This window comes from Nelumbo lutea, chromosome 6 (genome assembly GCF_056320005.1).
Source record: "Nelumbo lutea isolate HS-2025 chromosome 6, American lotus-T2T, whole genome shotgun sequence".
NCBI classification, from domain to species: Eukaryota; Viridiplantae; Streptophyta; class Magnoliopsida; order Proteales; family Nelumbonaceae; genus Nelumbo; species Nelumbo lutea.
This window is the reverse complement of record NC_142689.1, coordinates 10,752,415-10,824,503: the sequence shown is the minus strand read 5'-3', so window position 1 is coordinate 10,824,503 and position 72,089 is coordinate 10,752,415. Positions and strand designations below refer to the sequence as shown.

Below are 72,089 nucleotides of genomic sequence, written 5' to 3'. Positions count from 1 at the left end.
GAGAGAGAGAGAGAGAGAGGTAGATGAGAAACTCAACAAGAGGATATTATAAGTATTAATGCAACTATTTACATTAAGAAGCCTTAATCAGACCACCATAGGGTGAATGCTCTTGCTTCATCACGATAAAATTATTTTAAATTCCCCGCATGGATACGAGTGTTGATGAATTATCTTTTGTTACTCAAAACATAAAGAATTTAAGACTTTTCTTAACAAGGATGATAAAAGTACCACTAGAGAGGAACTGTCATAATTCCAAACTTACAGAACTAAGCATCCACTAACCCCATATATTTGCACAAATCTCTCTTTCAAGTATTGCCCTTTTGTGAATTTAAAGGATTTCACACTGTCGGAGTTGCTATGCTAGCATTCCTTCTAAAATTCAGACACAACACTCAATGACATTTTATGACTGTAATCTAGAGCATTCCTTCTAAAATTCAGACACAACACTCCATAACATTTTATGACTGTAATTTAGAGCATTCCTTCTAAAATTGCATTGTACACTCTTTTCAAATTGAGCCTTTAGAAACAAAAGGTGACATATGCAAAATAAAATGCATGTTGGCATAGATATTATACCGCATACCCATTTTGCCTATGTTAGAAGAAGCCTCCATATGGAGCTAAATATCTAAACATGTGAAATTTTCCTAGCCAATAGATTCTAACTTGACAAATAAGCCATGCATCATTGGAAGGTCACTGGTACTCTCCACGGGAAGAATTTGCAATATGATGTGTGCACATTGGACTATTGGAGAGTGGGCCTTGGCACAACGTTGGGTTGCTTCAATTGCGACCTATGTGGCCAGGGTTCAAATCTTGGAAACAGCCTATCTATATGTGCGGGGATAAGGCTGTGATGCTGTGTACATCTGTTCCCTCCACAAACCAGAATTGGCCGGTGCCTTGTGCACTGGGCTGCCCGTTTATGTGCAAACAGAGTTTTGGACCACACCCAAATCGAGATTTTCATGCCAGACAGAGTTAAAAGATTGGAACACAGTTAATTTTACTTAAGAACGGCTCCATGGCTCTGCCAGCAAACTCTGTACTTGCTGCAAAATGAGCAATTAGATATTTGAAATTTCTTAATAGGACGGTGTATTTTTCATTTATAGAGCACACGGATGGATGTAACAAGTAAGTAATTCCACTAAACATAAACAACATGTTACTCCATGAATTGCAGCAAGTATAATATCCATAATTCAAGAGGATGTTTTGAAATTTTTGTAGCAAGTAGATAAGTTCCATTAACTTTGAATGATTCCTGTGGTTTGCTTTTATGTTCAGAAACATACATTTTATCTTATATGAATAACGATGATGATCATCTAAGCCTTGTTCAACTTATGGGGTTGAATACATGAATCCTGTTTCACCATTTATTTCAGTGTCATATCCATTGTTAAATTATGAGTGCTTAAATCATTTCTTTTTTTATCAATAACAACCAATTTCTATTAAAAAGAAGAACTATGGGTTAGAAGTATACAAATATAGGGAGGAGACAAGAATTCTTATCTCCCCCATCTTATACTCTTACAACTTTGCTCAAAACATTTCTTATTTTCACCCAAGTCCTTTCATTCTAGCCCTAGCTTTTCTAACCTCCAATTTGTAACTGATCATTTTGTTAGACAGTTTTGTATGCCCTTAGCTTCAATCAAAATTGATGTACTTTATGAGTTTATTGTAAATGAATAAAAGTGCATATTTGATTCATGTTCCCTTGGTATGTTTCTATGTAATACCCTTAAACTGGACACTTATTGAGACTCGTGCTAGTTTAGAATGTTCACAGCCAGTGGGTCGGTCTGGGGAGACCTATCCTGACAAGGCTGACACTGTGGTGCCACCAAGTCGGTTGGGGTGGCTTGTCTCAGTTACCGGGGTGAGACCCTAGGCACATACAGTGTGGGATTAATTGAATCTTTGAACTGAACCAGATTTCTAGTATTGCCCTGGACCTTGGAGATTGATGGGCAAAACTGGAAAGTTACACCCGACCCCTAGACTCGATTATGATACTGCACTAGGTGTCGGATCGGACTGTCTTTGATGTACCAATCAGTGAGATCTTTAGCGGGGGTCAAAACCTGGGTATGTTGGGACAATCCGAGAATTCATCTGAGTGGGTGATCATAGTGACAGGATCAGCCCCTTTGTCGGACAAAGGTAATGATCGGGGATGCACTCTCACTGTTGGAAACCAAGACTGCCAGCAACCGATTTCAACCGTTGAGATTTGTTTTGCAAAGTATATTTTATATGAGATATAAAAGTATATATATTATGGTTTCTAAAATGTTTGCAAAAATGTTTTAATTCCCGGGATCCATATAAGTGGAGAGTGCAACACTGTTCCTTGCAGCCGAGGGAGAGGTCCTCTCTTGTCGGGCAGTGTATGATCATTAAGGGCTGAGAGGTTAAGTGTAAGACCATTAAGGATAATACCTGATGGGCTAATCTTGCATTTGCCCACAGTCCCTGGGTGTTACAAGGTGGCTTGGCCCAGAGACCACTTAGGGTAAGTGTTGGGCCCATAGAGCCCATTCGATGGGTTTCAGGGGGTGCACTGTCTTTAACAGTGTATTCGACCAGGCCTTGTAACAAAGGCTGGGCCGAACCCATGTGGTTGATGTATAGATCAATGCTTGGGTCCCACGCCATACAAGAAAGCCCAACTGGGCAGCAGTTAGGAAGGTTAAGTGAGCACATAAGCTTAATGGGCCTAAAGCCCATTTCGAACTAGGCTATTTATTTAGTTAATTAAAGGGGTGAATTCTGAGATGGATTAGCAGATAGGATAGGGTCTTAATCCTATCCACTCAGAGAGTCCAGATCTGAATGTGATTCAGATCTAAAAACCTCCTAATGGGATTAGGAGAAAGCTAATCTAATCTGCAGATAAGATAAGGGTTTATCCTTATCACTAGAAGAGAAGGCTGATCCAAATATGATTTGGATAAACAGCTCCTAATGGGATTAGGAGCTGATATTTTAAGTTAACAAAAGGAAGGAGGGGGCGGCAGCCTTTGGGAGAGATACATCAGATCCTCTTTAGTGCTGAAATCAAGAAGAGAGAATTCTGCACCCTGCGAATACTCTCTTGCCGCCTCCTTGTTCTTATCGCCCTGTTTGTCAGTTCGATCTCCAGTTGTGGGAGAAGTCAAGATTGGATCTTGACATCAGTTCTTTGAGAAATGATTGAGAAGGAAGTTGTGCTCACGTACCATTCTACTGATTCTTGCGAAGGACAGAGTTCTTGGGGAAGAACACTGCTGATTCTGCTCCATCCTGCACTGCGCCATCTTCAGTGGGAGCAGTCTTTGGATCCTTCCTTGGGTGTGAACACGTTCGTTGGGAGATATTAATTCTCCGTATCAGGTATAATTCTCTCCTATTCCTTTTTCAGATCTGGTTCAGTTTAAGGTTCAAGAATGATCCTTGAAAATATGATTTTCTAAATAGGGAATGTGATTCCCAGTTGAAGGGAGAGAAAAATTTTTGAAATTCGCCCCCTTATTCCGCAATCTTTGGGCGTCAATGGGATGGATCTCTCATCCCTTCACATTTTTCCTAACAGGTGCTATAGATGGTCTTCTAGGCACATGACCTAATCGTCTCAATCTACTTTCTCTCATTTTATTACCTGTTGGAGCTACTCCTAGGTTCCTTCATATGGCTTGATTTCTAACCTTGTCCTTGCTAGTTTTATCACTCATTCATCTAAGCATTCACATTTCTGCTACACTTAATTTTTAGACATGTTGTTTCTTAACTTCCCAACACTCTGCTCCATAAAACACAACTGGACTTACAGCTGTTTTATAGAATTTTCCTTTCAACCTAAGTGGTATTCATCTGTCACATAAGCCTAAGTGGCATTAACATTTTGCCCATCCTGCTCTAATTGAGTTATTTCTTGGTCTCTAATCCTAATTGTACCCTGTTTTGCACTTCTATTATTGTTAAATTTACATTGTATATATTCTGTTTTATTCCTACATATTTTAAAACCTCTTGTTTCTAATGCAGTTGTCCATAAACTTTTACCAAACTCCACTGGTGTGAGCTGTCTTACACCACATCCCAAGCCCAAATGAAGGAGAATGGTTGTCAGATTGGCAGCTGGTGCTGAAACTTTTCTATATATTTAATGATACTACTGTCTAATTCTATTAAAAGGAGATGTTCAATTCTCTTCTATTCAAGTCATTATTTTATTTTTCTTGAATAAAGACCATGCAAACTACAATAGCACCCTCTCCAAGCACTTTAGCTGCATAGAAAAGGCCATTACTCAGTGTTGGTCCAGCCATCTGGGGTCCTGAGTAGGGTTGACTAGATACAATCCCAAACTTTTTTTTTGGCACAAAGTGATAGCTCTCATACTTGAATCCACATTCTCATGATTGTCAGCCAAAGATTTTACTGTTACACCAAGCAATGGCATCTAGACACTTTAGAGACTTGGATAAGGTACTAGAATTAAACTACACAAATTAACATAAGGTTTAGAGCACTTCCAAGAAAAAAGTGCCTAACAGAGACAAAAGCTTAGTTGAACAAAGGGCACTTAAATACACAGTCAACAGAAACTATAATTGAACTAAGGCAACTCAAGTGCAGATGTCAAAGCAGTTGTGTCATTATTAGATTTGGTCATCCATTTTTTTGTTTTTTGATCAATAACTCAGCATTTTATTAATTAGGTCATCCAATTTTGAGCAGGGGCATAAGTTAGACTAGGATGGAGGATGAAAGCTGAAAGAAGTCCTGCTTCAGGCGGTAAGTGATACAGAAAACATGCATTAATCATTGTGAAGAACCTATTCATACCCACTTCTATGCACCAAAAGAGTATTCTAGATTTCAAATTCAGGTTATCGCCAGAGATAAAGGACCCAAACCGCAATCTGCCTTTTTGCCATGATAAAACTGCCTAAACTAAATAATGTAAATATTAGCAGTAGATTCATAAAATACAAACAAAATAATTTTAGAATTATATATATATATATATATATATATATATATATATATATTATTCTATTTAAACACTAAACAATGAATGGTAACATTGGAAAACAAATTTGATAAATGAGGAGACAATGCTCCAAAGATGTCTTCTTAAAATCTGGAGCTTTTCCAAAGAAAATAATATTTGTGGGACAAAGAGAGTACTGTAACACTACCAGGCTTCTATGTGAGTGACCCAGGATATTGGTAACATGGTTACTATCATCTAGCCAAGAGTACTAAAACATCAAAAGAAAGGGCAAAGAAAGAAAAAAGGATTAAATATGTAAAGATCAAAATCAACCTTTGATTGCTGCACCATGGATTAATATCTTGTTCAGATGGATTTCACAATCAACAAACTCACTGGCTGACAGCCTAGTAAACAAGTGGGGAGAAGTTCATTTTGTTGGAGGCATATCGTCTAGGATTTAGTTTTGTATACCATTTTGTACTTATTATGTAAGATCCTCAGCCTGTATGCTCTTATGTTGTTCCTGACTAATAAAGCATAACATAAAAAGGAAAAGATCCACCAAGCCTGCACTAAAAACCCTCTCTCACCATCTTGCTAATGGAGTAAAGTGACACTTGTGACATTCTAGAACAGATTCCTTGGCCATGGTATGGAGAAGCACCACTTCAGCCAATTAAGATCCACTGATATTCATAATGCTACCATGACATTAAAATGAGTGTAGTAAAGGCTTCAAGGCCACCTTCTACTGCTGATGGAAATTATGTCAATATGTTGACAAAGGCAACTAAAAACTTGTTTAGAGGTTTAAAAAAAAAAAAAAACAGAAATACAGATCCAAAACGACATATTAGTTTTGTTGTACCAGACACTTATCTTAAGGGCCTCAGAGAAATCCACAGCCACAAACTTTCTTGTGAAAACAAATAGCAAGTAAAAAAGCTATGGCACTTTTTTATCAATAAAAAACTATAATACTTAAAATAATAATTGATGACAATAAATTAAAAGGCCACAAATCATTAAGGTGAAACAGCTGTAAAAGAGTTTATACACAAATATGAAACCTTAGACTGTGCACAGTACTGTATAATACATACTGCTGAACCATCAATCCATCAGAGAGGGCTGGAATATCTGAAAAAGCTTGAAATAAGTCGCTCTTAAATGCAGTCACATGATTCATTCAGCAGGTCCTCTTTAAGACAAAAGGGGAGAAACAATAAGAGCTTATGGAATAAAATGTTCAGCCGCAACTTTAGAAACTGAAATTGTTCATATAGGTTAAAATTGCCTTATGGTACAAACGTACATAGGGTCTAGATGTCTAAATCTTGAAGTATGTTTATCTTGGAATATCCCCATGCAAGGACAATCTAAGAAATAATAAATGAAATGAATTACAAAATACTAAGCATTACCTGGCAGATTCATGCATATGAAGAGATATTTTGCAATGAAACGATACCCATAGCACGCATTGAACTACTGACCGGAGATGTTCATCTCCCTCCACATCCTGGGCACCACCTTCTGCTGGGTTTTGAACAAAGACAATTAACCAAACCTTGAAAAAGAAACCAAAACATTGAGCCAGAGAGAATGATCTCTTCTTCCACTTCAGATTGTGTCTCATGCAAAACAAGTGCACTAAGATTTTTTGAATCTCAAGTAAACACCTTCTGTCGGTTCACTATCTCCTGCTTCCTGACTCTGAGTGCAGCATTTTCTGCAATGAAAACCATGCACCAAGGTTCTATTGATAATTGTCCTTCATATTTTCCTTATAGAAACCATGCAATTTCCTTCAATGACTGTCTTCAACTTCTTAACAAACCCCCTAGCCTTTCAAAACAATCCCAATAGGCAAGATAGGACCTCACAGTTCCGCAGATAATTGACCTTCATATTTTCTTTATAGAATCCATGTATGCTCCTGCAAGGACCAGCTTCAACTTCTTAAGAATGAGATCTCCCTGGCCTTTCATAACAATACCAATAGGCGAGGCAGCAGCAATTAGAACATAATTTTCACCATTACCAACATCTATTTCATACAATTCTGCGAAAATCTCCCGAAATTCATGGACCAACCAGTCATAGAACGGTCTAGTAGACGGAGGAATCACATTTATCACAAGAATACCAAGCTTGTGAAGAATTGATTTAACAGCCAAAAGAACCTTCTTTCCTACAAATTGCAATGGTGGGGCAGTAATGCCATTTTTTATGTCACTTGAATCCAGATCAACCATAATTACATCCATTAAAGTATAACGCCCATCAAAAACATCCAAGCATTGATCACTTTGTATATCAACCATAGCAGAAGAACCTGAATTCTGATGGACAAATTGGCAGGCAAATTTCTCCATGACTTCAATTCCATCTCCCACATGAACCCGGAGGAATTCACCATCCACTAACCCAAAGTGTTGCCTCGCAATTCTCAGAACCGTTTCATCCGCCTCCACCCCCATTACTTCAAACCCGAAATGGGTATTCAAGAATGTAAGTAAGGCCCCACCCCCTACACCAACGCAGAGAACCCGAGGCTTGGAGCCCGACTGGACACGCTCCTCAAGATATGGAGCAATCAAAGATAGACTTGCCACCATTGGGGCCAGGTAAGGATGAACCAAAATACCGGTTTCTGGACGAAACTTTACTTCATGCAAACCGATATTAGTAGAATCAGCTTCCGGATCGGGAGTGATCCGTACTTCGGTTTGTATCAAATTCGGTATTCGTTTAAAACGTAATCTCCTCCGAAACTCTCGCGTCGGTGACCTATCCGACACATCGCGGTGTTCAATTTCAACGTCTTCAACTAACATTTCGCCGGCACAACAGCCAACGCATCTCTCGACCAGTAAGCTACGAATAACGTTATCTTCATACGCTACAAATGGTATTTGAGGGAGAGAATTTATAAAGCATGCCTTGGGCGATAAGGCGAGGAGAAGCGGAGTTAAACTCTCCTCGAATTTCGCCCGATATTTTGTAAGGTCACATGCCGGACGGCTGTAACCCGGAGGAAAATAATCGCCGCCGCAAGGAGGATTTCCGGCGAGTATTAAACGAGAAATTCCAGGGCAGCTAAGGAGGAGTTGGAGGTGACCTGTCTCGGTAGAGAAGATCCAATCTTCCTCGCGATCCTTCGGAACTAGCATCGCGGCAATTTGAGGTGGACCGGGGATTTGTACAGGGGAATCGAGGACGGCAATTCGTAGAAAGTCGCCATAGAGACTATGTACAGTTCTGGTCGGAAGGGGGTTTGGGATAGAGAAGCAAATGAAACGGGAAGGAGCTAGGGTTTCAAAGGTACCTCTGTCAACGGCCATAAGGACTAGATGCCGGGCTTCACTCCTCTCGCCGTTATCAGCTTTTCCTATCAGTGTGTGTCCTCGCACTCAGACTCAGAGAGAGGCAGACACCTGTACTTTCACGCAACCCCATCAACCAACGTGCTAAAATACAGACAGCCATTAACACGTCCTTTTGAATCAATCTGGACCGTCCGTTCATTCTACAATTCTGAAGGATTCACAAGCCCCGACTGATCTTCTAGGTCGTCTCGTCTCCTTGGCCGCTTCCTATGCACCCTACAGGCTACATGGAATTGCCTCGCCTTATCGGCCATCGACCCCATATTATCGCCGCCTTGTTCGTAAATCGTAACCTCCTCTGTAGATCCCGCTACCCGGTTGTTCGTGATGTCCTGCGCAGTTCCCGTCGTCCTCTCCGTTCCTTCCTTGATCCCAGCAATTACCACTCGCTGTGTCTTTCGTCTCATTTGTGTACTACTCCTTTGCTTTGTCCATGCCGAGATTGTTGTTCCCTGCTTCCCTCGTGGATCTGTTGGCTTTGTTGGCCATGTATTTAAAACCTGATTCTCTCATTTCATCCGCTGCATTACGACCCCGGAACTCAATCCATCAAACAGCCACTATTTCACACAGAAGCGAATTAAAGCAAGAGTAATGAGAACTAACGAAGTATGCTTAATTGCCTTTGGCTTTGGGTGATTGGTAGCAGAAGCGCCCTCGAGAATTTACGGGTTGGAAGAGATCGAAAAGAAACAGAAGGGTTCTCCGGCCTTGAAGCTTTGAGGAGAGCTGCTTTCGCTACATACGTGTATGGTTGCCATGGTTAGGACGTCAAGTTTCTTTCTTGCACTCTGTTTTTCTCTGCTCAAAAAGTGTACTTTCTCGATCTCCACTCTCCAGTATGTGGAATTGCTAGTGAAGAGAGCTTCTGTAAAACTTTGTTGAAATAGGGTGACGAGGAGAAGGGCCGAAGGGGTGTCTGCATTTCTGAACTACACATGTTTCTGTCAATATCGTAAACGATGAGAGCGGATCTTATCAACGAGACAACGACGACGACGATGACGATGATGATGGGTTCAGAATTGCCATACCATCGCTCTCGATCGTCCAAATGTATGCGATTTGTACCGTCGCTTTACCGGTGCCACGCGAAACCTTTCAGTCATTTAGCCCAAATATATAGACTATTATTATTTTTGGGGTGAAGTCGAGTCAAGCCGAGCCTAATGGTCAGCTATTCGAGCTCAGTTCGCCCGTATTACAAAGGCTAGATCTCGAGTTCGTCTCAAGCTAGAATCTTAAAGTCGAGCTTGGTTCGGTCAATGCTGTAAGTTCAATTTAAACATATAATTCTCTTTTTATAACTTAAGCTTACAAATTAGTACATGATTATTTTTGTATTATTAAATCATGTATTATTATCAAGTTAAAGAATTTGATAATATATATATATATATATTAAAAGAAAGTTTTAAGGCTACAACTTTTATTATGTCGTCCCATTTTTTGAGAATTTGCTATTAATGTCTATAACATGTGGTCTTTTCATTTTTTTGGAAAGCTACATAATTAGCATTTTATGAGAAATCATTGCTAAAACCCCACATCCCACTATCACCACTTCAAGAAATATGATTCAAAAAGTGGATAGTTTTACTCCTAAACATCTCTATCTATTTATCCATCTATCTATCTATCCATCCAACTATCTATCTATCTATCTATCTATATATATATATATATATATATATATATATATATATATATATATATATATATATATATATATATATATATATATATATATATATATATAAAAGCGGTCAAGAAATTTTCTTTTTTCTTTGAATTTTTTATTCCATATCAATTTTGAAATAATCAATGAGATGCACTTTCCTAATAACCTAAATAATCTATTCTCCTAAAATTTCTCATAAATTATCTCCCCCACTTTCTTCAAAATTATCTCTAATTCCTATTTATCTTATAAATTATCTCTAATTCCTATTTATCTCCAAAATTATCTCTAATTTAGTAGAGTTTCTCTCCTAAATTATCTCTAATTCCTATTTATCCCCTCCCCTACTTTTTATCTATATCTATCTAAAGAAATTTTGGATAAAAAAAATTAAGAATTATTTAAGTATTCTAACAAAATTATATAATAACTTTAAAATGTTTATTAAAAATACAAAAATAATTTTATATTTTTACGAAGTATATCACGAAATTATGTACTAACAATTTAAATTATGTTTTTCTAGATTATCAATTTAAATGTTTTTCAAATATTTAATAATATATAATAGCATTAAATAAATAAAATTCAAATAACAAAAAAATTAAGATTTTAATATATTATTTAAATAATTAAATAACTAAATATTTATCATAACTAGATTAAATAGTTAAATAACAAATTTAAGTAATAAATTTAAAAAAAAATTCTTCAAAGTAAAAAATAATAATTAAAACATAATATTGAAATTAATAATAATTTAATATATTACAAAATTAATAACGAAATTATGTAATAATAGTATAAATTATGATTTTATGGATAATTAAATTCAATAAATAATTAATATTTTAAAATTTAAATATTTTACATATTATTTAAGTATTTAAATAACTAAATATTTTAAATAGCAAAATATTTAACATAACCAGATTTTAAATAGTTAAAATAAATAAATTATGTAATAAATTTAAAAAAAAATCCTGAAATGTAGAAAATAATTATAACATAATATTAAAATTAATAATAATTTAATATTTCTACATAATATTGTAAATAACTAATTTTACTTATATCAAATAATAATACAAGAAAATAACTTTCAAAAAAAAATTATTAATAATAATTTTAAACTCTTAATCTGTATTTATTATATATTTATATATACTAAAATTAATATTTACGGTATTTCAGTAATTATTTATTGTTTTTTGTGATAAATGTATTTTCAATGATTATGTATAAATTTATTTTGTTTTTTTATTTAACAGAAAACTTTCAATAATTATTGGAGATTAAACTACTATTATTGAAATTTTTAAATTTAATATATTATACTTATTGTCTTTTTGTTATAACTTATTGATTAATGTTTATTAGAGATTAAACTATTATTCGAGATTATACTATTTATTGACTAAGTTAATATATTTTTAGTACTTATTGTATTTTTCTCATTGTCATTATGTTTTCAATAATTGTGTATTTTCGCTATAAATTTTCAATAATTATTGGAGATTAAACTATTGTTATTTATCAAATATGAGACTATTAGTTTAGCTGAAATTATGAGTGTTCATTAGTTGGTTTGGCTCGGTCATAGGCTATTTGGCCAACCAAATTAACCTGGTCAGGTTGGGGAGTTGGTCAACTAAAACTGATTAACCTTTTGTGAAAATCGACCCACTCAAGTTGTATCGGATTTGGTCAATTTTTTGGCTTGGTCAGTCGGTTCAAAAGATTTAAACTTAAAAATTTAATTTAATTTTAAAAAGTATAGTGCAATCATTAAAAAATAAATTAAAAATTAGATTTGTGATGTAAAACATTTTAGACTAAGAAATATGAGAATTTTTCTACTTTTCTATATTAAAAATTATATTTAAAATATAAAATATTAATATATATCCATGGTTAGGTCATTCGATTTTGGTCGGTTTACAAATAACCAAAGTGAAATTGATCTAACTTGGTCGAATTAGGAAAATTTTGAACCAAAGCCGACCTAAAATACTAGAAAACCGACCAACTCGAGTCGAGTTGATTAGGTTGGTTGGTTTCATCAGTTTGATGAACAAACCTAACTGAAATTAATTATTGTTATTTTTGTATTATAAAAAATTTATTAACAGTAGTTTATAAAATATGAATAATATTAATTATTTAAAAAGTTAAAAATACAAAACAACCGTATACTCTTATGAGTTCACATTTGCGCCCCACAACGTCCCATAGCATATCCCTGTCGTTTATTGGGAACATCTCCCAATGATGACATCATCGGTTCTGGTACTATCGTTGGGAGATGTTCCCAATACATGGTGGAGATGTGCTGTGAGACATTGTGGGGTGCTCCCTTGTGGGGCGCAGATGTGAACTCTACTCTTATGTGTTTTTATTTGGGTCATTTACTAGAACACATCTTATAATTTTATATATTTACTTAAATCTACTTTATAGTTTTCATTTTACTAAAACATTACAAATATAGCCAATAGAGTCGTTGTCCATGTCTTATTAAGGAGTGTTTGTTTTGCCATTAGGCCTGTGATTTTTTATTCCAAAAATATTATTAACACTTTTTTTTGTATATAAAACAAAATTGACCAAATATAGCCAATAGAGTGGTTTTCTATGTCTTATTAAGGGCAGAAATGGTGTTTTAGTTTTTATTTTCTTTTGACTAAATTTATTTAAATGAGCATTGGGTTCAACATTGTCATTTTCCACTGTTATCTAAGGGAAGATTGATTAAATCCATTGCAAATTATAAGTGGTGTTTTAGTAAAATGTTAACTATATGGTAGATTTTAGTAAATCCATGAAACTATAAGGGTATTTTAGTAAATGAGCCATTCTATTATTTAGCTTTTGCTTAATAAATCTCGTGCATTGCATGGGTCCCCGCTAATTCTCAATATACAGTGATTTATTAGCTTAACACATGTTTATCCATAGTCTATTAAATACAAATGATGGGACCCATTAAAAGATTACCATAAACCCACATTTGTTTTTAAATGATTTTTTCAAAAAGAAAATACTTTATTAATTACAAACTTTTTAGGAAGCAACCTAATTTAACTTTTAAAAATAAATAACTCAAAATAGATTTATTAGATAAATAGTAAATACCAAATAAAGTGGGTTATTGTTTATCAATAAGATCTCATTTAATATCTTAAATCAAATTAAAAAATATAAATCAATGGTGGGTTTCAAATAAAATTGGTTAGAATAGATTGTCAATTACAAAGATATAAGACCCATATTAGTTTTTTTAATTTAATTTTGTATAACTAAATAGTAAACTTCAAAAATTGATTGTGCATTAAAGTTATGTAAATTACCATAATTTAGTATAATTAGAAAATCTATTATAACAACAATATTCAGTAATTAAATACTGAATATTAAAAAAATATAAGAAAATAATCATTAAAAATATTTAATTAAAAATAATATTAATATTTAATTAAATAATTAAGTAAATATTTAATTAAATAATTAAATAAATTAGACAAAAAATGTCTAATTTATTATCATCACCATTACTAATTAAAAATAATATTAATATTTAATTAAATAATTAAGTAAATATTACATTTTGATTAATCTTTAAAATTTTCAATAATAAAAACATTAATTAAATACTTAATAATAACAATAATAATTAATTAATTAAATATTACAACACAAATAATCATTAAAAATAAAGAAATAATAATAATAAATTAGACATTTTTTGTTTAAACAAAATAAAAATTATCAAAAAATATTAACCCCGTACTTAGTATGGAGTCATTCTCTAGTTATTAATAATGGGTTGGATCGACGCTCATGTTTTATGGGGAAAGGTCATTCAGAGAATACTAACCAAGAAAAAGGTCAGTAACGGTAATGATAAAGAATAAGGGTTCTGTTTATACCCATTTATGGTCGGTTAAATGGTAAAATGCTAGCATGAGAAATGTAGGAAATGTAATAAACTTTAATAACTCTTCAACTTCTTATATGGTGGCTTTAGGTTTGGGTGTTTTCAAGAATTCTAACTTGACCATACTTTTTTGGCAAAGAAAGATCCTCCATTCATTTCATATAGAGAAGCTTACATGATTAGGATTTTAAGTATTATAGTGTAGGCTAAGTTGGCCCTTTCAAGATATATACGCAAAAAGGTGGGCTGCTTGATTGTAATATCTAGGTAAATGAACAAAACATATTGATTCAAAAGAAGATATCAGTCCTTTAAGATAGTTTATATTTATATGCAACAGCTCTAATGCTGTGAGTTACTTGATCTGTTTTTGCAAATTCAACTAATGCTGTGTTATGTATATATATACCAAAAGATGTGATATTCATTTTGTAGAGGACACTTGAAACCCTCTAAAGAGGGTTCGAATTTCAGCATCATAGCTGTTGAGTGCCCAACAAGGCCTGCCTTCTGCAATAATGTATTGTTCATTGTTGTGGCCGCCTGGCCAGATATACATTACAATGACCATTAGTTTTGCTCTGTGGTTCTCCATTTTTATTAATTTTAAATGGAACAAAAAAGTTATTAAGGAAATTGTATTTTACTATATAATATATTAATTATAATAGCAAATTCTTTTAAGATAGTTGTAAAAGAGGTATTAAGGCATCCATGACGATGAAAATAGGTATAGTTAAATGACCACCAATGATTACAATTTGCCATGCAACAGTTTCATACGCTAGCAACACAAAGCCAGTTGTTGAATCAATGCAAATAAAAAGAAGAAACTATAAACAAAATTAAATGATAAAGCAATTTAATTGGATAGAAATATTCAGAAAATAAAAGTTTAATAAAAATAAATGAAGAATTGACACTTGAGCTTTAATTACATTCATAAAAGCATGCAAAAAATAGGGAAAATTTCTTCCCTAGAGGGATTAAAAAAATTAATTTACCCATCATTCTTCTTTAAATTTTCAAAATAAAATTTTTGACACCTTTCTCACATGGACATTGTCGAGGTTTATCTCCTCTAGTTCTTCTTCAGCTTCCTTGGTCTCTCTTCGCCGCCTAGGTCCAAATCTAGGTTCCTTCATCTGAGACGATGAAGACTTCACTTACAAGGCAAAGGCATGTCCCTAAGATTCACTTCATAACCAATGCAAGGCTAACATTTTCTTAGAGGACGTCAGCGTTTGAAGGTAAAGGAGTGACTGGGTCGCAACAGAAATGAATGCCGAAGTGTAATTACCGTCCAGGCCCAGGTCTCTGTTATTGGAAATAATAAATCACATCTGAAAAATCTTTGATTTTTCTGAAGCAGAATATAGAAAAGGTGTTTTTGAACTCCTTCGAAGTTATCGAGGTTGGATTCATTTGGTTACCATTTTAATGTCAGAAGCGTAGACCTGATTGGATTTAGGGAGGTTTCTTTTCTTCTGGCTTGAAATGGAGGCTGGTGATAGCAGGATGAAACCTAGGGGACCCTTCAATCAGAGCAGCTTAATCTCATCAGTCCTAATGTATTTCCCTCTGATAAAAACCTGGGGCAAGCTCATGATCTTTTCTCCCAACACTCTCTGCAACTCCATCCTATATGCCGAGTTTCATTCCTTGAAGACCGCTCAACAGCACAACAATCTTCATGACTTGCACAATATATTAGACATAGAGAGACCTTTCATCACTAATTTACCTTTCTACAATTTTTCCCGATCTCTCCTTTATCTCAAGTGAGGGGGCTCAAGTTCCCCATCTTGACCATGGTGTTTGCAAAGTCGGTTAGAAGAAATGTGAATCTCTGTTGAGGTCAAAATAATGTCATCCGTAGATCCCCAATTGAAAAGCTCCTAATTAGAGTGTACAAATCCCCTCCTCATGGTGAGTTATTGGCCGCCTAAGGTTTCAGGTTCTAAGGCTTCGAAACTTTGCTTACAGTGGATTTACTAAGAGAGGGAGAGAGAGAGAGAGAGAGGGCGCCACCTCCTCGGCATTGTCGAACGCCAACCCAGGAAATTCCTTCAATGGCTGCAATTTGACACAGTAGAGCTCTACCTTCAGACAAAACGTATCGAACCCATTTGAAGCAAGATTGAGATAAACCAACGTTTGATGAAAATCACGCAGGGGCTCGAACAAAATGTTGTTGGAGTCTTGGAGATATCTAAATACTTTAGCAATTCAAGGTAGAATAAGCTCTCGAAAATATCCCCTCGAAACGAATTAATCCCCAAGTCGAGCTTCTGAAGCTTATCAGAGAAATTCCCAATCTAAGAAATATAGGTTCTCTACAAAACCAAATCAGGAGAGCTGAAATTGACTTTCAATGGTCGATTCTACAGAAACATTAAGAGTGGTTAAAAAATTTACCTTAAAATATATTTATAATTTCTTCGGGTCCAAAAGTTCTCTCGAGCACACTTTTACACCCAAAGGGGATGAATGCCAAACCTTTCCTTTTCCCCATGCACACGCAACACATCCCATCCATTGCTGCTCCTACTTCTTTCTGTCTCTCTCCAGCCATGCCGTCCGCTCCCATAAACAATCTCATCAATGACGACCTTTGGCAATGGCCCTGTGGCAATGACGGTGGGGGCACCACCATATTCCTTACACACTCCGCTGCTAATTTTATCGCCAAGTTCATCCTGGACTCTACCGGAATCTAACCTGCAAAGGTTGTTTCCACATGCGCCACACTATTTCTCAGGCGCCTGAAGTTGATCCTCACCCATCAGTCTTCCGTTCCCTTGCGTTTATATTGGAAGGGCTAAAGCCCCCGGTGGTCCAATAGTATTTCATCTCCTTCAATCCCAGCCATTCCTTGAGGTTCTTCCACCTTGTCCCCCTTCCCCTACCCTACCCTACCCTACCCTACCCTCCATTTCTTCATTACTTCTTTCAAGAAGCACCCCACGGCCCTCTGTTATTTTTTCTCTTTGTCCCTCTACCCATTCCTGCAAATCCAAGATTGTTATTTCATAGGCTGTCTAATTATTTTATTTTTTTTTGGGTAAAACTCTTAAATTATCTCTAATGTTCACGAAATTGATAAACTATATTCTTACTGTTTAATCTGACAATTGTTATCGTTCGAAGGAAACGAAATGTTAAATTTGCCTTTTACTATTTATCAAAATTTCAAAATAAAACACAATTGATGAAAAACCCCTTACCAATGTTTTCAAAGCTTTGCTTGAAAAATAAATCAGTGCCTCTTTGTTCTGATGCGATTGTTCATTTTACACCTCGCCCAATTATGTAGTTGTCACCAAACCCTGAATGGCAATAGTGCTGAGTTCCGATACCTCCACCAATTCCTCCGCCATCGAGTTTCAATACCTCCCAAAGCCTGAAATCATAGTTGTCTGTCTCAAGCGCGTTGGAGAAGAGAAACATAGTTGAACTCAGAATGATTGTTGCAAGCATTGGAGATTTTGGGAAGCATTGAATATCTAGATTCTGTTTTGAGTTATGGAAATCTGGGTTTCCTATCAGGGGTTGTGTGGCTAGAATTTGAGGAAATGGATTATACTACTTTAATGGCGGCGAAGAAAAATGGGTTGAATGAAGCGTTTAGTTTTAATATATGAAGCATCCGAGCATAATCAAAAGCGGTGTTTTTGAGAAGCATTGAAAATTTAGCTTTTGTTTGAGTTTCTAAGCTGGAAATATGGATTTTCTATCAAGGGTGTGGCTAGAATTTGAGGAAATGGACGATACTACTTTAATGGCGGTGAAGAAAAATGGGTTAAATTGTCGGAAGATATATTATTTATCCTAAATCTCTAAGTTTGAAGAATTAGGTTTATTTTTTGTCGAGATTGGTGAATTGGGTTGGCTAATTTCAAGGATTTCTCCAACGTCCAAGCCTAGCTAATTTTAACTGTCGCCAACCAAATGGAAAACTTTTTCTTCTAGCACGCTGAACGTCCAAACTTTATTTGGGGCCTTCTTTCTATTTTTCTTCCTGAGCGATTTTTTCTTTTGAAACAAAATGAATCTCAGAAGCCAAAATTTTCCTTCGACTTTCTTTACCTCCTTTTTACCAAATTTTTGTCAGAAGTTGCAGTGGCCGTCGTTGCTTATAATACCAAAACCATCACCATCGTTGTAACTTCCAACATGGGCGATGAACAATAAAAGTATTTTAGGAATTTTAAAATAATTATTACTCACATAATGTTATATGTGAATGGAGTGTGATTGAAAATTAACAACAAATGAGGTTTTAGATATTTGTCAAAAAGCTTAAGGATATCACGAGTACAAGAAGGATACAGTTTGTTAATTCATAAAAAATAGGAGTAATTTAAGAAATTTACCATTTTTTTGTCTTAAAAAGAAAACAAGACAAGATGGAATAAAAGAAATAATCTGAAGGAAGAACATACATGAGGGATACTGCATTAAATGGCCCATAAATCTCATGAGAATAACAAAGATGACAAAATAATCATCCAACACAGAATCAAGATGACAAAATAACAAAGAACGAAAAAGAATTAAACTGGAGAGAAAAAAAAAAAAAAAAAGCTGAAACGAAAGACAAATAAAATTCTTACAAAATAGGCAAGTGGGTTCCAAATGTAGAGCAGTTTCACACTTTCGTTTACTTAAGAGTGATAATTGCCTTTCCGATTTCCTCTACGTTAGCTTGTAGTCTCCTTTAACATAGAAGAAGCCCAAACCAGTTGATGTCTTCTACCATGAAATCGGAAAAAAACCATGCCAAATAGCCCAACAAACCCAACCCCAACTCCACAAAATCTTCTACAAAAATTTGAAGTTTTATTTTACCATTTCTTTCATGCCATTATTCTTTGCTATTAGTCTCTTTGTTGCAAAATAGTCTGCAGCCATGATAATAATAGCTTTTTAAGATAAATGCCCCTGCAAGAGACATTTCTAAATTGTGCTCAAAACCTGGGACGATTAGGCATTAGGAAACAAAACTTGCATATCACGATGGGATGCTGAGATGTTGAGATTCTTACTCTTTGTTTGGCTTGAAGGAAAAAGCAAGGAAAATTTTTACAAAACTTATATAGCCTTCCCTACCATTCCCTTCATTTTCCTTTAAATTAAACATAGCCTTAGTTAAATATAGATGGGAGGTTTTCAATGGTGGCCTTCCCTCTTTAATGTTGCTGGAAGACACCTCGTTAAAACAAATAGCTGCATTCTTTCATGCATTGTTTTGGAAGATAAGGAAATAGGTTTTACTGGACCAGGTTTGGTCCAAACATTGAATTGGACCAGTCCAAAGTATTCATTGGATTTGATTGGACCTGGTCCATTTTTAATTCTCTCACAATGGATTGGATCGAATTGGACCAAATCCAGTCCAATTGACACCCTTAATTGAGAGGGAGTACGAAATAAGATGGTGTGACCCGTTTATATGAGAGGGAATTGAGGTAATAGGAAGGTGGTGCAAATTTTGAATTAATTTTAGAGGTGTAAATTTTGAATTGCCATTAAGTGCATACGATATATAAAGTACAAATCTTGTATCAAATAGAAGTGTGTATCTTAATTACAAATAAAAAGGCACAGAATTGAACCGGTTGCAAAATAGGTAGGTATTTGATTCAGATTTGCACTATAAACAAACAGAGCCTTATTGACTAAATAAAAATATAGAAGTGACGATGATTGGAAGTACAAAGTTAGTTAAAAATCTGTTTTTTTTTAAAGAAAAATCCAAAGCAAAATATGAACTACAATTTGCAATTTTTAATAATATGGTTTTTATTTTTTATTTTATTTTAAAAAACCACATTTCATATTCTTCATCATCATCATTATCATCATTATTATTATTATTATTATATATTTTCACATTGAATGCACCTTTGTACCACATGTCCTTCTGCTAGTATATATAAAAATGAAAATTTCACGCCATTTGCCTTTCATCCATGATATAATTTTATCTTAACAAATTTACCCTTCTTTTTGTCATTTTTGTCGTGCATGTTACATCCCTCTACCCTTTAAATTTTTATTTGAGAAAATTCCTAACAAGTATCTTGTACTTTGGGCCTAGTGTCAATTTGGTTCCTAACTTTACAACGTGAAAATATGGTACCTAAAAGCTCAAAACGTGTCATTCCAATATCTTCCATTAATCAGTCCGTTAACCAGTTGTTAAGTGACACTTGAAAACATATAAATGCCCTTTGAGTGTCATCTAATTCTTTTTATCAATCATCCCTTTATTGGCAAAATGCCCTTTAAGCCTCGGTGGGCATTTTGGTGACTCCAACTTTTTTGAATAAAAAAGGCAAAGATTTGGGACTATTGATTTTTTATCAATATTAGATATTTGATAAAGAGGAAATTTATATCTTTTCAAATGCCACTTAACAACCGATTAAACGGTAGATACTGGATTGACATATTTTAAAAATTAAAATACCAAATTGTAATAGCAAAGTGGCACAAGACCCAAAGTATAGGATAATAATAGGGAATTCTTCTTTAAAAGGCAGGTGGTTTAAATGTATGACCCACGCTTCAATTGGCTGTTCAGTATGCTCTCCACTACATCTGTATTGTTGGGATTGTTTGTCTGATGATTTCTTTGATGCAGAACAGGGAAAGTACTCCACCTTGTACTGGAACACCGCAAACGAACAAATTCAGAAATTCGCGGTGAAGTTTTCGTTCTGACACCAGAAACTCGATGTTTGATGTTGGATGCATTGCTCTCGAATTCAACTTTAATTAAACAATCCATCAAATATCAAAATTCGAAGGCCGAATTAAAGAAGAAAAAGAAAGTGCATAGATTGATACGGAATTTGATATTTTGATTTGAATTTCTTGTTGGCATCACTTTCTTTTCTTTCTTTCTTTCTATATAGCCGTAATTTAATTTGCTGCACTTGGAATGAGTATAGATACAAATTTGTAGAGTGTAAAATAAAAATGTTTGGTTCATGTGAATGCAAAGTGGTTCAATATTTATACACCCATTTTGTAGGGTGCAAAATTTTCTTTTTCTTAGGCTTAGAGTAGGGAGAGAGAAGAAAAAAAAAAGGGAAAATTTTTTATTAGTATCTTGTACTTTCGGCCTAGTGCCACTTTGGCCCCCGAACTTTAAAATGCGATAATTTAGTACCCAATTTTTCAAAACTTAACAATCCAATACCTGTCATTAACTAGTTAATCAGCCGTTAAGTTGCATTTGAAAATAGACATAAATGCCTTTCGAGTGTCATCTAATTTTTTATCAACCATCCAAACAATGATAGAAAATTAACAACTTCAAATCATTGCCTCTTCCATTAAAGAAAGTTGAGGTCATAGAAGAGGTAATGATTTGAGGTTGTTAATTTTTTGTTAATGTTTGGATGGCTGATAAAGAAAATTAGATGACACTTGAAGGGCATTTGTATCTTTTTCAAGTGCTACTTAACAGTGGTTAGTAGTTAGTTAAGGGCAGGTACTGGATTGTCATGTTTTGAAAGTTCGAGTACTGAATTGTTGCATTTTAAAATTCGGGGGCCAAAGTGGAACTAGGCCCAAAGTACATGGTACTAATCGAGAATTTTTCCAAAAAAAATTGAAAAGGCATGGAGAACGGAGACTTCTTCAGTTGGGTTTGGCGTAGGCAACGTGAAAAGCATACACGACGTAGAGCAAGGGTTTCAAAATTTGACCTCTGTGTCATCTTGATTTGCAGGTAATGTCAAAATTCATCTATTTTATTTTACTTGATTTTAGCATTTTAGTCAGTCCCACTAAAACTCCTTGAGATCTCTATTTTATGTAGCTTGAGCTAGAATATGTTAATCTCCGCCTATCTACATAAATAGCAGTCTTGCCATCATTTTTCAATGAGTCAATATTATTTTGGGTTTTTTTTTAAGGGAAAATTCCTAATAAGTAACCTGTAATTTAGGTTGAGTGCTATTTTAGTACTTGAACTTTAAAATATGACAATCTAATACCCAAACTTTCATTTTGCGATGATTTAGCACCGGTGTTAATTCATTGTTAGTCAGAACCATCACGTGATATCAAGTGCAGGTTTAATATTTTCAAAATACCAAAACTAACCTTTATGAAAAATTCTGACCATTTTACCCTTTTCCCTTCCTATTTCCCTTATCCCCTTTTTATCTTCACTTTGGATTGAACAAACGAGAGAAGAGAGGAGACTTCACTCAACTCCCCTCTAGACTTCAATATGGGTTCGACGAACGAAAAAGGAGAGGAGAGTTCACTCAACTCCGACATTTCTCTTCATTCTGAGCATGCCCATTCCATCCCTTTCTCTTCAAACTCGGCTGAAGAAATGACAGAGGAAAGGAAACTCGGTTGTTCACATGCAGCCCCTCAAGGATGTATCAAACCGAGCTACTAGCACTCGCAGTTGCTGCTATGGTTGTCGAGAGCATTGACCTATGCCCCTCCTCCATCCTCTCCAGCATCCCCTTCGACAATACTTCCATCTTCCTCTTCAGATCACCTGCAAGGAATTCTTTCTTATCAAAATCAATACATTAATTCAAATCAAGTATTTATCATTAATGGAAATCAACCACATAGTACATTAAGAACAAAAAGCTGCTTACATGAAGCATTGCAAACAGAAATGAATAGAAGAATAATCAATTAATGTATAAGGAGAACCAAAAACAAAAACAAAGTAAGACGAAGGAAGTTGTTTAGAATCAGTAGTGAATCTTACGTCTATGAACCGAGACTTTCTATCTGAAACGAAGCACTCCTCGGTCCTACAATTCTTACTGATTGTCAAATTGGATTATGCCATTTCTTGAATCTCCTTCACGCATTCTTCCATTGATATTCCATCTAGTTTTTCTAATAATCTTTGAATAACTATTGTTTGCTTATCAAAGTTAGTACACTTGCGGAACTCGACATCCTTAATGCATTAGCTTCTTTGGAGCTCTTCCAGTTTCTCTTTCAGATCTTTGATTTTCTCTTCCAACATAACACCAACACTTTTTCCTTTATACATCTTCTTTTTCCCCTATGAAAGAAAGAAGACAATCAAAAACATTGGAAATGGATTCAATCAAGGAAGATAATAAGTGCAAGATTTAAACATGATTCTTCTCTAGCTTCTTCAATGCAACCTCTCTTACCATTCTCATAAAATTACACTTTACTCGAAGAATCTCTGCTTATAACTTCCACTTCTTGTTTTCAAAGACCCTACTGCATCTTCGGCTATCCATCATCTTTGTATACTCTAAGTCATCAACTCTTTCTCTCGTCTCACGATCTCCAATGTTAAAGAGAACAATCAAAATAGTGGGATAGAAAGCTTGCTCTTGATCAAGCAGATTTTCAAGTGTTCCATATTTGTTAAGGTGAGAATCCGATTTCTTAATGGATCGGTTTTCCTTTGAGTTGTCTGGTGGTAGCTCTTTAGCGAGTTCTTCTCGGTAGGTGAAGGATTCTAGGGCTAGGAGGCAGTGGAGGATACCATTTCGGTCTCTATGTGCTTGACATTATCCTTCACTTGGTTGTTCATGTGCAGCCCCTGAACGAGAGAAGAGAGGAAACTTCACTCAACTCTCCTTTATACTTTAATTTGGGTTGAGCGAACAAGAGAGGAGAGGAGACTTCACTCAACTCCGACCTTTCTCTTCATTTTGAGCACGCCCATTCCATTCCTTTCTCTTCAAACTCGGTTGAAGAAACAATAGAGGAGACACAACAAGAATCGTCTTCTTTGGCAATGACTGAGTAAAAAAGGAGATGCAACAATGTTCTAGCGATGGCAACAAGAGTCGTCTTCTCCAGCAACGGCACTGGTTTCTTTGATTTTATCTTTTCCGGCAGCTCATTCGCTTGACATCATTGGTGTGAGGAGCTGGTTTTCAGAATCTCAGGTAACTACAAGTGTGAACAATGGCTACCATGCATTGCTAGAAAATAGTTGATGGGTAATTAAGTCTTTTTGTCTTATAACTGATGGTGAGTTAATGCCGGGTATTAAATTGTCACAAAATGAAAGTTTAGGTATTAGATTGTTGCATTTTAAAGTTCGGATACTAAATTGACACTCAATCTAAAGTACAGGGTACCTATTGGGAATTTTCCCTATTTTGAAAATGTGAAGAATAGAAGAGGACAAATTTGATATTTTGTTTTTTCATTTAGTAGTTAATAATGAGATCAATTGTAAAGTTAGTCAATTAACTAAATTATAAGGATAGTTTAAGACATGAGAAAATTCTTGAACCGTATCCTAAATTTTGATGATTGTGTCAAGTCAGTCCCTAAACTTTCAAACAGATCTCGTGTAATACCTTAAACAAGGGATCACGGTAGACCGGGGAACTTCAATAAGGGATTTGGTTCGACGGGGAAGGTTGAAGATGAGAGCTCGTTAGACAGTAAGCTTGTAAAGGGGAGCTTGTTCCGTGTTTAAAATGATCACAAAATTATCATAAAGGATAATCTTGTTATTTTAAAAATAAATTAACGATATTGACTGATGGTCAATAACGGTAAAGACCTGTTAGACATAAATTGAAAATTTCGGGGACCGACTAGACACAACCCCAAAATTAAGCGTACCATTCACGAATTTTCACTTGCCGAAAAACAAATGAAAACCCTTGGAGCCTCCCCCCCGCCCCCATCCAGTTATTCACACCTTATCTTCTCCCTTGGACCTTGGTTGCTCAGCTCGGAGCATTGAGCTCAGCTGCAGAGCAACAAAATGGCAGATGAAGGCCCAACGGAACCGACCCTGGAGGACAAAGATGAAGAAGAACAAGAATATGAAGCAGAAGAGGAATCTTCTTCCTCTTCATCTTCTGAAGAAGAATCAGAGTACGACTCGGATGATTCCAACGAGGGAGGTGGTGACTATTACGGCTTTGAAGAAGAAGCCGAGGACGACAACTCCCCCCAGTCGAATATCAGGCGTTTCATGGAAGTCCTGGAGAGCAAGAGTATTAAGAGGGAGCAAGAGGAAGAAGAACGTGAAATCACTTACCAAGAGGACCTCTTCGATTTTCCCAAAGACCCAGAGAACTGGAGAGAAGAGGACCTCAAAGAGCTCTGGGTTGATGCTCCCGTTGACATGACGAAACCCGGCTGGGATCCCGCTTGGGCGGACGAGGAGGATTGGGAGGTCGTCAAAGAAGAAATTAAGGCGGGGAGGGACCCTGCCATTGCGCCGTTCTATCTCCCGTATCGGAAGTGCTATCCGGTCATACCTGACAACCATTATGACATATCGAATCCCAAGTCCGTAATTGAAGAGCTCGACCGAATTGAGGAATTCCTCAAATGGGTCAGCTACATTTTCCCTGATGGAAGCTCGTGAGTGTAAACTCTCCCATTCTTGTTGTCATCCTCATGCTTAATTTCCTATCTACTTAATTTTCTCATTTGCTCGAATTTCCGTTGCTAGTGATGGATGATGGATGTGAATTTGGTCTAGTGCAGTTTTTCCCTAGTGTTGTTTAGATGGGGAAATGCTATCTATGTGACATTGCGACCTATGAGCTTGAGCTTTTATTATATCCAACACCAAGTTGAAGATTGAAGAACTTCAGTTCATTTTCCCGTCTTTAACTCATATCCTAATGATAAATTGTATCATTTTCCAATCCACATTCCATTTATTTTTTTTTATCTGAACTTTGGATAGAGTTTCCTCTTACAAGATTGCTAATTTAGATTACTGATAATTGTTATCATCTAAGCCTTTTCCCAATTATATGGAGTCGGTTGTTGATTTAGATTACTGATATGGTGATGTAATTTTTGTGTCATTATTTCCACTCACTTTTATATGTGATCGTCTCTTGTTTTGCATCTTTGTAAATAATTTTGTTTTTCCCTATATTGGTCGTACATGCTGTTTTGATTTTTAAGATCCATGTAGAACATATGTTCCTTTTGTCAAGCACATATTTTATGATTGAAGAATCCGAGGGACAGGGCACCCTCAAATGGTCTCTTGTTTTGCATTGGAAAAACCGTGGCTGATGAGGATCTGGTGATTCTGATACTTTTTTTTTTTTGATGAATGTGATTCTGATACATATTACTTTTCCTTTAATAAGACATTTGAAAATATTCCTTTTCTTATGGTATGTTTTACATGGGAATTTTAGTTTATATTTTTTGAAGAAGATAAAGAAAATTTTGAATTAATCATAGAAAGAAGGGGAAGACGGCCAGCCTTCAAAACCTGTATATCAAGGACCTATTCATGGCACCCAAAAGCATATATAGAAAACATAAAATAGTCAGTTAATTACAAAAAGAAGGTATCATAGTGTGTCTCAATACTAACTCTGTTGATTGGCTTGTGTCCTTGAAAATTCTGCTATTGCTCCATTTTCTGATAAAAAAAAATTCTGCTAATGCTTTCTTGCCACATGGTCCATGTGACTGTCAAGGGGGTAGTCCTCTTGAAAATGGATACCCTTCTGCTTAGGACTTTTAATTTCCAGCACTTGAAATGATCCATGATAGAGTATGAGAAACACAAGGAGACCCCAAAAAGTTTTATGTAGTGGGACCATATTTGTGTAGAAAATCTTCAGTGGAGAAACACAACTCACAAAGGGTGCAGGTAGTGGAATCTAGGGGCATGCCTCTTCTAACCAGGTTGTTCCTAATAGGACATTTTCCTATATGGCACTTCAGATCAGTGATTTAAAAGGTGCGCTTCAGGCGCGCCTAGGCGCACAGGCGAGGCGCATTTTGGGGTATGCGCCTCACCCATACCCTAGGCTCTCCCCTTTCAAAAGGCATGCGCCTGATGCGCCTTGTGCCATGCCCCCTATTTGCTAATGTTGTTCATTCATTCTTTGCAATAAAATATCTTCTTAAAAGGCAATGAAAGTTATAAAATCATTATTTTTTATATGAGAAATAAGAATTTCAGACCCTAACATAAACTTGTTCGGGCTTGCCTTAAGGGGTGTGGTACAAAGGCGACTCATTGAATCAAGAATGCAATATGTTTTACATCACATTAACTACTTTAAGCAATGCAATTAAGGAAAAAAAGAGATTCTGGGTTTTACATGCTTGAAAATGCTTTATATGTTTGCTTTTATTTTAAATTTTCATTTGAATACACTTTACATGTTATGCTTATGTATTTTAATTTTAGATAATAGGTTTTTTAAATCATTTATTTTAAGATTTAAGTTTATATTTTTATTAACATTATGTTTAATATATATTTTTATTTTTTTTTTTGCAATTTTAAAGATTTTTGGCATTTTTTTGAATTTTCTGACTTTTTTTTTGATTTTTTAGTTTTTTTTTTTGTAATTTTGCACCTTTCTTAAAAAGGCGCGTGCCTTGCCTTGTGCCTTGCGCCTCAGACACAAATTGACCCTTGTGCCTTTTTAGCGCCTTGCACTTTTAAAACACTGCTTCAGATGAAGAAAGCAATTTCGGATGCAGCTGCAGTTTTCCAGATGAATTTTGTGGGGAAACCATTTATGATTTATCACTGGGCCTTGGATCAGGGGTATTTGGATCCACATTTGTGTTGTAAAGTAATCTCAAAAGAGTAGATAAACCATCCAGCTCTCAGTGAATTTTAATTTATATCAATGATTAGTGATTGAAGACCTTGATTGGATGAAGTTGATGATCAGTTATCTGGATGCATGTTTGCTTCATGAGCTATAATTTTCCCACCTGCATACGAAAATGCTTATTTATTTATTTACTTATTTTCATATGTTTTATATGGAGGGCACACGTTAGGTACATGCCCTATTCACTTTTTGTATTGCTTATGATCTTCTTATGATGTACTTGTTGAAGGTACGAAGGTACTGTTTGGGACGATCTGGCTCATGGCAAAGGTGTTTATGTTGCTGAACAGGGATTGGTTAGGTATGTCTGTCCTTAGTACTCTCAGCTATGTCATGTTTAGCAAGTGTTACTGTGTTGTTTAATTTCCATGGTTCTTGCAGGATCTCTCTATTACCACATGTATTTTAATGTTAAACTTGTTCTCATGGTTCGGAGGTACTTTGATGCATTAGAAAATTGCCCTATGGTTTTAATTGGGTTCTGCCTTGTCAGTTACTTTTTTTTTTTTCTTGCTTGACAAATGTTATTTGAAGGTGGGTTAATTTGGCCTGTATTCATCCCAGATTGAACTTTATTTGGAGGGAGAATAACTATTTGTTGTTGTTGTTTATGGTGGTGGTGGTGGTGTGTATGTGTGCTTTCCTGTTTAATTGAAGAAATCAAATTCCTCGTCATTCTATTAAGAGGTTTCTGATTATATAGATATGAAGGGGAATGGCTTCAGAACAACATGGAAGGTCATGGGGTTGTTGAAGTTGAAATACCTGGTATAGAACCTGTGCCGGGTTCCAAGTACGTATATCATTTCAAGTCAATAATCCTAGAACTTTTACTTGACATTTAATTCAAGCAACTCCATTTGACATCTTGTCTTGCCAGGCTTGAAGCAAGAATGCGTGCAGAAGGAAAAATCATATCCAGGGATTACATGTCCCCAGAAGATAGGGAATGGCTGGAAATGGACATTGAAGATAGCATCCGTTTAGCACGTGGAAACTATGAAATACCATTCACTGAAAATAAAGAATGGATCAGACTTTTTGGACAGAAACCGTAAGTTCCTGCATTTTTTTTTTCAGAAGAAAGTAAAATAGATGTACAAATGTAAACAAAATGTTTACTTTTAGAGTCCACCCCTCAAGATAAAAGATTAAGGCATAGAACTAGCACTGCACAAGAAAGTCTTTCCTAAGTTCTTACCCTCTGTTTAGCTAATTATTGGTAATTGAAGTAAGCTCCCTAGGTATGGGTGCAAGTCAGGCTGGGTTTGGTCAGGTTGAGATCAATCCTAACCCAATTGGGTTGGGTTCAGGTTGGCCCAGTTTCTTCACTTCATTTTGTTAAAATGTTTCTATTTCTTAGACTTAAGATTAGGAGGTTAAGGTTCACTGATTTTAGCATTTTCATACACATAAGGACAAAATTATGGTGCTTTAGGATTACTTTACTTAATTACAAAATTATGTGCTTTAGGATTACTTTACTTAATTATTATCAACTTTAACTTGACCCAACCAATTTGGGTTAGGTTCAAGCTAATCCAGCCCAGGTTGCATGCTTGCACGCCTATATCTCTATGAATAGGGTGATTATGAGTTGCGTTTCTAGTCTTACAAACTTCGTATATATTGTATTTAATATGTAATGCTTTTCATATTATAATACATATAATATAATATGTATAAATACTACACAATATATCTATCTATCTTTTGGGCTGGGTGGGCCTAATCTGCAAATTTCTGGGCATGATGTCGACTGGGGCCTAGGCCAGGCTAGGGAATGAATGCACCTACCTAGGAATCCATTCAGGTGAACTGGCAACCAAGAATATACCTGATCTCATTAAAGAAATGCACTCTTACCAAAATAAATAAATGAATAAGTGCACCAGCAAGAAACATGAGCTGCAATCCTTGCTCCATCATGTTACATTGGTTGAGTCTCTTTCAGTGTCAAGGGTTGAGGGCTACGGTAGATTGATAGTGGACGCCTATATATGCCTTTCAAATAGTGTTTTGATACTGGATACGGCATTGGATACTGCATGGATGCTTCTGGATGTCCTTAGTAGCATTAACACTTTTAAAATATGTAAATAAATTGGTATGTTTTTATACTACTATAAAAAATCCAAATATGTTGGAAACTTAATTAAATTGGGCAAAAAATAAGTCTTCAGAAATGACATTAGGCTTCACAACTCTGATATAAATGCTTATATAAGTATATTACATGGGATACCAATACCCATGTGTCCAGGATTTTAGGAAATGGAGAGTTGTATCCCCATTTCTTATACCCATGTTGGTGTCTATATCCATTATCCATATCTTGGTGTCATGTATTTCCTTGAACTTCATAGGCCAGAAAATACATGGTTGTTTGGATGAAACACTCAAAGGAAACTATTCCTCCTAATTTAAAAAATATAACTTTTACTTGGTCCCCTCTTTTCCCATTTTCTGCAATGCCCCCTCTCTCCCTGCTTTAGTTTGCTTGTGTACATGACGTGTATTTAGGGAAGGGGTTGCATTTAATGGTTTTGCTGAACTATCAGTTTCTTGTAGTACTCACACACACTGTCTTTTTTCTCATTTGTTGGCTTCGATTTTACCCCTGCATGTGCAAAGTTCTCTACTGATACTCCCTGGGTCTGTACGATACCTTAAACCTGTACCTGTCTCCTACTCTCTTTACTACTGACTTTAACATAGGCCTGTGCAACTGTGAGAGTGTAACCTCATCCTTTGCCAAAATATTATGTTGAACAATATCATACTCTGGATTTAAGTCCTTCAGGAATTCAAATACTCTATTCATCTCAACCATACTTCCCTATACTAGACATGTATGCATACAGATTGAGACCATTCAAGATAATTTGTACCATCTAGTTGAATGGTAGTTAGTTACAGGGTTAAAGAAGTTGTCGACAAGCCCTGTTGGACCAAGTCCAGACTCTATAGATTGCTTCAGTTCAGCCCCAGATTGCTCTATTAATCCAAAACTTCAATGTGAAAGTTTCCAAAAACAAGAAACAGGGATAGCAACACCAAAACAACTAACTTTTAGTCACCAGGAAGCAAGAGAAAAAGGGTCCCAGCAACCTTGCAACCTGGGAGGAATTGTGAACAAGCAGCCGCTTCTACCAAAACTTCCACAATCTTCCAAAGGGGTGTCAATCTGAAAGGACCTTCAAATAGAATCTATGAAGCCAGAATCTGAGGAAAGAGAAAGAAATAAGGAGGCAATATTGGAGACTATTACAGTAAGAGTAACACACTGGGTGAAGACTTAGAAGCTATTTTCTGAAGATGGGTTAGGAGGCCTGCTAATGGGTTGGTGGATGGATTAGCTAAGTGAGGAGTAAATAGAAATCATTTGTTTTCAGCTCAATGTTAAAAGGGTGGTGGGGATCTTCGTTGTAAACGGTGTCATTCCTAACAACTTCTTGTTGTATTCTTTTTTTTTTTTTCCTCAAGTTTTAATAAAATCCTTTGAGTTGTTAATAAAAAAAAGATCTATGAAGCCCCAAGTGCCAGCCTGAAAAAACTCTCTTGATCCTCAACTCAACCAAGGTCTTCTCTCTCTAGTTGGCCTAGGTTTTGGACTAAAAACTTACAAGTTAGTTTTCTGTGTTTCAAAACTCCAATCTATGGCCTCCAAAGCCTCTCTCCAACTAGGCAACAATGCTGATCAAAGAGAGTTTGAAATCAAAATAGAAGAAAAAGAGGGGAGAGGACCTGCTCTGATACCAAGAAGTAAAATGGGTCCAAAGATGAAGAAAGAACAAGAGAGGAAGAAGAAAGGTTTGGGTGATCTAATGAAATGCACAATCCCCAGCCCCCTTAAATTTATTTTATTAACTTAATGTTAATGTATCATAAATTACAGAATTACCCCTAATGGGGCAACAGTATAAAAGAAGGAAAATAAAAGATGTTAGACCCAATACAACCAATAAATACTAAATAAAAGAATCATAAATAAGTCCACTAAGAGCCCAAACCGATAGCTCAACAGGTTTCTTTCAGTTCCGATACTCTTTTAAAAAACTAAGGTACTCCTGCTGAGTTGCATCATGTTTGTTTTCATACTTAATTTCTTGATATACTGATAGTAATGTCCTTTTCCAGGGAAAAAGGAAGATATCGATATGCTGGGCAGTGGAAACATGGCAGAATGCATGGATGCGGTGTATATGAAGTCAATGAACGCCCCATATATGTAGGTGCATGAGAAACAAAACAATATCAAGGCCTTTTTTTCTATACTCAACTCAACAAAGCCTTTACATGAATCCTGTTATGATATTCTGCATCATTTAGTGCCATATCCATTGTTAAATTATGGGCTCTCAAATCAATTCCCACTACTCCAATCCATATCCACTTTGGTCCGCCCTTTTCTCTTCTAGACCCTTCAACTTGCAGCAGGCTACTTCTTATTGGTGCTGTAGAAGGTCTACTCTAAACATGACCATATCATCTTAGTCTACTTTCCCTCATTTTCTGACCTATATTTCTACAAATATCTCATTTTTAAGTCCATCTTTCTAGTTTTCCACTCATCCATCATTCACATTTCTGCTATACTAATTTATTGGACATGTTATTTTTTGACTTCCCAACACTCTGCTCCATTATAACAGAAAAAAAATCTTTTAGCCCAAGTTATGTTCTCCAATTCATAGGACTCTGGATACACCTTTCCATTTTGCCTATCCCATTCCAATTGTATGGGTGACATTCTTTTCAATCTCTATTTTGTTATGAAATTTCAAACCAAGGTAAGAAAAGATATTAGGGTATATGCTATTATCAGAAAAGAACTTCAAGAATCTGGACATTTTGAGTGGATGCTATGCTATATATATGTTTTCGGAATCAAAGCCAAGAAAGTTTGATTTATATAGTGATGTCAATGTTAGATCTTAATGTTTCTGGGCACCTTCACAGATATGGTCTACAGTTTGTCACTTTGGGCAGTTGATGGTAGGCAACAAATCTATGACACATTGCACCAGTAGCCTCTATGGAGCTGAGGCCATTGATTATCTGTTCATTCATATTTGCGTCTATGATATTAATTATTTAATAGTTAATCCAAAACGTAAAATCTGTTGAAGTTCGACCTGCCCTAGAATTTTGTCTTGTTCGTTGACTGTAAAGTAAAGTGAACAACAAGAAATAGAAGTAGGAGAGGAAAGAAGAAGAGAGAGAAGAGAGAAGGTCTGGTTCGAATTAGAGAAAAAGTTATCCCTAGATTCGGCCATACCTGTTATTATATTATTAACTTATTGGAAAAGACTTAAGTGCCCTTATTTAAGTAAGAGGCACTCGAACTAACATAATAGTACACATCAACATTCTCAACAAGTGCAAAGACCAAAATACCCCTTCACTAACACCACTAACACTCCCCCTCAAGCTGGTGAATATATATCATATAATCCCAGCTTGTTACATATGTAGTCCACTCTTCCCCCGACTCAAACCTTTTGGAAACAAGTATGCCCACTGGTTTCCCGTACTAACATATGCAGTTTCTATCACTCCATTCAGCACCTTCTCTCTCACAAAATGACAGTCAATTTTGATCTGCTTGGTTCTTTCATGAAACACCGGATTGGAAGAGATATGAACCGCTGCCTGATTGTCACAATAGAGCTTTATTGGAGTACTGATGTTATATCCTATATCATGTAGAAGGTTCCTTAGCCACACTAATTCACAAGCAGTATGTGCCATGGCTCTATGTTCTGTTTCTGCACTGCTTCTTGCCACAACTGTTTGCTTCTTACTTTTCCATGTTACCAAGTTATCCCCCAGAAAGGTGCAATAGCCTGTGGTAGATCGTTTATTAGACATAGAACCTGCCCAATTAGCATCAGTGTACCATTCTACTACCAGTTTTCCACCACTCCTGTACAACAAACCACGACTAGGAGCTCCTTTTAGATACCTCACAATCCTTAGCACTACATTCCAATGTGGGACCAAAGGTTTTTGCATGAACTGACTCACCACACTAATCGCAAATGAAATATTTGGCCGAGTAATGGTTAGATAGTTTAGTTTGCCTACAAGTCGTCGGTATCTGCTAGGGTCTCAATACTTCACCTATTATCACTACTCAGCCTCGTATTTGTTTCCATAGGTGTCTCAGTCAGTTTAGTACCCAGCAACCCTTTTCTTCTAGTAAATCAAGCACATATTTCCTCTGACACAAATTAATGCCATGCTTAGATCTTGCTACCTCTATGCCCAAAAAGTATTTTAACTTGCCAAGGTCCTTTGTCTGAAAGTGTTCCTGTAGGAATGCCTTCAATTTGTCAATGCCCATTTTATCATTCCCAGTCACAACGATATCATCCACACACCACCAATATTATTTTGCCTGCCGAAGAGTCAAGACTGAAGACAGAATGATCAACTTGGCACTGTTTCATACCAAACTTCTTGACCACCTCACTGAACCTACCAAACCATGCTCGAGGGGACTGTTTAAGTCCATATATAGCCTTCTTAAGTCTGCATACCTTACCATCCTCCCCTTGAGCAACAAACCTGGTGGTTGCTCCATGTAGACCTCCTCGAGAAAATCACCATGCAAAAAGACATTTTTGATATCTAGCTGATGTAGAGGCCAATCATACATAGCTACAAGGGAGATGACGACATGAACTGACCCTATCTTAGCAACCAGGGAGAATGTCTCTGTGTAGTCAATGCCATAGGTTTGGGAGTACCCTTTGGCAACCAGCCGCGCCTTCAGGTGTTCAACACGACCATCTGGCAAGTACTTAACACTATACACCCGCTTACAACCGACAACCTGCTTCCTAGGAGGAAGAGCGGTGAGGTCCCAAGTGTGATTATGATGCAGAGCAGAGAGCTCTTCTTCCATAGCACGGCACCGCTCTGGAGAGGTAAGGACTTCCCGGACATCCTTAGGAACAACCACGGAGGATAACAAATAGATGAACTAGCGATGGGAGGCGGAGAGGTGAGTAAGTGAAACAAAATTGGAAATAGGGTGAAGGGTGCAAGTACGTTTACCTTTCCGGAAGGCAATAGGAAGATCTAGGTCGGAAGCTGGTGTCGGAGCTGGAGCTGGATCTGTCGACGGTGATGAAGCCGGTACACGCAGGCGATGTGTATACACGTGACTGATGGGTAGACGGTCAACAGACAGTGGCACCAGAGGCAAGGACGTAGGCATGACTAGAACCAAAGGAGGTGGATCAGCCATAGGAAGAGGAAGAGGAGGTGGTGATGTGGAGGAAGCAGCATCACCGGACCCCACGAAGAACGGAGTAGACTCGAAGAATGTAACATCAGCACATACCAAGGAACGACGAGAACTGGGATGATAACACTTGTACCCTTTCTGAGTTCGGGAATAGCCAAGGAAGATACACTTCAGGGAACATGCATCTAACTTGTCAGTCCCGAGACCCAGATTATGAACGAAGCAGACACACCCAAATACCCGAGGAGGAAGCAGAAACGGAGACATGTTGAGGAATAAGACACTAAAAGGAGAATGACCATCAAGAATAGACGTGGGCATCCGATTAATTAAGAAACAAGAGGTGAGCATTGCATCGCTCCAAAAGGTTTTGGGAACATTCATGTGGTGCATGAGGGAGTGTGCCGTTTCTACAAGATGTCGGTTCTTTCTCTCAGCAACCCCATTTTGTTGCGGAGTGTAGGCACAGGAAGTTTGGTGTATAATTCCATGTTGGTCCAAGTATTCTTGAAAAGATGAAGACAAGTATTCACGACCATTATCAGAATGGAAAATTTTGATGTGAATGCCAAATTGATTGCGGATCTCAGCATAAAATTTCTGGAAGATGGCAAATAATTCACTTCTTTCTTTCATTAAATAGAGCCACGTCATTCTTGAACAGTCATCAACAAAAATAACAAAATATCTGTATCCATTATATGACATCACTTTAGAAGGACCCTAAACATCTGAATGAATTAAAGAAAAAAGACTCGACACACGGTTATCGACCCTAGAACGAAAGGGAACACGATGGTGTTTCCCAAATTGACATGATTCGCAATTTAAAACAGAAAGTTGACTCAATGAAGGGACTAAGAATTGCAACACTTTCAACGAAGGATGACCAAATCTACAATGCCACTAGAGAGGAGAAATGGATGATTGAAGGGCCGTTGACGTTCTTCCACCACCATCAAGATAATACAGTCCATCGGCTTCATGCCCTCCACCAATCTTCATCCCTGTCTTGAGATCCTGAAAAACACACATAGAGGGGTAAAATGTGATGGAGCACTTAAGGGACTTGGTCAGCTTACTAACAGACATAAGATTAAATGGAAGCTTAGGTACAAATAAAACAGAGGATAGGGATACAGGGTCTAGGTCAACATTACCAACACCACAGATAGATGATGTGGAGCCATTAGCAAGGGTAACAGATTGTGATGTTGAGCAATGGGTGAGAGATGAAAACACACCTGGAGTTCCCGTCATGTGATCGGAGGCTCCAGAGTCAATAATCCAGGGGTTGGGTGTGGATGCCAAACAAGCCATACCCGAGTGTGCAAAGGTAGCTGTGTTCTACTATGACTTGGATTGAACAAACCTTTCATACTCATCCCGAGGAACACTCACCATCTCCTTGCCTGGACCATCTAAGGGAGTAGAAGGCATCGGGTCAGCTGACCGGTTCTCCTGTCTAGAGCTGAAATTGGTGTCACTAGTCATGGCATGGTTGGCCCACGTCGAGGGAGGACCATGTAAGTCATAGCAGTAGTTTATAGTATGTCCATCCAAACCACAATTAGTACACTTCCGTGGACCCGAGCCACGTCCTTGACCACGATCTCCCCCTGAATCTCTGCCTCCAGTACGACCACCACCACGGATATGTGTAGGTCCACCACGACCACTTCTGCCAGGCTGGGCTCCTCGAGCCCCACTTCTGCCACCTCGACCTCTCGATACTGCAAATGCTGATTTATCTGAGACGTTAGAATCCATAGATCCAATGGAAGCCCTCCGAAGACGAGCAAACACCTCCTCTAAAGATGGAAGAGCAGATCCCCCTAGTATCTGGGCTCGTACTGGTTCATACTCAGACTTTAGCCCCACCAGAAACCGTGTCACATCAAGCTGCTCTCGCTGTTGCTGTTGAACTTTGACATCAGAAGTGAGATGATAGACGTTTAACTCATTACGGATATTTCTCACACTGGCATAGTACTCCTCAAGGCTCTGATACAATTGATATACCCTAGTGGTATTATTCTGACCTGAATACAGTTTCTTAGCATGATTCCACTCCTCTTTGGCTGTGTCAAGAAACATGAAGTTCACACTGATTCTGGGTTCCATACTGTTTCACAACCATGTGATGATCTGTGCATCTTCCTGTTCCCAGTCTTCATACTCCTGAGAATTAGCGGGGGGTTTCTCCTTTCTTATGTGCTTCACTTTCTTCTTCACCTTCAGAAAAACCTCTACAGACTTGGCCCAAGGGACATAGTTCTCTCCATTCAATTTAATGGAGGTCATTTGGACATTCAGGTAGTCAGTAGATATCATGACACTAGGTTTACTATCACTGTTATCTGCCATTGCCAAACTCCCTTATCACTGAATTCTGAGCACTACACACCACACAACACACTGCACACTTCACCGAAATCTGCACACTGATTTCAACAGTAATAAATGTTGAGAACTGCAACACCACAAACCCTACTCACCGAAATCTGCACCCTGATTTCAGCAATATTAAATGCTGAAAACTGCAACACCACAAACCCTACTCACCGAAGTCTGCACACTAATTTCAGCAATATTAAATGCTGAAAACCACACTTGTAACACCACAAACCCTAATCCACAGCTACCAGAAGTTTCACCATTAAGTAGACACTATTGCCCTTCGAATCACACACAAACCAGAATAAACCCTAGCATATCTAGCATACTGCAATCTGAAAACCCATCATACGAACTGTACTACACCTCTCATGTATTCCATAACAGAAAATATGCATAAAAAAAAAACTTTACCTCATCGCCTGAAGGCCAACCACATGAAGGACTGAGACACCACTGCACCACACGTACCAGCCCTAATTAGGGCTTAGAAACCACAACAACCAATCACCAACGACACAATCGGAGGCATAGGAACATCCAAGGGAAGAGGGCGATCACTCCTTTTCAGCCATTTTCCCAGTCTCCAACTCACAGCCGAGAAACCCTAGTTCGAATGCGCAGAAGACAGAATTCTAGCAAGTCTGATTTGTTCAATGTGGCTCTGATACCATGTTGAAGTTTGACCTGCCCTAGAATTCTGTCTTGTTCATTGACTGTAAAGTAAAGTGAACAGCAAGAAGTAGAAGTAGGAGAGGAAAGAAGAAGAGAGAAAAGAGAGGTCTGGTTCGAATTAGAGAAAAAGTTATCCCTAGATTCGGCCAGACCTGTTATTATATTATTAACTTATTGGAAAAGACTTAAGTGCCTTTATTTAAGTAAGAGGCACTCGAACTAACATAACAATACACATCAACATTCTCAACAAGTGCAAAGACCAAAATACCCCTTCACTAACACCACTAACAAAATCTATAAAGAAGTTTTGCATGTGAACTTTCCAAGTTCTGAACTTATTAGTTTTCCTTATTACATAGTTCATCTTCCTCTTTGCATGTGAAATGTGATTATGTTATGATGCTTACCATTTTTTTTTCATCTGAAACTGGTCACTTTGTTAGTTAAAGAAAAGAGCAGTACATGGACATGAGTGTGCTGTGAACTCCATAGAGGCTAGAAACCCCACTCACCCTACCCTCTCTCTCACTTATGGTTGTTACTTCTCTTCGTGGTTGGGAAATCACCCCCAATATAGGACCTCTCTGTTTTCTCCTTATCCTACCAACCTATCTGGTGAACAATTTGCTGAAATGTGCGTCCATGTGAAAGCTATGTTCATCTCTTCTACCAACCTGTTTTATCTTCTATATTGTATTTCTATGTTCCATTTATGATGCCTTAGTACCATTTAGCGAGTCTACATATTCACTCATATATTCTGTCTATTCAGGGTAGATTCTACTTTGGAGAGCTATTGGAGGATTCTACTGGTTGTGATGCAAATGTTTCAGCGGTATAGTAAGATTTTCATTCTTTGGGGAGGCATTTTACTGTTGATATATTCTAAGATTTCTTGCCTTTTCTTTTCAGAAACTTGAAAACTGGTTTTGACCATGAGAATTTTTTACTCTGGTATTTCAGCTACATGCAGGTATAGCAGAAGTTGCTGCTGCAAAGGCTCGAATGTTTGTTAACAAGCCTGATGGAAGTATGCATGTTTAACATCATAGTTTCATAGGGGAAAAAGTTTATAATACTAGGTTTATGAGTTATATTTCATGTTAAAACTGAAAGATATGTATCAGTATGGTAATTGAGTAATGAAGTGTCATGGAGGGAGAACATCCACTTTGGAGTAATGGACAATTCAAGTTACTTGCATTAGTCCTGTCTGTTGACTAGAAATATTTATCTCATTAACTTTATTTCTCCCCACCACATTGAAAACCAATGCATATGGATGCATTATGTTACGATCTATTTGTCCCACGTTGGTAGTATGGGATGCTAATGTGTGGTATCCCACATCGGTAGCATGGAATGCTGTCGTGGGGTATATTATGTGCTTGGGTTCCCTGCTTCTAACAGCTAGCTTTTAGGGGTGAGTTCTCCTAAGACATGTATCAAATGGTATCAGAGCCTACACTATGCCTCCCAGTTGCAATCATGTGGCGCAGGTGGTGATGGTGGTATTGCAGTGTTCAGCTGGGACTAGGTGGACTAGTGCAAAGCCAGCCTGTGTGGGTGCTGGGACTAGGTGGACTAGTGCAAAGCCAGCCTGTGTGGGTGCTGGGACTAGGTGGACTAGTGCAAAGCTAGCTTTTAGGGGTGAGTTCTCCCAAGGCATATTACACATTAAAGCTACATAATAAGATGGAGGCTCTGCTTCGTTGCAATTAGAAATTAATTTACTTGGTGTAGCTGGGGCAGGTTCTATGGGAGACTTAGAAAGAAACCTAGGGCAGGTTCTATGGGAGACTTAGAAAGAAACCTAGGGCAGGTTCTATGGGAGACTTAGAAAGAATCCTGGGCAGGTTCTAAGTGCTTTGTGCCTGGTAGCTGCTTGTACTGCTGCTTTGACTCAAAGACCCTTTTCTGAGTTCATTCTCCAGTTTGACGGCTACTGCCTGAGCATGCTAACAGGGGTCGGGAAGGGACAGGAGGCAGTATTCTAACCTCCTCTGAAAATCTAGTTTGGGCCTTCAGTTAGCCCATTTGAGAGGCTGAAGCAATTGAAGCCAAGGTGTAGTCTTTGCTGGTGGGAGTAAGGATAGTGCAATGTCCCTAAATATCTCTTCTGTGGTGGTAGAAGGAGAGCCAAAAGTTGTTATAAGTTGGATGCTAAACCAGGAGGAGTTGGAGACTCTCCCATTAGTTCAATGAAATCAGGGAAATTCTGTCTCGGATGCTCTGTACATTCAGGTGGACCCCTAGAGTGTTGAATACTGTGGTAGATGCTGTAGGTAAATCTGGGGTGGGCAGGGATTTATTGTATAGTGACAATTTGATTCCTTTGTAAGTGATTGGGAGGATTCTTTTGATCTTTTTGAGTGCTTCTGGTGAGCTGTATCTCTTATACATCTTGTATATCCTTCCCTCGTTTTGTTAATGAAAGTTACCCTTTCTCAAAAAATATTTGGTGTAACGGTAAGATATTGGGCTGTCCTGTGTGAGAATGTGGATTTGAGTCTGAGGGTTTTGTGGCTTGTGTGGGAAAAAATGCCAAAGGTTATGACTGTATCCAGTCTACTCCCAAGATTCTAGATAGCTGGGAGCAACATTGGGGTTACCTCTTTGCTATATTTGGTTCACATTTTCCTCAATGCCTGTTGTTGCATTTTTTTTTTAATTTTATGATAAATACTGTTGTAGTATTTTCTTGTTATGCAATTTTCTTTCATATGATCATGACATGGTGTTTGCTTCCTGCACAGTGGTAAGGGAAGAGAGGGGTCCATATAGTGATCCTCAGCATCCCTATCTGTACGAGGGAGAAGATGTTTGGATGGCACCAGGATTCATTAATCAGTTTTATGAAGTAAGCCAAGGTTCACTTTTAGCTTGTTAAAACACCTTGCCCTAGCACATCGAAACACGACTTTGTTTGTATGACAGGTTCCTAATTATTGGAAAAAATATGTGCATGAGGTGGATCAAGAGAGGGAAATGTGGTTGAACTCCTTCTATAAAGCACCATTTAGGATCCCTATGCCTGCTGAGCTTGAATATTGGTGGTCCAAAGGTACAAACCGACTTCTTTTCAAGTGGTGTACTCTTGGTTGTTTTGGGTAGTTTGTGGTCAGATGTGGTGCCATTATAGGTCCACTTGGCATGTGGTGCTGTTGTGGCACTGCCATTTGAAGGACCTCGGTTGGGATACCCTCCTTTGTCAAAGATTTATAAAAAAAAAAAGGTGATACTAACCACCTAAATCTATTTCATGGGTAGAAAGGTATGGTGAATGGTTTCTAAACAAATATTATAGGTTAGACAATTTGATTGTTGAACTGTCTGATTTGCTTGGAAACTTTGTTTTTCAAAAAGGTTTTACTGGGATATCTTGCAGCCAATATCTTAATGAGTGATAAGCCAAACCTCCATTTGTGTGCATCAGGCATGCAAGTGCGCAAAGAAGAGATACAAGAAATAATGTATTTACTATCTAATTTTCTCTTCTTTCTGCTTTAATTTTTTTTTTCCAGTGAAAAGAGAATGCATGCAAGTATGCAATATATAATAGAGATTACAGGAATTGCCAAAAACCCTTGTGTCCTAAGAAATAATAACCTCCTATTATTGATGCTTGTTTTTATTTCATCACATGTTTGTAATTGATATACAGGTTTCTTAGTTTGACAGTTAAGTTTATCCATTGGATCAACCTCTTCTAATGGGGGTTGATTTTTGTATTTCAGTTATAAATTATCTTTAATGAAAGTTACCATTTCTGATAAAAAATTGTAATGAAGGGAAAAATCAATGTCATGAAAACAATTATATTGAAATAGAAAGGACAAGGGGAGAATTGGCACTTGGACAGTTAAATTTGTTGATGATATTCTCTACACCAGCTTTTAGTTTTATTATTTCATACTTTCTAAATTGATTCCCTTGTCTTTTTTTGATTTCTTATTGTTGGGTTTCAACTGGTTTGTATGTATTACTTTATGGTCAGCCTAGAAGTCTTTGGTTGATCTAGTAAAAATTTGTTTGCCTTTTCAGATGAGAGTCCAGAATTTGTTCTCATTAACAAAGAACCAGAACCTGACCCTACAGACCCATCGAAGCTCATATATACAGAAGATCCTCTCATTGTACACACTCGAACTGGACGATTGATCAATTATGTTGAGGACGAAAAATATGGGATCCGATTGTTTTGGCAGCCACCTCTCAAAGATGGGGAGGAAGTGGATCCAGAGAAGGCCCAGTTCCTACCACTTGGCTTTGATGAGTTCTATGGGCGGGCCACTCGTGGTCCAAAAAAGGAAGGTATATGGAAGCGCTTTATAGTGTCAGTTGAAAATGCATGCAAACCAGTCTTTGATAAACTGGAAAACTGGACTGAAGAGAAGAAGAAAGCTAGTGAGATGAAGCTTAAGCTGATAGAACAAGAGCTTGAATTCATAGAGGCTGAATTGTGTCTGGAAGAGGCTATTGAAGACATGGAAACAGAACTTGAGAAGAAGCAGAAAGAGGAAGAGATGAAAGTAGAAATGGGTCAATTGGATGCAGAGGATATGTCAGTTTCTGCACCTACTGATCAAGATCGTACAGTATCAGCTGAGGATGAGGAGGAAGAAGAGGAAGAAGAGGATGAAGCTACACCAACAAGTTTTGGGTCTGTTCTATCAGAAGATCAAGATCTGACAAAGACTGATAAAAAGGGTAGCAGGCCTGGAAAATCTCCCTTTGCTACATCATCAATGTTGTTTGCTTCTTGTGGGCTGGCTTTGACAGTAAGTCTTTTATTTGCATGTCAGACCAATTTCTTTTATTTTTTATTTAAAGATTTCTATTTGATATTTTGATTGTAGTATAGACCGGGCATTCAAATAGCAAAACTTGACGGTGATTTGTTGATGTTGGAATTCAATTTGATTGATTAAGATTTTATAATTTAATAAGATTATACTAAAAATCATTAGATTCTTCCTTGTATAGAAAAATCGATTTCCCAATGCTGGTCCCAGCTAAGGTGGGGTCTTGTGAAGTTTCCACTCTCATAGTCAAACGTGCATATCAACTTGAGAATTTGCTATTATTATCAGGAAAAACAACCCCCTGTTCTGCGTTCCTTGTATCTCGTTATAAATTTGATAGTTGTATTGTCATTCTTAGTTATTTTTTATTAGTTGCTTTGCCTCTTATTCTAGATAGATTTACGGATTGAGTTACTAAAGGCCTTTAACTCTCCAATTTCTTATCTACTTAGGGTGTTGATTTGGGCACATCCAATTTTCAATAAACTGGGCATAGCCTTAGTGAAAAGATAAAGAAAATTTGTATTCATCATGAGAAAATTCAATGTATTTTTTAGTCTTATGACACAAAGATACATAATAAGGTGTCCAAATCACTCCCCTTATTCAATCCACTAGGCTTGGTATTTTCAGAGATTGTCTCATAATTAATTTAATGATGGATTTATTTTTCTCCTTGTTTTGTCTTGCAGGTTCCATCTAAGCTGCAGCAGTCATTCTTATCATGGAAGAAGGGAAAATCACAGACAAGTAAAGCACTCCGTCTAGATTCCTGTACTGAGAGCTCCACTACAAATTTGGAACCATTTAGTGTAATCAGCTTTCCCTGCACACTCCAGTATACAACGGGTTTGAAACTAGCTAGACAGAAGAGTCGGAGGCATCACCGTAGACATGATGGGCTCTCTCAGTTACATTCTCTATCTCGGATTCTATCAGGCCCTAGGGCTTCTAGTATGCTAAAAGGCCTGGGAGATGAATTGTCATGGGGTCAGTGGCTGCATGTGCCACCTGATGGAGATATGGATACCATATTGTCCATGCACTTCCCACTGTGTACGGGTTCGTGCACAGAAGTTCTTACTCATGAGGTGCTCTCTCTCTCTCTCTCTCTCTTACACACACATACACGTGTATCTTTGTTGTTAATTGTATGGAATTTCATCTTGTGAAACAGGACTTGGTTGTTACTGGTGGTACTAGCTGTTAGATTCAAATTGGATATTAGTGGGACCCTTGGAAGAAATGTGCGGACGGACCCTTTTTGTTTCAGCCAAAGTTTTGACCTTGTCTGTATAAGGGAAAGAAGAAAACCTCTTGAGTTGAAATGTCTTTCTGCGGCAAAAAGTTCATAAAGGATATAGGCATATTCAAAAAATAAGTGTAAAGCCCATTAAGTCCCATATGTATGTCGAATTAGTCTTGACAAAATTCAATGGTATTTCTTCCTGCATGTTTACTAGGTTTTTTTGATCTTCATTCCTTGTCCACTCGTCTGTTACAATTCCCAGGTTCATTAATGATTTCATTAGTCTACTCAATTTTGCTACTTGTTTTAATATTTAAGTGCATTGATGGGCCATATTCATGATCTTCGTTTGTTCAATTTCATTGAAAGTTGAGAAGCTATTATCTTACACTTAGTTGGAATACATATCAAGGCTCTACGACTAGGCTAAAATTCAGGTAAGTTCAACAAATTCTACAGCTCATTTGGCTATAAATAAGGTGTAAACAACTAAACACAACCAATAAAAGAATACACCAGATAAAAAAAAAACAAATTTGAACAGCTTATGTGAAGTAATAAGGACAATGAACCAATTATAGTTCATATTTGTATACAAAATGCTCATGAATCTGCTATTTTAAATTATAATATGCATAATGTATCCAAATTTAAATAATATGCCATACACATGAATGGTAAATCTATTGCATACTTATACATATAAATATTAAATAATACATTGTAAATTTTTAATTTATAATGAGAATCAGAAAGTCAAACCCACTAAAAAGTCAACTTAATATGTAAGATATTTATCGTTGAGACATTTTTATAAGTGTTAACACATGTTTTGCGTATTATATATTAATAAAAACTAAGAAACATAAATTAGTATAAAAAGTTTCAAAAAAAGGTCTGTATTAGTGGGTATGTCGTGCCCCTTAGCCCAATATATATGCATGTTACTCCTTTATACGGTGTCAAATACTTTTGATGTTCCAACTGGGAGAGCAGGGCATCAAATGCTTAGCTTTCAGTCAAAGGATCAAAATATTTAATATTGGTATGCCCGGTACCAAGTTTCTAACAATTGTGTATTGGTGCGTATACTAGCATGAGAGACGCCTTCTATCAATCCAAACTCCCAAAACCCCACAAACTTCATATTGGTGTATCCATGCGTAGGGGTGTCAATTAGTCCAATCTAATCTGGTCTAATATGAGTCCGGATGGATAGGTCCAATCAAATCCGGTGTGTACTTTGAAGTTTGAACTATTTTGGACCAGTTCAATTCAATGTTTGGAGTTTGGATTGTTATTTTGGACCAGTAAGTCTGGACTGGTCCAATTCAATGTCTTATTGGTCTATCCAATTTGTCTAAATTGATATTGATTTGAATGGGGTCCAATTCAAACCTGGTCCGTTGATATCTCTATGATACGTTTCTATGATTACTGATATGGGATATATTATATTAATATTTTATTTCTTATTTGTAATATTATCTCTCTGGATGTGAGATGAGGGATCAAACCCATGCAACTGCAGGCTCTCTTCTTGTAATAAGGTCAGTGGACCTCCTATGAATTTGCATGGTGCCCCACATCACATCACTGATGTGCATTGGGAACATTTAACATGGCTGGGGGCACGTGCGGGGCGCTTTGTGCAGCGTGATGACCATCTGATCTCACAAAAAAACACATTTAACCGGTTTAACCGGGACTTGGAAAAGTCATTGGATGAAGATGAACAGTCACCGGTTCAACTGTAACAACACTGATATTGAGAGTGCTGAAGCTAAATAGTATGATTCTGACCATTTACTAAAGGTTGGTCTTGTTTTCATACAATTTCATCCTTCAAGGTTGGTAGGTAGGTGTGTGTATGACTGTCTGTCTCATGCTGTGCGTTGCATTCACGGTGGCATGATCCGTCTCACCTTATTCATGGTAGGTGAGATGTGGAAAACGGGATTTTGTGCAGGATGTGGATGAGTTTTGTCTGCTGATGCTGCAGAGTGCAGAGTGCAGACTGCAAGACTTCCCTTTCTATCCTTCTCTATTCACTCAAGCTGTGTTTTAAAATTCAGAAAAAGAGAAAGAAAAATGGTCAAAGCCCAAGAACCAATATAATATACTTAGTGAATCATGCTTGAGCTGAGCATATCAAATTCCTGCCTCTGCCTGCATTCTTCTTTCATGCAGCAGCATCACAATAAATTTTCTCTCAACTGAACAACTTATTATGTCTTTATCTTACCGAGTAAAGTAATAAAATAAGAAAATATTTCTTAACTGTCTCCTTAAATGACTTAGAGGGTGTTTGGCAGGCGTTTCATTTTACAGAGTGTTTTAGATTCATAAGTATTTCATGTCAACCTTTTTTTTTTTTTTTTTTGAAAACAAGCACAAAAAAAGTTGTGTTTATCATAGATGCAGACTGATTGCATGATTTTTGACTTATTATTATAATATATTTACAATAACAACCGTATGACATGTCAGTTTTTCCAAATTTTAATATGTCAGTCAGATCACCTAGATCACCAAGGAGATTCAAGAATACTCAACTTTGATGATTCAAGAATCGCCCGTGCAGCAACATTTTCATTAAAAAATAAAAAAATGCCAAACATGACTATTCTGATGTGGCAAGCTCGTGAAACACTAAAGTGAAGAATCCTGTTATTTTTTTTCGAGATCAAATCAGCCCCCCACAATGTCCCACAGCACATCTCCGCCGTGTATTGGGAATATCTCCCGATGATATACCAGAAATGATGATGTCATCATTGGGAAAATGTTTCCAATCATCATTGGGATGCGGTGTGGAACGTTGTGGGGGGCTGATTTGAACTCATTTTTTTCTTTAAGGCTGTGTTTGGTTGCAGTGTAATTTTATTTGCATTAGTACAAATGCATAGGAGTGCAAATGAAAAAAAATGTAAATTCTGATTTAATTTTGTTTTGGGTTGTATTTTATTCTGCTTCCATTCTTATTTTACTTCATTGTGTTGCAATCAAACAATAAAGTAAAATTTGAAATAAAAATAAATCATAACTTACACCAAAATTATTTGCACTACCATGGTTTTGCATCAGTGCAAATAAATTTGCTTTGCAACCAAAAACAGCCTAAGGCTCAATTTGGAAGGAGTATAAATCAATGTTTTTCAACCCGATGTTGACCCGACCGTTCGAACCATCACTTGGCTAGGTTTTCAGGTTTGATTCAGTCAAGACCCACCAAATGGTAAAAAACCGTTCGACATTGACCTGTTGACTTGGTGATTAGGTTCCAAGTTGCACATTCAATGCATGCAAACTTTTAGAGTCCATAACTTGCATTTCAATGTTCGCTTGAGGTGATTTTTTTTTTATTTTTTTATTTTTTTATTTTAGGCAACTTTTCGAAATCTATGCATCCTAAGGGGCCTAAGGTGCCTTGTCCCGCTATTTTTGTGAAAAAAACTTTTTTGGCCTCAAATTACAAATTTTAATATTTGTTATACATACATACATACATATATGCATTGATATAGCACGACCTGAACTGTTCGAACCGGCCGGTCAAACCAATGACCCAGAGACAAAAATGGTTCCACCTCCAAGTAGGTTTTTAAAACATCGGTACAAATACAAATATGCACATTTATAAATACATACAAAATACATGGTTTTTCACTCTATATGTTTGTATTTATACTCCTTCCAAGCCTAAAATGCGATTTGGTTCAGCTGTTTCAGCCATTAAGATACGGGTATGAGTATATTCCTTGTTCAATGGTGATATTCTCTCGTACTAGGGCCTGAAGGACACAGCTGAGGTGGAGATGGACGTAACGCCTCACTCAGCTCTATTCTACACCGTTGGGTGGGGCGGCCGTTTTGGAAAAGTCGAAAAGAGACAAGCGGCGTAAAAAAGGGTCGTAGGCTCCTCGTTTTACTACGCACAGCTTAATCCACGTCAGCCCTTACGTTGCAGTCTACATTCTACAAACTTAGCAATCGTCACCATCTCCACCACCGTACGACCTACCACGAGTCCACGACTGCTATTAAGCTAATTATGACACCACATTATTGGATTTTTGCTCAACTACTTCTTCTTCTTCATATCACGGAAAGACGATAGTACCCTTCAAACCAACTATATTTTCTCATTTTCTGGGATATATGTCGTGCCGACGAGCACATAAAGTATCAATTGATTGCCTGATTCCAATTTCCAATTTCATAGGAACAGGCGAAGATCTGTCAAAGGGTTGTCGGGTCTGGTTCGGGACAGGGTGGATTATAAAACTGACCCGGCCTAAACCGGACCCTATTGGTTCTATAAAACTGATCCCCAATTGACTCAATTATTAATCATGCAAATTATACTTGATCCATTAAGATTTTGATGCCTAAAATTTTCTATCATCAAGGATTAAAATAGGGTATCAACTATCAATATACATATTTGATACCTTTAATTACTTATGAAACTTATATGATATTAAATACATAATTAATGGGAATGCAAAATTGGAAATAAGAACCAACTCGATTATAATCGGGGAATAAAACTCAGAACCAGAACCGGTAAAATCGGTTCGGTTATATCGGATAGACCCGGACCCATCGATAGCTTCTATTGGTAGGAACGGATTTCAAAGAACACATGGCAGGCGAAAAGCTTTTGCAGGCCGCACACGTGAAAATCACCTTGGGATTTAGCTACATTATTATTAGTTAACAAAAATGGTTTACAAATAATAAACTAATTATCATGATAGATAAGGCTAGTTTCGTCATTTTCAAATACAAAATACATCTTGATTCTTGACCAGCTATTTTTCATTAAAATAACAATAGGAAAAAAAAAAAAGCAGAATCGCTCTTCCCTTCTCCCTGCTGATTATGCCCTACCTAATAAAAGCTAAAACAAGAAATCCGGCTCTTTAAAATGCTTGGGTGTAGCCCTCCCCAATCTGATTTCCGAAGAACAAAGTTAATGGCAGCAAGTGCTTAGACTCTGGTGATGCTCGGGGTGTTGTGTCTGCGTCCCAAGCCTTGGACTCTTTCGGCGTTATCTTATGCCCAGGTGGCTATACATCATCGGTTCACCGAAAGGTCAATCTCTCCAATCAGTTGCAGCGGCGTTGATCACTGGCGGCGCCACCACTCTAGCGAATGTCGCCTCAGTGGCATTGGCAACGGAACTGCTTCGATATGGCACGCTATTCTTCCATCCGGTGGCCGTGCTCGGAGTGATAGCACTTTGAGACCAGCTTTTCAGTATGTACACAAAGGAGAAGGGTCCTGGAATGTGGCTTTGGACGTCCGTCCGGCCAGATGGTTGCACGGCTCCGATTCGGCATGGCTTCTTTTTGGGGTCTGTAACTGCCTTGCACCATTGGATTGCTGTAGGGAAAGTCTGAGTGCGCCTGTTGATGATGGTGCTTGCAGTGAACTGGAAAATGCTGAAATAAGATTGAATGGAGAGGATACCTCTTTAATTGATTACAGGGTGACTGGTTAGTCGTCCTCCTTACTCTGTCTTTGTTATTGTTAGAATGAACTTATTGAATGCATACGATCTATTTAACTTAATTTCTGATAATATTCATGATTGAAATATTCCTTAATCAATAATTGATTGCATCTAATTCAAGAAATTCTTGAACTAATTAATTGATTTTTCTTTTTTTTTTTATATTTTTTTCAAATAAAAATTGATGGATTGTTTATTTTTTTCCCCAATTTGATGAGCCAGAGTCTGAATTTTATGGGTATTTCCTCTCTTTTTTTACTGAATGCTACAAAACCTCAAGCATGAGGTTTTCTTTGATTTATTTTGATACACATATGTAAAGTTTTGAGTTTTTATATTGGCATGAGACTAATATCTAGGTCATTACAGGGGTATTAGCTGATGGTCGATGTCTGTTTAGAGCAGTGGCTCATGGGGCTTGTTTGAAAAGTGGAGAAGAAGCTCCTGATGAAACCCGTCAGAGAGAACTCGCTGATGGCTTGAGAGCTCGAGTGAGTGCTTTGATTGTTAATGTTCTTGCATAATTCAAAGTCCAAAATTGAGTGCTCTTGAGGGAACAGGAAATAACATAGTATTTGGGTTACTGAATTATTTTGCAGGTAGCGGATGAACTGTTAAAAAGGAGAAAAGAAATTGAATGGTGAGATTTTAGTCTATTTGGCTGAAGATGTTACTTCAATTGGGTTACAGTATTAATGTGATTTAGTCCCTTTTCCATGTTCAGGTTTGTTGAAGGAGATTTTGATGCCTATGTTAAAAGTATTCAGCAACCCAATTCATGGGGAGGAGAACCTGAGTTGCTGATGGCTTCTCATGTCCTCAGGTTAGTTTAAACCTACAGAATTTTAGAAGTAACTTGGACTTCAGGGGCTGTTGAATACTCTGAAGGAAATTTAGTAGTTTTCTACCATGATTCTAAAGTAAAATTCCTATATATATATATATAGTCTTAGCCCCCTCCCCAACTTTTCTTACTTAAGACTCTCAGAATAAATTCTGATTTCTTAACTGAAATATTGGGAAATCAATTTTGTTCTGTGGATGCAGGACGCCAATATCTGTCTTCATGAGAGATAGAAGTTCAGGTAGCTTGATAAACATTGCAATTTATGGTCAGGAGTATGCACAGGATAATGAGAATCCTATTAAGGTGCTGTTTCATGGCTATGGACATTATGATGCTTTGGAGACTTTCTTGGATGGAAATAACCAGAAAGTAAAAATGTAAAGGTTGATTATGGAAGGATAGAGAAAGTTCAGTTAGATGAGATGAGTCAGTTTCAATTGGATGAGAGACTTGCTCCAGCAGTTAAGATTTTCAATAAGCCCAATTTTATGTACTGACTTAAGAAAGAGGCTAGCTCCCTTGTTGTAGATGGCCAGATTTTTGGCCTACTCTGTCAAATTTAATCCATGCAATAAAAAAAATAGAGCTGGTTAGTTCAGGGCTCAAAAATGTCATATGCAATGTCACATGACTATAGAAAGGTGTATTGCCTTCTTCTTTGAAACTGACAAGGATTCTGGCTGTTATAAAGGCTTTTTTTTTACTTTATTACTTCTGTATGCAAAAGTGGATTAGTGTTTTGCTAAGATAAACTTTAATTGAGACTTGTGGGAGTGCCAAGGCAAAATATGAGAAAGTAGAAGCCAGCACATCCCAAGCTACTATTTATGAGTTGTAGAAGTAGAATAACACTGAACGAAAAAAAAATCACAATATACTGCATAAATCAAAATAAATTTATTGCATCCCTTGTCATTTTGAAGTTAAACCCAAATCTTTTATTTTATTTTTTCAGAATTTAAGGCTTTGTATTTGATAGAAATAAGAGAAACATAAAGTTAGGGAAAGTTCTTAAAGAGTTTCACAAAATTATGAAACAACTTCTCCTAACTTTCTCTTTCTCTCTTATTTTCTATCAAACCAAACACAGTGTAATAGCATGTGGATGCAGATTTAAGCATCGACATGTCCTCAGAACAGCATAAACTGATTTAGTCATGAATTAGGTAAGAATTTCAGGTTGGAACGCAAGCTGGGTGGTTGCAAGCCATTACTGTATTATATGCTGATATTATACTCTGTTTAACCTAACTGCTTCAACGATCCAACTTACGGGTGAATATGAGCCAAGTTCAGCTGAAAAGTGTAAGATTCGAGTTCGATTTAAGCTAGAAAATATGAACTCAACTTGGTTTGAGTTCAACACGGGGATTTAGATCGAGCTTTCCATGAGTTGAGTTGGAATAGCTTGCTTTAGATCCACCCCTAACCCCACTATATATTTTACCACTATATGTGTTAGATCTGAATTTTTTTTTCTTTTTTTAATCTAGAGCACCAACATGTGGCATTTGGCTTCAACGGCTTGAGGAAGCAAATGAGTATTCAACAGTTTAGAACTTGCCAAAGGCGTCTTCCATCCAACCATCTGGTACATGGTCGCAATCAGTCCTGTTCGTTGTGTAAGGTGACCCCAAAAAAGCACTGGCCTACAAATGATGCTTTCATTGCTTGTATTGGTTGGTCCTTTGTCCGGTTTCCCAGCTTGTTGAGATATGAACTCCTACTGTTTTGAGATTGTCTAGCTATTACTAGATGTCCGCTCTGCCTACTTTTCCAACTCTCCAACTTGCTGTGCTAATTTCGTTTCCTATTTCTTTAAAAGTATCAACACGGTATATCTATGCAGGCCTTTAACATGTTTTGATGAACTTCTGATTTGTAAAATCATGTGACAAAATATCCTGCTGCTCTCCTCAAGACTGGTATGTTCACATGTCCGTTGAACTCAAAAACTTATAATTATATAGATACAAAGTGTCTGCGTGCCTTAACACTCATGTAATTGGCAAATGACCAAAGACTGAGTTTGCACTCTACATGTTTGTATTTGCACTATACAAAATACAAGGTTCAAAGAGGTGACTAGAGAGAGAGAGAGAGATTGTTAGGTATAAGATATTATGAAATCCTACATTACATGTTTGTATTTGCACTATACAAAGTACAAGGTTCAAAGAGGTGGCTAGAGAGAGAGAGAGATTGTTAGGTATATACATTAATGCTTTTTTCTCTTTTGATAAGAAAATTCTACATTAATTAAGGGTCAGTTTGGGAAGAGTGTATATTGTATTTCTAAATCTTTTATTTGCACTATACATAAGTGTGTAATCTTACTAAATATCAAAACTTCCACCCAACGAGGTGAAATTTATTTGTTTCCCTCCCAATTCTAAATGGGAGTAGTCCAAGTAGTCTCTGGAATCCAAACTGTTCGGCCCAATTACCAAGTCTCCCAAACATTCACAGTCCATCAGCATATTGTTTCATGCGTTCATGAACAAATGTATCAACAAACAAGTTGGTCTTGACACTCAATCCAGCCTACTTCCTTGGCCGTTTGAAATTGATTTTGAAGACTAAAAAATGTTGATGTTTTACTGCTAAATTGGGGAGAGAGAGAGAGTTGGGGCCAGGTGATCTCGAAAGAATGCTATTAGGATTATCTAATTTGTATTTTATTGGGGTTCCCGGGCCATCAAATTCTGTAAATTGTAATAAAGATGTACCAGATGAGGATATTCGGATATTCCATGGGGTAAACACAGCGAAAGTGCAAATAGGGCTCAGAATCGGGCCAGGGTGGGTCATCCCAGACATATTCGGGGCCTTCCCAGGTAAAACCTATAGGGCTTTACTGACCTGGGTTCACGGCCTTCGCCATCTCTCTCTCTCTGAACTTACGGGCTATTTGGTTTGTGGGAATTGGGATCTAGAATCAGAATTAAATTGGTATCATCGTTTGGTTGGACGGAATCATCATTGCATTCCCATTTCTGGTGGAGTGGCATTCTTTTATTTGAGGAAGTGGCCATTCTCTCTCCTCCTTTGGGAATAAGAATCCCATTCCAGCTGACTCAAATTCCAATTCGTGTTCCTAGGGGTTTCAATTCCTATTCCGACTAAAAACAAAATGAGCCCTTATTTTTAGAATTTCTGGTACATGAAGGTTAAAAGCTTAGAATGACCATAGGTAGAAAATACTCATTACTACTTTATTTTAATTAGTTTGAAGATAACATGATTATATTTCTATTTCATCATTACTATCATCTAAGGTTTGTCCCTACTATATGGGGTTGTCTACCTGAATCCTGTTTTGCTATTTCATTTGTTCAGAGTTTAGCGCCATATCTATTGTTAAACTATGTTTAATTTAAATCATTTCTTGTTACTTTCACAAAATCATTTTTAGTCTGCCCTTGGCTTTTCTAGCTCCTTCAACTTGTAATAGGTATTTTTTTTTTCTGTCAGGTGTTGTAAATGGTTTTTTATGTAATCACCAAACTATCTCAATACACTGCTATAGAGTGTATTGTATCGATATCCAAATGCCTGGGCAAGTGGTATAAATGAAAATGATCCTTTTGTCGTTTGAAAGCTTATACCACCAGCATAAGTCAAAGAATTGCTATTAAGTTTTCATCCAAAATTTTTTATGGTTTTATAGGCTATCCGCAAATTGGGTCGCCAACATATATATTCAATCACACCAGCAGTCCAAACTTGTTAGATATATGGATTTTTCTCAAAAAAAATTGGAAAAATCCAAAAAAGAATAAAATATATTTTTGTTTGAAATGATGTCCAAGGCAGGATAGAACTATATGGTGGTTCTATCAATGATCCATTAAACTCATTGATCTAACAATTATTTATGTCAAAAATGGATTTTTCTTAGACTTTTGGGAAAAACCAAAATTTAGAAAAAAAAATATTTTAGATTTTTTAAATTATTTTCATTATTATAAAGAATTGTAAGATGGATCTATAAATGATCTATTAAAATTATTGATCTAAAAACAATTTAATGTGTCTTGTAATGAATTTTTAATAGATTGGAAGCTCAAGCATTGTTTAATGTATCATATGATATCTAAATGTTCTAAAATTCCCGTATTGTTGATTATAATTTATCTCTTCATACAATCTATTAAAGTGTGCATTTCTTGTGTTTTTTTATTGCTTATTCATAGTTATTTCAGCCTTTTATGTCTGTTCACTCTTAATTGGCCCTGTAGCTCAACTTTGTGGGCAATCTTATTTCCAATTTTTTTAAATATTTATAAGATATTATTTAACCTGCCCAACTCACTAATCTTGTAATGCATGAAGTCATATGTTTTGGACCATTGTGGGATCATGCCACCCATGTGGTTATGTGATACAATGTTTTTAAAAATGACCCAAAATCACTTTCCACTCTGAGTGACAGGTCAGTAGTTCAGCTGTTTGGATCAATTCATGATGTAATAGGAAGATAATAAAAATATAAATTATAGATAAAATTAATAACTTCATAAATAAATAAAATATTTCATAAATTATAAGAATTCCTTATATAGTAAGAAATGATTTAAGGGCTCATAATTTAATAATTTATATGTCACTAAACAAAACTGAATGGCGAAACAATATCATATAACCAACCCCATATATTTGGGACAAAACTTAGATGATGATGATGATGATGATGATGATTTTTTAGTGTTGGCTGGGGTTAAGAAAAGATCATGTATTTTCTAGATACTCAATGTAGTTAGGAGGCCATTAAATAGGGCTGGAAAGAGATTGTAATAACTCATTGAGGCAGACGAGTGAGTCATAGTGAGTGGGCTAGCTAGCATTCCTTAGACTGGATCCGATTGTGCAACTTCAACCAATGAGTCAAACCAGATCTCCTGCAAGTATAAACTATGTACATATGACATCCAGCTGCACATTGGAAATGTTTTTCATATATATATGTAAAATTTATAGGGACACCCAATATGTAACCAGCTATTGAGATAAGATGTGTCCCATCAGTGTCCCACATGCACATCTCAGCATGCATCGGAAACATCTCCCATACTTGTCATGGAGAGATGTTCCCAATACACAGGTGGGAGGTACTATGTGACACTTGTGAGGTGCCAATCTAATCCCCCAGCTTTTCCAAGTGTGTTCCTTTGAGTCACTTTTGATATTTCCTTTTCCTTTGTTAAACGCTCTGCAAATCAGGTGGCTCATGCTCTTGCAGAGAGGGGATTGAGGGATCAGGGTAGCTTTTGTAGAATACATTGGATAAAAGGTACACCCAAATTTGATTCCTTTATTCGGATTTGAATTGAATCTTATTATATGAATTTATATTGGGGTTCAAATGCAATCCGAATAGCACTAATGAATTAAACTGAAAATGATAAGAATAATGCATTATTAATGAAATAAATCAAGAATGATTTTGATATTATCATGAATAAAATATATTAAAAATAAATTTTATGAATCTTGAACCAATGACCAGTAAAAAAACATTCAAAATCAGATTATAATGGATTCTTTAGGCTGTGTTTGGAAACAAGGCAAATGGAGTGTAAATCCCGGTTCAGGGTAAATTTGCACTCTGGTTCAGTTTTACTTGTGTTTGGCAACATTACATTTATGTATTGACAAATGACGAACCAATGTATATTTACATTGATAATAAGTTGTAAAAGTACATCAATGAAAAAGAAGTAAATTTGCATTCAAGTGGGCTTTTGATTGAAAAATAAATAAATAAATAAACACATATGTTTTATTAAAATTCATGTTTGCATCCATTACAGCTAAAAGTCTGTTTGATAAAAAGGTAAATTTGTCATTGCAAAACTAACCCAACTTTATAATATATATGAACCGTTTTATACTTTACATATTTGCATCATTTCCAAATGCAACCTTATGAGTTAATCTATATTTGATCCAATTATACTAATTTGAATTCTGATCACTCTTTAAGGGGAATGATTTTGAATTCAGATAAACAGACACCATTTATAGCTACATTTGTTGGAAATTGAGGAGTACCAGCTCCATTCTTAGACACGTGCAAACCCTCGGTGGATGTTTGCCAGCGTGTATGGCTTTATTTTTCAATAAAAAATAAACTGCTATATCAGCAAAAATATATTAATTTTGCTGATGTGGCAGTGTTTTAACAAAACCAATCATGATACTAATCACCTTCCTAAATTAACAAAATCTAAACAAATGGTGTGAATGAATCTAGATTCAATCCTCACAATACTTGCGGCCCTGGATTGGGAATATCTCCCGATATATAAATCAAAAGATATAAATATAGAGATGTTCTAAATGCACAGCTGTAAGTGTTGCGATTAATGAATCCCGTCTCCATTTGAATAGACATCAAATGTATTTAAAATGAGCTGTTATTTGGCAAACCATCAAGTAAGCACATAATGTTTTTTAACTGAAACCTATTGTGTTTAAGGGACATGTGACAAAATACTGATTTATGCTTGACTGGTGCATTGCTTGTTCCAAGCATATATGATTGGACAAAAGCATCCAACGACCTATTAATTTTCATCTTTAAGCCCTAGATTCTAAATCCTAAACACCTAAACTCTAAATTCTAAATACCCTATACTTTAAACCTTAATAACATACAAAATGTATATGATCAGACCATGTTCTCCAATCAGGTAGGAGCCAAATATTTTCTCACCTTTCATCTTAAACCATAAATTCTAAACACATTACACCTTAAACCCTAAATTTTAGGCCCATTTGACTTCAGCTGCTTTGAAGAAATTATTTGAAAAGGCTGTTTGGAGAAGCATGTAAATGGTCATAGGGATGATCGAAATTCGGCATGTTCTAAATTTTCTTACCAACCTTGCTTATAATTCCTCCGTTTTAATTTACTATTTATGATTAGACAAATGAAAGCATGTGAAAAACATTATAGACTTTATGCTATGAGAATGAATTGTGAGCATGAAAGATGGAACCCTCTTGCACCACTTTATGACCCCTGGTCCCTCTTAATGACCTTAGCGCTCTTGATAAACTGAGGTTTTCCTATGCCCTATGATTCTTACATGCTAGCATAATTCCACCATAACCAGCCAAGTTAATGGAACATCCATCGATAGGAGAGATTTTTGTAGTTGTCATCATCTAACCTTTTTCACAGCTCACAACCATATTGGGCCGCTACATGAATCCTAGTTTGTCATTCCATGCTACTCAGTGCTATATTATCCATCCTTAAATTATTATCTAGGCAAATGCACTATTCAATGGTGATGGATATAAAGATTAAAATTTCAAAGCTGTAACCTAGCTTCCCTAAATGGATCAGATGATAACGTTGCTTCCCCCCACCCACCCAACACTCCTCCCGGGGTTCATATTTTAGTGACAATCATCCAGGGGTGCCGGAGGGGAGTCATTCCCCCCTATGCCTTCATTCGCATAAAATTCATTTAAATTTCACTTATATTTTGACTTCTTATCCATGTTTTTTTAGCTTTTCCCCTCCCCTATCCATGTTTTTTAAGTTTTGGCCCCCCTCAACCCTATAGGGGAGACACTGGACCATATATAAATAAAAGAATGAATGTCACAGGACAACCTATGTGGTTGAGACTGAGAGCGAAGGGTTGGTATTTATTTCATCAATTGAAATGGCCACCATTCAACATGCTGGCCGAACTGTTTTATTACCCAGTACCAAGAGGGCCCTGTTCTTCTATGATATTGCCGCATGATATTCATATTGTTGGTGAATGTCGGTTGAGAATTTGTACCCGTCAAATTTGAGTTTGGGAGAGTACAGATACAAATATATAGAATGTAAAACCTTGTATTTTGTATGGCTTTACATTATACATATTTGTATTTATACTCTTTTCAAATTGAGCTGAAGTTTAGTCAAACTTGTATTAGCTTTTACCTGTTGGATTATCTGGATTTTATTTGAAGTCTAGTCTCAAATTTGTACTTTATTTGCGCTGTACATATTTGCATTTGCAGTTTTGGATGAATTTATGGATTTAAGAGGGTTAAGTGGGTAATTAAATATGACATATTTCAATAATAACAAGATCATCATCATCATCATCATCATCATCAAGCTTTGTTTCATTGATAGGATCCGCTATATGAAATTATGAAACATGAATCCTGTTTAATGAGCACTTTATGTTCCAATTCGGAATTGATGCTAATTCACGGGCAGGCATTGATGCATAAAGTAGGTCCATCTATATTTTTTCCATTTTTTTTTATTTTCCATACTATAACTTATTTTTTTGGTAGGGATAGGTTTTGATGGCACTCTCATCTGGATTAATAATGAAATTCATCCAACCTTTTCTATTCAGAGCATCAGTTACCTTGAAAATCGATATAGGATACGCTACTATACCTATTGGTACTACTTTAATTAAGCCTTGCTTCCACACATGTCATACTTCAACACATGCACGAATTTATTTTATGATCATATATACTCAATAAATGTAATTTTCATTTTTTTAAATTTTTGTGAAAAAAAATAATTTTAAGAATGTATTTTTAAGTTTAATTTTCATTTTTTTCAGCAATGGTCCCTAGAGCACAGCTACAGAAAATAGTGTTGAATGAGAATCTCCATCTAAACAATATAAGTGCTCAAGTCTGCTCTTCACTTCTCTTACCAATCTTTCTCTTTCTATTCTAGGTTTTGATAATGTATAATTCCGGTTTCAAGTGCCTGTAATTTAATTAATATGACACTAAGGTTATGTTTGGTTTGAAGGAAAAGGTAGGGAAATGAAGGGAAACATATATAGAGAAACCTATGCAAGGTTTGTAAAGGTTTTCCTATATTTTTCTTCCTTTTCCTGTTTTTTCCTTCAAACAAAACATAGCTTAAGAGAATGGAATGGTGAAACACAACTCATGTAACCAACATCATATAGTTGGGACAAGGCTTAGATGATGATGATGATGATGATGATTTATTCTAAAAAAAAAAAAATCAGTTATGTTTTAGACATTTCATAGAGAAACTTTGTTTTATGAGCATTTTTACACCAAAGTGGCACCGATAGATTCATGTAGTCAATCCCATATAGTTGGGACAAAGCTTAGATGATGATGACGGTGATTTACTCTAAAAATTTTCAATTATGTTTTACACATTTAATAGAGAAAACTTTGTTTTGTGATCCTTTTTACATCAAAATAATAAATAAATATGAGGCTTAGGAGTTTTAGTTGAAGACATTTTTTGATTTTTCTAGTGTTGAAGTGTCAGCCCACATGCAACATGACCCACTTTACAGCTCTAAAATAATCTCTTTTGATCATTAAAGATGATGTTGCAAATATGACTTTTGTTGGTAAGCTCTCTTGAGCCAACGTGGTGCCTTTGCATCATTATTGTTGACAGTAGAAGCTTATTATCCCGCCTTCCCCTCGATTCATTGGCATAGGCAAAAATTTTTTTCTAGTGGAATCATATAATAGCTTAAATATCATAAAGTTTTCTTTTTACATTTTTAATCACCCAAATCATATTTCACAAAGGCCTTTATGCCTATTTGGGGGGGCTTTCATATGGTAACTTCTAGCGTTGTATGAGCCAAGAAACCCGAAAAGATGTAAAGCCCAATTCGGAAAATATTTGAAAAGCCGAAAAGAGATTTACATGGGCCCAAAATTTGACTTTGTAGTTCTTATCAATACAACTCGAAGCCCTCCCAAATGGACTCTATTTTTGTATACATAGTCTAAATTCTATTAATCTAAAGTCGAAATAAAATACCTAAATTGATCCCACATTTAATTTTATTGAAATCAATATAAAAAAGTAGTGTGAAAAGCATGAAATAATACATAATTTCATGCCCCCTTTTATTAAACTTCAGTTAAATACAAGTAGCTCCACGCCTCCACCCTTGCTTCGGATCCATATCACTTGTCAGGAGAACAGCCAATAGGGCAGCACAGGAGTGGTTAGAACTGCACTTTCATGCTCTACAATATGTACGTGGTCAATGACACACCATTTTTTACTTTCAACTATTACTTCTGATGTAACTGAACCGAGTTGATTGACTGAAGTTGTGTATTAAAAAAATGATGTTAAAACCAAAATATCAAATTTCTATTCAACATCAAAGTGGAAGGCCAAGAATCCTCTCACCTAAATGCTCACATGGGCCACTATCTTGTTTTATTTCTCACACATATGATTATTTATTATTGAAATTAAATCATTAAAAATAAGAAGTCACACCTTTTAAATCTTAATTTTCTTTAATAGAATCCTTTACTCTCTTTAATAAAATCATTATTAAGATTCCCCTCCCTTTCCCCAAAATAGTCTCTTTCAGTGTATTAAAAATTGACTCAGAACCGGAACCAGTTTGGTCACTGATTTGACCGTCTGTTTGAATGAATGGCCTATTAAACGGTGGATGCCAGCTCTAAAACCAAAATACCCGCACCTCTTATAATGGGTTCATTCAACATGCTGTCGTGGCATGGTCTAATCCATTTGATCGGGTGATCCTTGACTTGGAGGCCCTTATTAATGGCAACCCAAGTCGTCCTCTCCCCCTCGGGTTCTTAGAGAGGGTTGTCTACTTTCTCCATCTCTCTTTATTCTCGATACTGAAGTTCTCTCCAAGATGTTGGAAGCCAAATGTGTGCAGAATCTCTCTCATGGCTTCAGATTCAGTAACTCTGGTGTTAAGCTAACTTATTTGCTTTTTGCTGATGACTTAGTAATTTTTGGAAGGTGTTGTTCCTCTAATGCAAATCATATCTTAAAGGTGCTTAATTCTTTCTGTAAATGGTCGTGCCAAGAAGTTAATTTTCAAAATCTGCTATTCACTTCAGTGCTAATACTCATTGGAGGAGGAGATCTCTTGTTCTTTCAAAATTTGGAGTGACTACAATGAAGACAAATGATAAATATCTTGGTGGCCCTTTGCTTCTGGGTAGATCCAAAATTCAGGAGCGGAGATACTTGGCTAACAGACTCAAATCCAAATTGGCGGGTTGAAAGAAGCGGACTCTGTTCCATGCTGGCAGATCGGTTTTCATCAAATCTACTCTCCAAGCAATTCCTCAATACATCATGGCACACTTACCTACTTCCTAAGAAAACGTGCATCGAGCTCAATAATATTTGCCGTAACTTCTAATGGTTTGATTCCCATAAGAAAGTGGTCCTTGCTTTGTCAACCTAAAGCTTGTGGTGGGCTGGGTTCTCGTGACTTGGAGGTGAGAAATAAAGCTCATATCATGAAACTAGGTTGGAGGTTACTGAAAGAGCCAAGGTTCTGTGTGTCAAATATTTTAGAAATTCCAATTTTTGAAACTCAAAACCAAAACCGTGTGACTCATATATTTGGAGAGATATCCTCGCTTGTAAATCTTACCTTCGTCATGGCTGTCGATGGATTATTGGTAATTGGTGGAGTATTGATGCTGTTTCTAACCCTTGGTTGTTTCATGAGGTGAATATCTCTAATATGTCTCATAGTTTCAGATCCTTGAAAGTGGTGGAGCTCATTAATCATCATTCTATGACTTGGAACCATCGATTGGTGAATCAATTTTTCTCACCTCATGCGGCTCAAGAAATTTTATCCTTAAATCTCCCGTTTCCCTTTACACAGTAATATTATGGAGGACCAGTTGGTTTGTACCCTTACCCTCCTTCACGGACAATTCACCACCTCCTCTGCCTATCAGCTCCTTCTTTCGGATCTCCCTAGCTCCTCAAAGGCGAACTTCTTATATGGGGACTGTGATTGGTCCAAATTCTAGAATCTCAAGTGGACCTGTCCCAAAATCATGATATTTCTTTGGAGGGCTCTAAAGGCGCGGACGTAGGTCGAGATTCGAGAACGAGAAAGATTGGAATGGGACATTAATTTGTAGGAGGTGACCGGATATTGTAGGTTACGAGGAACCCCACAGGGTCGTGGAAGGGGAGGGCGGGGCGGGTTAACTTTGGCTGTTAAGGCCCATGTTGAGTTTAGGCTGGGTACGTTCTGGACAGTTCATTTATTCACGCTCATACATTGATTTTTAATAAAAATAAATTAATATATAATTATTAATTTACTCATTTATATGATAACGTGGCATTTTCAGAAATTGTCTAGAAGAGTAGGAGGCGGAGCCGTGTGAACTGGGAAAGGGATTTAAATTTGAGTAGTTGCTGGTTGGTAACCGGGAAGGTTTGGGCTCGCAAACTTCCAACCAGAGTGATGTCATCGTTTTATCCTTTTTGTTGGATTTTAATCTTATAACATATTAAATCCAATATGTTTGATTAGTAAATTTGATTAAAAAATTATATATTTTTTTATAAAATCTAGTTTTGAATTTATCTCTAAATATTATAAGTTTTGTTTTCAGTATTTTAATGTATTTTAATAGGAATTGATTTATACTTTTTAAAAATAGTAAAAGAGTATGAGAGTTTGATACCGTGCAATACACGTGCATGCGTGTGTGCGACACAATGATTCACTTTTTGTTCGTACTCCGCGTGCACATGCATGACTCACGAAGGGCAAATTTGGTTTTGGTGTGATGCTGACCGTTGATCACCATTGATGATATCAATAATTACGATTTGACCGGATGTGATCAAGAGGCACAATTCAAAGTTAATAGTCATTTCTTCATAATTCTTCATAAACTATTTAAAGAGCATGAATCAGACTTCAAAACACACATTTTCGAAATTCACTTTCTCTCTCTTTCAGTCGAGTCTATGTCTCACAGACGTGCATTAGAACTTCTCCTCCAAAGTTATAGTGACCCCATTTTCCTACACTTTTATTACTAGTTATTCCCATTTTTAGAGGTGTAAATGGGGACGGCCCGACACAATTTGCAACACTGCCCAACACGATCCATATATATTATTCATATATATTTTATATATACATAATATTTATATATTTTGTATATTTATATAATATATAATATATTATATAAGTTATAATTATATAATAATATATTAATAAAATAAATAATTATTTTCAATTTTTTTAAATAAACAGGCAAAAATAACTTTGACCCGGTTCATGGCCCGACTTGGGCTAAGGCTTGGCCCACGGGCAAGCCCGACCCACAGCATGGCACGGGCCCACACAATCCTGGGCCGTGGGCCGTGCCGGGCTACACCTCTACCCATTTTCTCTACTTTCAAATTCTAGCAAATAAGGGCAATTTTTGCCCTGAATATCAATAACAAAATAATATTTTTATAAAATAAACAAAGTAGGATAATTTTTTTAGAAAAATATAAAGGGAGTGACACTGTTCTTTGTCTTCCTCTTCTGCCTCTGTTTTTTATCTGTACGCTGTAGGCTGTAGCCCCTCCCTTCCCATCCCATCCCTCGCCTTTCTCGTGGCCTCCATCAATTTATAATCTTCTGCCCCCTCACCACTTACAACCCATTTAATTGTGATTTATTAACAGTTAACTCATTCCTTGGCAAAACCCAAAGCGAGAAATCGAAGGGAGCAAAGATGTCCAGAGCCACTATGGAGCTCGATTTCTTCGGCATGGAGAAAGAGAATCCCAGCAAATCTCAGTTTCAAAAGCTTCTCAATCAACGAAAAACTATTTGAGGTATGCCTCTTATTGCAGCGCACAATTTGACAAGGGTTTTGTGCTGTAGGTTATAAATTGATCAGCACACGATTTTAGACTTGTCAGCGGATAAGAAAAGGAAGAAGAAGACGAGGGTTTTGCGCACTGACACTGTTCCTTGTCTTCCTTCATTTTGCGCACTGACATGGGCGGATGAGACGATCTTCCACCGTTTTGCGCGCTGACATGAGCGGATAAGAGAAGGAAGAGGAACAGTGTCCATTGACATGGGCGAATCTATTGTTCCTTTCATTCCTCTTCCTTTTCTTATTCGCCCATGTCAGTGCGCAAAACCCTCATCTTCCTCCTCCTTTTCTTATCCACCCTTGTCTTCCTCTAAGTCTCGTCATCGTCTTCGAATCAGTGTATTCGCATAAATACAAAGGCAGGGGAGGAAGACGATGAAAAGTGCCACTGCCCTTTTTTTATATTTTCCAAAAATACTTCCTATTTTAATTATTTTATAGAAATATTATTTTTTATTAATATTCAGCACAAAAAGTTGCTCTTATCAGTTAAAAACCCTTCGAATTTCTTATGGCTGAAAGTATGCTGATGGGTGGGTGAGTTCCTTCATCTTCTACCTTTTGTTAGGGGTGTCATTACTAGCGCCAATCACATTTACAAACAAAGTACTTGCACGGCCAAACACCACGCAAAGAGAGCATTCTTAGAAAACACTTTTTGAATAAATAGGGGCCTTTTGAATGACCATCTAGATTAAATAAAAATTCCTAAACGGAATTGAGATCCTTTGTCAACAAAGTACTTTCAACCTTCTATCAACTTGATCTAACAAGCATATTTCATCAGAAGATTAGTCTCACCATAAAAAGTGGAAAAAATATAATAACTTATAAAAAAACACAGAAATTGTAAATAAATAACAAAAATATAAGAACATTTATAGATTATAAAAAATAAAAAATATGAGAAATTATAACAAAACACTCAAAATGTAAAAACGAAAACAAAAAAAATTGAAAATTGAAAAGACCATATTTCTTCTAATGTAATTTAATCATGAAAATTGTTATTTATTTTGATATTAACACTAACCGTATACCAACAGAAGGTGAATTTTAGAAAATAAAATGTGAGGAAAGATATTAATGAACATCTCAATTAATGGTGGTGGGCCCACATGAAAATACATCCACATCGACGTGCTTCGATGAGATTGATGTTCTTCGCCGTCTTGCTCCAGTTCAAACGCAACACAATGAATACATCCGTACGACTGCACGACGTCCAAAACGTCACAAGACTCAACGGTTGTGGAATTTCCCACATGTAATGTAACCACCACCCTGAAATGAATCGGGATCATCCTGATGTTCATGGTGCACGGTTGCAATTGAGGAAGGATTAGTTGAACACGGCTGTGCAATAATGATAAGTTTTCACGTTAATAATAAAATGGAAAAATATATATGCGGGAAAGATGTAGTATGGAAATAATTTTGACGAATCAAAGCACACTCATAAATTTTAATAAATAACAACTAATTCATTATCACTTTTATGGTTCTAGTTGATGGGTAAAAAATTTTTCAGATATTATATCTATTTTGACCTAATAATATAATATATATTGATGAAAAGGCCAAATAGCCTAGAATTTATTTGATTACACAATAGATTATTTTTCTACAATTGTTTTTTTTTTCAATAATACAGGAACAGATGATCAAGTACATGGAGAAGAATAAATCAAACCAAACCGAGCTAAGGCGTGAGCCGCCTTGTTTGTCGATCTTGGAGAATATACTACTAACAAATTGGGATGGTGATTCAAAATATTCTTGCAGTTATAAAAGAGTGTAAACACATTCCACGGAGGCTTACCAGAATCCTCCAACAATAAATTAATCAGAGAAGCACAGTCACCTTCAAAAATTTCCTTGGAAATGCCACAAGAAATTGCAAACTGCAGGCTTTCAAATAGGGCACGAGATTCACCTTCCAAGGCAGAGCAGAAGCAGAGAGGAACAGCTCGAGCAAAAATCAAATTTCCTTGATGGTCCCTGATGATACAACCAACAGCTGCGTGGCCCCATTGAAATTATCTTGACCATACCAGCAGAGGGTTTACACCACCTGATAGGGGAAGAAGGAGCTGAAACAGTAGATGGATCATCAGCGTTAGGAAGGACCCCAACCAAAGATTGATTAACAAATTCTTGGGCCTTACAAATGATCAGATCAGGAAACCAAACATCCTTCCGAAATAATAATGCATTACGTGCCAGCCACAGATGCCACAAAATGGAGAATGCTAAAAGGTAGGGAGGATAAGGGAAAGACTTAGAAGGGTTCCCCGTGGTGCACTTGAGGAATAGATGATCAGTTGGTTCTTCACCAGACATACAGAAAGCGCAGCAAGCATCAAGGTTGTACTTCCAAAGAAATATCATGATTTTGGGACAGGTCCACTTGAGATTCTAGAATTTGGACCAATCACAGTCCCCATATAAGAAGTTCGCCTTTGAGGAGCTAGGGAGATCCGAAAGAAGGAGCTGATAGGCAGAGGAGGTGGTGAATTGTCCGTGAAGGAGGGTAAGGGTACAAACCAACTGGTCCTCCATAATATTACTGTGTAAAGGGAAACGGGAGATTTAAGGATAAAATTTCTTGAGCCGCATGAGGTGGCGAATTGCCTGGGGGCGAACTGCCTGGTGGCGAACTCCCTGGTGGCGAACTGCCTGGGGGTGAACTGCTTGGGGGCGAACTGCCTTGGGGCGAACTGCCTTGGTGGCGAACTGCCTGGGGGCGAACTGCCTTGGTGGTGAACTGCCTGGGGGCGAACTGCCTGGGGGCGAACTGCTTGGTGGCGAACTGCCTGGGGGCGAACTGCCTTGGTGGCGAACTGCCTGGGGGCGAACTGCCTGGGGGCGAACTGCTTGGGGGCGAACTGCCTTGGAGGCTAACTCCGTGGTGGCGAATTGCCTGGGGGCGAACTGCCTTGGTGGCGAACTGCCTGGGGGCGAACTCCCTACTAGGCGGTCGATGCCTTAGAGAATGTTGGAGCTCCCTGGTGCGGCGCAATCCGACTGCCCTCAGCATGAGGTGGTCTTCTTTCCTTTGTAGGCTGCGGGAGATGAGGGACCTACGAGAACTTCATCTTTTCCTCCTCTTTGTAGGTGGCGGGAGCTGAGAGACCTGCGAGAACTCCATCTTTTCCTCCTCTTTGTAGGTGGTGGGAGCTAAGGGACCTCCGAGAACTCCATATTTTCCTCCTCCTTGTAGGTGGCGGGAGTTGAGGGACCTCCGAGAACTCCATCTCTTCCTCCTTCTTGTAGGTGGGGGGAGCTGAGGGACTTCCGAGAACTGCATCTTTTCCTCATCTTCGTAGGCGGCGGGAGCTGAAGGACCTGCGAGAACTGAATCAGAGGTCCCGGGGGTACTTTCCCGGTGGGGGCTCTCCGATGCTTAAGTTAGCACTCTTATTGTAGAGAGCTTTGAAGATAATATGAGAGAGCTAGAGAGTAGGGTTGCTTCCCTTTCTTTTCCATCCCCTTCCCCTTTGGGGGGTGAGGTCTTTATATACCGGAGTCTTCGCGGGTTAGGTGGGTGAAAAGCCTCCAAACGGTAAGACTTGTCGCATCTGGTCAGAACCGGGGTACGGTGGTGAACTCCTCGAAGTCGTCAGGCTGGCGTTTGTGTCAGGCGGCCAGGTCGGCGCCTGGGCCGGGTTGTCAGAGGGTTGCCTGCGTCAGTTGGCGGGTCAGTGCTTAGGCCAGGTCATCAGGTCGGCGCCTGTGTCAGTTGGCGGGACAGTGCCTAGATCAGGTCGTCAAGCTGGCGCATGTGTCAGTCGGCGGGTCAGTGTCTAGATCAGGTCGTCAAGCTGGCGCCTTGGCCGGATCATGCGCTAGGCTGGTCCAGGTCAGCCAAGTCGCGTAGGCCGTGCACAGTTCGCGCAGGCCGCGTGCGCGCCGTGCAGTTCGCCCCTAGGCAGTTCGCCACCAGGGAGTTCGCCACTAGGCAGTTTGCCACCAAAGCAGTTCGCCACCAGGCAGTTCGCCACCAAGTAGCTCGTCAATAAGGTACGCCACCACCGGGTCGGATAACGAGGTACTTTGCCAAAAAATTTTACATCACAAAACATTGGTATGTGGCCGAAAACGGTTACATCAATTGGCGTCGTCTGTGGGAACCCGCTACAAAAAGCTAAGTTCTCATCATACCAAAGCTAAGTTCTCATCTTGCCAAAACTAAGTCCTCACTTTTTAGAAATTGAAGCTATCGCTTTATAGTTTACATTTTTTATGAACTCAGAGACTATGCAGGGAGCTAACGGACTAAGTAGCTCTACCAACCTTACTTTCAATTCAGATAATGCCACATCAGTCCTCTCCGCAAGGTCCCCCCTACAAAGATGAGCTCTTCGTGGCTTCCGCGGGAGTTGGCGGCCAACTGACTACATAGGCGCCCTTACTGGTCGAGCCTTCCAAGGCTCCCGTGTGAGCTGGCATCCTAAAGTTAGTGGTGTTGCCCCCGAAGGTCGAGCCCCTAGTAGCTTCTTGTAGGAGTAGGTGACCGGCATTACGAAGCTGATGCAGGCCAAGCCTACGGGCCACCTCACTACTTAAGACTCGGTTGCCTCTCCGGCATGGGCAAAAGTCAAAAAAGAGTAGACTACGAGTCGCTCCCAAAAGCCTACGGGCCACATTACTGCTTAAGACCTGGTCGCCTCTCCGGCACGGGCAAAAGTCAAAGAAAGAATAGACTACGAGTTGCTCTCAAAAGCCTACGGGCCACATTACTGCTTAAGACCCGGTCGCCTCTCCAGCACGGGCAAAAGTAAAAAAAGAGTAGACTACGAGTCACTCCCAAAAGCCTACGGGCCACATTACTGCTTAAGACCCGGTCACCTCTCCAGCACAGGCAAAAGTAAAAAAAGAGTAGACTACGAGTCGCTCCCAAAAGCCTACGGGCCACATTACTGCTTAAGACATGGTCGCCTCTCCGGCACGGGCAAAAGCCAAAAAAAGAGAGTAGACTACGAGTCGCTCCCAAAAGCCTACGGGCCACATTACTGCTCAAGACCCGGTCGCCTCTCCGGCACGGGCAAAGTAAAAAAAGAATAGACTACGAGTCGCTCCCAAAGCCTACGGGCCATACTAGTAATTGGATCAGCACTTACTAGCTCATCGACTTACGGTTCAAAAGAAAACTACTCCCTTCGCTGAGTTACTATCAGCTCGGGAGTGGGGGGCTATTGATGAGGGCATATTTGGCCCTCCAGTAAAATTATGACACGTGGCACCTCGTGACAACTAGGAAAACACCCAGCCAACAAACTTATGAAGTTGGTGACCTACCCGGGCACCTGTCTGGCCGCCCTGGTGCGACCTGCGCGCGGCGCGCACGAACTGCACGGTGCGTGTACGGCCTGCGCGAACTGCGCGCGGCCTGCGCGAACTGTGCACGGCCTGCGTGACCTGGCCGACCTGGACCAGCCTAGCGCATGATCCGGCCAAGGCACCAGCTTGACGACCTGATCTAGACACTGACCCGCCGACTGACATAGGTGTCAGCTTGACGACCTGATCTAGGCACTGTCCCGCCAACTGACACAGGCGCCGACCTGACGACCTGGCCTAAACACTGAACCGCCGACTGACGCAGGCACCCCTCTGACAACCCGGCCTAGGCGCCGACCTGGCCGCCTGACACAAGCGCCAGCCTGACGACCTCGAGGAGTTCACCACCGTACCCCGGTTCTGACCGGATGCAACGAGTCTTACCGTTTGGAGGCTTTTCACCCACCTAACCCACGAAGACTCCGGTATATAAAGACCTCACCCCCCAAAGGGGAAGAAGATGGAAAAGAAAGGGAAGTAACCCTGCTCTCTAGCTCCCTCATATTATCTTCAAAGCTCTCTACAATAAGAGTGCTAACTTAAGCATCAGAGAGCCCCCACCGGGAAAGTACCCCCGGGACCTCTGATTCAGTTCTTACAGGTCCTTCAGCTCCCGCCGCCTACGAAGAGGAGGAAAAGATGCAGTTCTCGGAAGTCCCTCAGCTCCCCCCACCTACAAGGAGGAGGAAGAGATGGAGTTCTCGGAGGTCCCTCAACTCTCGCCACCTACAAGGAGGAGGAAAAGATGGAGTTCTCAGAGGTCCCTTAGCTCCCACCACCTACAAAGAGGAGGAAAAGATGGAGTTCTCGCAGGTCTCTCAGCTCTCGCCACCTACAAAGAGGAGGAAAAGATGAAGTTCTCGTAGGTCCCTCATCTCCCGCAGCCTACAAAGGAAAGAAGACCATCTCATGCTAAGGGCAGTCGGATTGCGCCGCACCAGGGAGCTCCAACATTCTCTAAGGCATCGACCGCCTAGTAGGGAGTTCGCCCCCAGGCAGTTCGCCACCAAGGCAGTTTGCCCCCAGGCAATTCGCCACCAGGGAGTTAGCCACCAAGGCAGTTCGCCACCAAGGCAGTTCGCCCCCAAGCAGTTCGCCACCAGGGAGTTCGCCACCAGGTATTTCGCCCCCAAGCAGTTCGCCACCAAAGCAGTTCGCCACCAGGCAGTTCGCCACCAAGTAGCTCGTCACTAAGGTACGCCACCACCGGGTCGGATAACGAGGTACTTTGCCAAAAAATTTTACATCACAAAACATTGGTACGTGCCCGAAAACGGTTACATCAATAAGCAATGCAACTAAGTAATTCCCATTGTCTAAGCTAAGAGTGGTATGCGACTATAACTTCTGTTATTTATTATCCAAGGAAAGTTTAGCTTAATCACCCCTAAAAGCATGAGCGCCAGTTGCCAACGAGGATGCTGAGGGCTAGATATCCAATACAAGAAAGCCCAGCCCAAATAACTACGGCCCAAACCAATATAAGCCCGACACTGTCCTTGTACTGGTCAATTGAAGAGAACCGCGAAAATGGTCACCCACCATATCATCGTCGTATCCTACCGCCATACTCTTAACAGCCAAATCCTCGAACTCGATGGCTTCTTGCTTCATATGAAGAAAGCCAAACAGAAACTCGGAAGGAGATGGGTTCAAGCTCAACGCTGTTGTTGCCATTAACGCCTCCCTCCGCCACTCCAACCTTCTCTAAATCACGCCCCCGCTCATCCCCTCCTCCTATACTCAACACCTCTTCTCCAAAGCCTTCTTCACACCTTCAATTGCACAAGACTTACATTCCTCCTCATGTCTTCACTCACCCCGCGGCTCTCCTACTGGAAATGTGCTCAGACATGAAAGAAGTCAATCAAATCCTCCCCCTCATTATAAAGAACGGGTTATACAATGAACACTTGTTCCAAACTAAGCTCATTAGTTTGTTCTCCAAATTCGGTCGCTTCCGCGAGGCCGCCCTCGTTTTCGAGCCCATCAAAGATAAAATCGATCCTCTATATCACACGCTTCTCAAGGGGCATGCTAAGAATTCATCCCTGGAAGACGCCGTATCGTTCTTTTGTAGAATGAAGTACGATGACGTCCGACCCGTTGTCTATAACTTCACGTACTTATTGAAAGGTTGTGGTGATAATTCGGACCTGAGGAGGGGGAAGGAGATTCATGCTCAATTGATCTCTAATGGGTTCAGCTCGAATGTCTTTGCAATGACAGCCGTCGTTAATATGTATGCAAAGTGTCGTCAGATTGGTGAAGCGTGTAAGATGTTTGACCGGATGCCTCAAAGGGATTTGGTTGCTTGGAATGCAATTATTGCTGGGTATGCTCAAAACAATTGTGCCAGGAGAGCGTTGGAGTTGGTTGTGCAAATGCAACAGGAAGGCCAGCGGCCGGATTCCATCACAATTGTGTCCATTTTGCCGGCCTGTGCAGATATTGGGTCATTGAGGATTGGTAAGGCGGTTCATGGGTATGTTATTAGGGCAGGATTCCAATCATTGATGAACATTTCAACTGCTCTTGTTGATATGTACTCCAAGTGTGGGTCAGTAAAGACTGCTCGGTTAATTTTTTATGGGATGCATATAAGGAATGTGGTATCATGGAATTCAATGATTGATGGCTATGCCCAGAA

At 37.9% G+C, this 72,089-nt stretch overlaps 4 protein-coding genes and 1 long non-coding RNA gene across 7 annotated transcripts in view; 3 read left to right on the top strand and 2 right to left on the bottom strand.

The window, feature by feature from the left end:
- Positions 1-440: 440 nt before the first annotated feature.
- On the bottom strand, positions 441-9,499 carry LOC148847299 (S-adenosyl-L-methionine-dependent methyltransferases superfamily protein). Of its 3 annotated transcripts, none has more exons than XM_088952392.1 (3): positions 6,439-9,293; positions 6,118-6,215; positions 441-1,070 (listed from the first exon to the last, which is right to left on the bottom strand). In XM_088952392.1, exon 1 carries the CDS (start codon positions 8,359-8,361, stop codon positions 6,922-6,924), a length of 1,440 nt encoding a protein of 479 aa, XP_088808518.1. In that variant the 5' UTR covers positions 8,362-9,293; the 3' UTR covers positions 441-1,070; positions 6,118-6,215; positions 6,439-6,921. The 3 variants fall into 3 exon arrangements, with proteins under 3 accessions (XP_088808518.1, XP_088808519.1, XP_088808520.1); XM_088952394.1 differs by lacking the exon at positions 441-1,070 and having other exon boundaries at positions 5,707-6,215; positions 6,439-8,927; positions 9,013-9,499; XM_088952393.1 differs by lacking the exon at positions 6,118-6,215 and having other exon boundaries at positions 6,439-9,358.
- A 5,370-nt stretch (positions 9,500-14,869) lies between these two features.
- On the bottom strand, positions 14,870-16,894 carry LOC148847298 (uncharacterized). The gene is made up of 2 exons (XR_016101390.1): positions 16,443-16,894; positions 14,870-16,360 (listed from the first exon to the last, which is right to left on the bottom strand). It is a non-coding gene; the product is annotated as an uncharacterized LOC148847298 (long non-coding RNA).
- Positions 16,895-24,618: 7,724 nt separating this feature from the next.
- EMB1211 (MORN (Membrane Occupation and Recognition Nexus) repeat-containing protein) lies at positions 24,619-44,325 on the top strand. The gene is made up of 12 exons (XM_088949881.1): positions 24,619-25,397; positions 27,876-27,947; positions 28,350-28,439; positions 28,527-28,700; positions 31,787-31,877; positions 38,752-38,814; positions 38,943-39,009; positions 40,736-40,839; positions 40,917-41,043; positions 42,024-42,760; positions 43,477-43,875; positions 43,962-44,325. The coding sequence occupies exons 1-12, from the start codon at positions 24,790-24,792 to the stop codon at positions 43,992-43,994; spliced, it is 2,565 nt and encodes an 854-aa protein (XP_088806007.1). The 5' UTR covers positions 24,619-24,789; the 3' UTR covers positions 43,995-44,325.
- A 4,668-nt stretch (positions 44,326-48,993) lies between these two features.
- LOC148847296 (uncharacterized) lies at positions 48,994-51,010 on the top strand. The gene is made up of 5 exons (XM_088950146.1): positions 48,994-49,537; positions 49,924-50,045; positions 50,154-50,194; positions 50,279-50,377; positions 50,602-51,010. Exons 1-5 carry the CDS (start codon positions 49,042-49,044, stop codon positions 50,780-50,782), a joined length of 939 nt encoding a protein of 312 aa, XP_088806272.1. The 5' UTR covers positions 48,994-49,041; the 3' UTR covers positions 50,783-51,010.
- A 19,470-nt stretch (positions 51,011-70,480) lies between these two features.
- Positions 70,481-72,089, top strand: part of CRR22 (Pentatricopeptide repeat (PPR) superfamily protein) — a 3,435-nt gene continuing 1,826 nt past the window's right edge. The window contains exon 1 of the mRNA XM_088948601.1: positions 70,481-72,089. This exon is cut by the window's right edge and continues 1,826 nt beyond it. Within this exon, the coding sequence (XP_088804727.1) occupies positions 71,086-72,089 (1,004 nt within the window). The 5' untranslated portion in view covers positions 70,481-71,085.

Excerpts from the sequence above, each read along its gene's own strand:
- EMB1211 (XM_088949881.1), top strand. The coding sequence starts at position 24,790 with ATGGCAGATGAAGGCCCAACGGAACCGACCCTGGAGGACAAAGATGAA. Across the intron at positions 38,815-38,942 it reads GTGATGCAAATGTTTCAGCG|CTACATGCAGGTATAGCAGA; the intron begins GTATAGTAAGAT and ends CTGGTATTTCAG. Across the intron at positions 43,876-43,961 it reads CAGAAGTTCTTACTCATGAG|GACTTGGTTGTTACTGGTGG; the intron begins GTGCTCTCTCTC and ends CTTGTGAAACAG.
- LOC148847296 (XM_088950146.1), top strand. The coding sequence starts at position 49,042 with ATGCTCGGGGTGTTGTGTCTGCGTCCCAAGCCTTGGACTCTTTCGGCG. Across the intron at positions 50,195-50,278 it reads AGGAGAAAAGAAATTGAATG|GTTTGTTGAAGGAGATTTTG; the intron begins GTGAGATTTTAG and ends TTCCATGTTCAG. Across the intron at positions 50,378-50,601 it reads ATGGCTTCTCATGTCCTCAG|GACGCCAATATCTGTCTTCA; the intron begins GTTAGTTTAAAC and ends CTGTGGATGCAG.
- LOC148847299 (XM_088952394.1), bottom strand. The coding sequence starts at position 8,361 with ATGGCCGTTGACAGAGGTACCTTTGAAACCCTAGCTCCTTCCCGTTTC.